Consider the following 66,523-nt stretch of genomic DNA (forward strand, 5'->3'; position numbering starts at 1 on the left):
CTGATGCAACCCATTATGCACTTAATAATCTATACAAGCGAGTATGACCAGAAATTTCATTGATAATATGATACTATTTATCTTATATGTGGCTATTTTATGCCTGCTTATGAGCACTTTGGGGTAAATTTGTGATTACACTTTGATGGATGTGAATGTCTTCCTTTTTTTCACAATTCACACAAGCTATTCGGACTGTGTAGTTAGTTAAAGCTGTCAAATGATAGATCATTTAGTTTTTAACACAAACATATCTGATGGCTAGTAAATCAAATCATGCATTGTAGTTTTTTTATCATTTAATGGTAGATCTACTTCTTTCATGCTTGAATGTAATCAATCTGTGGCTATAGTTTCTTCCCAATGGTGACAATGTTGAATTGTTTGCATTTGCTTTTAGGTTGCATTCTGTTGAGTAGTGTCCCTGTTAACTTTGCCTGTTTGCTTACTATCTTGCCATTTCAGTACCCTCACATATGACATGGAGAGAGAGGAAGGAATTGGAAAACAGGAAGGTTGTTGCTCTTGGTGGAAAGGTGAAAACTACTTGTCCCTTCAATATTTTCTTTTGACGTAGCTTGGTTTAAAACTTTTATTTATTTAAACCTTGTTATTAAGCACATTTTCCTTTGACACAGCCTCCCAAAAAGCAGAGGTTACCACTAAGTGTAGCACGAGTTACAATGAAGAAACAGAAAGAAAGAGACCAGAAAACGCTCCAAGAGGTTGTTTGATTGTGTTGCGTTGTTTTGTCTGTAGCTATATTACTTGTCTTTTTGCAATCTGGCAGTGCTAACTATTTTTTATTTTATTTAGAATTTGATACTTGGACGATTTGGAGCGAAGCTTGGCAATGGTACTAAGAAAGTAGGAGAGAAGCGCAAGCGTGAAGACATGGTTCTGAAGTCAACTGAAGGTCATTTCAGAAATGGTGTTCTGGATGTGAAGCGTTTGATGAAACAGTCTGCACCTAAAGAACGTGATATCAATACTTACGCATTTGATAATGAAGGGAAGAAGAAAAAGGGTGGTAAAAAGAACCAAGGAAAGAAGAAAGGTGGTGGTAAAAAGCGTCATTGAGAACACCATAACTCTTAAAATTCTTGTTTGGAAGCAGATAAGGTTTTCTCCCTCCCTTTTCCCCCCCCTCTTCCTCACTCTTTTAATGTCATCTGAGATTCTTTGGTATTTGGATGAATCATTGATTCTCCATAAACATCAATGATACTGGTCATGCAATTTTAGGATTGCACAGCCCTTGAGCGGCGTTGCAATGGGTTCATTGGGTTTACATTTGCGCTGTAAATGCAGTCATAGTGTGGTCTTCAGAAAAGGCCAAAATGTGTTTGGGCGGATGGGCTTGATGTAAGCACAGATTGGCCTATTTCTAACTAAAAGTGTATTTTGGTTACCATTTTGATGATGTATCAGATGTCTTTGGTGCTTCTTGTTTAGAAATATAGAGCCAAAAAAAGATTTAAAGAGTTTATGTCCGACAATTCTACCTTTTAAACTGTTTAAATTTGTTTGATCTTGAATTGTCAAACAAACATTTGTCCGTGGGACAATACATGACCCAACAAATTTAGCCTATGTTTGGCAAGGGGGTTTGCAGGCTTTTTTGGCTATTTTAGCCACAAAAAACAAAATAGGCTATTTTAGCCATAACAAACAAAACATCACATGCAACCCATAATCATTACATTCTTCTCTCACAAAAAAACTCAAAAAAGCCAAAAAGTCCTTCCCAAACCAAGCTTTTAAGCCCAGGCTAAAATAGCCAAAAAAGCCAAAAAGTCAAAAAGTCAACCCACTTCTCAAACCAAGCCTAAGCAGTTCAAAAGTAATGTTGCTGTAATAAACGACTGAATACTATTTCATATGGTTAGGGCTGTAAACGAAACGAACCGAGCTGAGTTGAGTTTTGCTGAGTTCAAGTTAGGCTCGTTTACTTATCGAGTTCATTTATTGAGCTCGAGGTCTGCTCGATAAGAAACTGGGCTCGAGCTCGGCTTGACTCGTCGACATTAATGAAACCCGAGCTGAGCTCAGTTCAGCTTGATAATTTTTTTTTAATATTATTCATATTATTTAAATAAAAAATATTATTTATATTATTTAATATATAAATAATATATTTATATATTATTTAAATAAAGATAACGAGCTCGGCTCGTTTAGTAAACGAGCCGTGCCCTTAACGAGCCGAGCTGAGTTTGTTCATGAATCCTACATATGGTCAGGATGTTAAACGAGTGTTGGGTACTGTGTTTGGGCTTATTTTAGGATTTATTTTGATGATGTGAATTTTATTTTTTAAAGTATATCGAGTAGAATATGTTTGTAAAAAATCAAGTCAATCAGACTTGGATATTCTTTTCATCAAATTACTTTGGCATTTAATTTTATATTTCTAATTAGACTTATCATTTTTTTTGTAGATACAAATGATTTAATAAAATAGTTATTAATATCTTATTAATTTAATTTTTTATAATTATATTTTATTTAATGTACTCTAAAAAAGTAAACATGTTGGATTATCAAAATGGGCTCATTTTGTCGCACAACAGTGTGTATGGCAGCCACCCAACTCCCCTGTTATACATAATCATGTTAGTAGGCAGTCAAAAATAAAATTTTATTGTTGTGTTTGGTTTACGGATTTGGGAAGAAATTTAAAAATAAAAAGAGAAAAGATAAGTAAAATATAATTATATTTAATCTATATTTTACACTTTTTTTTATTTTTCTTTCTAAATTCGTAAACCAAAAACAGCTTAATTGTGTGGAATAAGTGATGCAGTTTCGATATTGAATCAAAGGGATTGAAAAACTATGTTGCTTTAAATGTAAAAAATACTTTTTAAATTAATTCAGAAAAAGAGAGAGAATGAAGTTCAAGTAGAGAAAATTTTAAGATTCATTACATTGAAATTGAAAAAGATATGCATAACAACCGGAATTATTTTCGGTCAACATATGTTTCCCTAACTAAATTAAGGTTATGAGATTATTTGTCTTTTTTAAATATGACTCATCTCATGAATTGAATATGTGTAGAAATCAATTGCATAATAACATATAAGTAATGCTAGAGGCAGGGGGTGGAGGTAGAGGCGGGGGCTGCGAGGCAGAGGCGGAGGCAACGGCGGGACTGCGACGAGGTGACGGTCGGCGACGATCGGGCGGAGCTCCTCCTCTTCCTCTCTCTTTCTCTCTCTCTCTTCTAAATTTCGAGCTATTCGGGGGGAGGAAATTTCGGGAAAAAATCATTTCTCTTAATAAAATATCTATATGGCACTACCATAACCATGAACAAACTTCAATTAATATGTTTATATGAAACAACAATAAATGCACCATTATTCAACTTAAATAATTTCCCAACACCAAGATGGTAAATACGTCATGAAATCTCTTGTAAGAGTCTCAAAAATACATATCAATAGAATTATAACTTAAGAATATTTTCATATTTGTAGGCTATTAATACGGTGTTTAAGGCGATAGACACCCTTATTCTTGTTTGAAACAAAATTTAAAATTTATGATCAAATTTATCATAATTAAAAAATTAAGAATCAAATTAACGTACGCCTCCAACGCATTTACCAAAAAAAATAAAATAATACCAACTTCAATGATTTTTGGTATAATATTTACTAAAAAAATAAGGATAAACGATCAACAGATCCTAATAGTTGGACTTAACAAATCCTATTGAAAATAAGTCTTAATAAAATTGTTGCTAAAAGTAGGGGTGAGCAACGAATATACCGATCCGCCAAAACCGATCGAACCGAACCGATCCGCCGTATTTTGGATGGATGCGTAATGACGAGCGGATGGTTGTGGATTGATTTTCTCCAATTTGCCAATCTGGCGGACGGATGACGGATTTGAGATTCCTTTGGCCGCAATCGAACTGCCAAACCGCGAGCACCCCTAGTAATTTATAAGACTGTGTTTTTAGTTTGTTTAAATATTCTGTTTGTGTTTTCAATTAAAAAAGAATTTAAATATTCTGTTGAAAAATAGTTTTTAACTTGAATATCTTTTTAGAATTGAAAAAAATAAACGTATTATTTATCTATATTTTTTAGTTTTTAAATCTATCTTTAAAAATAATAAATAAAAAATATGATATATGTTGGTTGATTTTTGTTTTAAAAAATAGATATAGATGTAATAATACAGAGACATACAATCTCTACTATTGCTATGTTCATGGTTTTGGTGGTTTGAGTTATTTTTATATTTTAAGAACCACAAATTGTAATACTTTATGTGGATGAGACATGCTGTGATTGTAGTATGTGGATGAGACATGCAGTGATTGTGATATTCTAAAGTTTCAAACTTTCTTGCTTTAGATAAGACATGCAATGATTGTAATCACTATGCTTGGTTATCATTTTTCAAAAACACTTTTCAGAAAATTCTACTTTCTTATTTTTCGTGTTTTTTTGTTTTTACTGAATTTTTTAAATATTTTGAGCAAATTTTTTAATTTTTAGAAATACCTAACATAAATATACTTAAAAAATAAAAAAAAATTGAAAAAAATCTTTTAAAAATTCACTAAATACCAAAAATACAAAAAAAAAAACGAAAATTCAGTATATTTTTTTATATTTTTATGTATTTATTAATTTTTAAAAATATTTTTTCACAAATTTTTTACTTTTTAGATACATCTAAGTAAGGTGCATCTAAAAAAATTAAAAAAAATGTTTAAAATTTTAAAAATATTCACTAAAAACAAAAAAATACGAAAATCAAAAACTCAGTTTTCAAAAAACTTAATTCAAAAAACTAAAACCAAATACACTGAATATTTTTTTTAAGTCATTGATTGTAATACTTTATTATTTTTTTTTTTTTAGGAAGTGCACAAGTTGAATCATATTGAAAATTTATAAAATTTTAAACCGCTAAACCAATTCGCATCCATTCGCCAAACCACCAATCCGCTCAATCCACATCCGCCGGATTGGCGGACGAATACGGATTGATTTTCTCCAATTCGCCAATTTGGCAGACGGATGGCGGATCGGAGATTCCGTGGCCGCAACCGACCTGCGCCCACCCCTAGCTAAAAGTAATTTTTTTGTGATAATTTTTTATATATGTCACTAAAAATTAATAATTAATGACTTTTTTTTTATCATTATTTTTATAAATTGTCATTCTAATTTATAATTAGCGATTTTTTTATGACAATTTTTTTTTTAAGGACGTCTTAGATAACACGTACGTACCAAAAAAATAAAGGGAAAAGAAAATGCCATTTTCGTTTCAAAACTTAAGAAAGGAGGATTGATAGAGACAGAGATTGATAGCAAAGAAAGGGCAAAGAAAGACTCATCTCAGGAGGAGGAAGCAAAATGGATGAGTTCGAATTTCAACGCATTCTCAATCTCTTCCCAGTCGTTCGTCCCCGCGATTATCATGTCTCTCTCTCTCTCTCTCTCTTTTATCGCCCTTTGATTACGTTTTTCTTCACAGTTCCATCCTTAATTCTCTGTTTTGTGTTCTGGTTTTGACTGCTCTTATTTAGTAGTTTATAACTAGTTGGAGTAAAAGTTTCTTGATCTTCTTGTTATATGTATTCGTGCTATTGTGTGTGTGTGTGTGTGGTTTTTAATTTTTTAATTTTTTTTAACTGATAGATGGATACAGATTGAGTTGTGATCTTTTTAAGCTATAGTATCACAGGTGATGAGTAATTATATTTGGTTGATTTGGTTGTTTAGTTGAGCTTGCTTTGCATGAATTAGAAAAAGATCTTTACTTTAATAATAAAAATAAAATAAAAATAGTTAGAGGTATTTGCTCTTCCATGTTTATCATCATAAAATATATAGGAGCAGCAAATTTAATAGGTTTTCTTAGCTTGATTTAACTTAAGACTTATGCTGCACCTGGGTAAGAAAAATTTCGTGCAAAATGGATGCGTATGTTTCAATTTACATTGTCGAATGCATGTTCAGATACATGGTATGCTTTCATTCCAATAAACTAAATTTTGCAGGAAAAATAATAAAACACTAAACTCACCTAGGATGATAAATTTCAAAATTATGTCAAGAGTCTTTTGCATCTTGGGAATATTATGTTTGATCCATTATTTTACTTTAAGGAAAAAAAAAAAGAAACAAAAAAAAAGTCATTGCCATGACTTAAATTATCTATGCATATTCATCTATGTGATTTGATAAGTTGTCCCTTTTATCTTGTCTTCGTAGTGTAGCCTAGGTTACTATGTCATCATCTAGGTGACATTATGTTCTGTTTTACTTTTTAGTATTATGTAGTTATTCTTATCAATTTTACACTTTTATGAATTGAGAACAGATTGGCAATTCAAAATCTTTGATTAGTTTGTGCTTGACAAGTTTCAACTTTCTCAATCTATAATCCATTGCGATACCGTGCATAACTCATCTTCATAGAGATGACAACAGGTTGAATTTGGGACAGAACACCCCCTATCCCAACCCCACCCCACCATAAAGAACTCTAGCCCTAAACCTTCAGCAACCCTTCCCAAACCCTCCCTTGATTAAGTTGTAAAAATCTCTGCCACGCCCCAATGTCTTTCATATACATAGGACATGTATGTATATGTAGGTATGTGTTTTTTATTTTATTTTATTGTGTACGTATATCAAACATATGTATACATGAAACCCCAAAAATTTAAAAAATTTGAAGAAATTCACTTGACTGACCAAAGAAATCTAAAAGATACTAGGGCAATGATGGTAATGAGAGGCTAAGAAGACAATGCCCATGAAGCCCACTACCATGACGATGCAGAGGAAGTTGACAAACACAACACAATTAGGGAAGTCCATGATAATGGCCACTAATGGGAAGGCAAGAGCGTTCCCACTTATTGTGATGAAAATATCCACAATTATGCATGTGTGTGTTTATGTTAAAGAGAAAGAGGAAGGCAAAGAAAACAAAAAGAGAGAGATGATGGTGGCCACTGACAAATATCAATGAAACCCTTATTGACTAACATTTAAATGAGGGTATTCAAAAAGATGTAGAGAATTATTGCGGACATTCTTGTAAAATAACTATCTAATCAGAGTGGGGTGAGACAAGGACACCATACACCACATTCTAGGCCCGACTTGAACCCTACTCAGGTTTGTCGTTAATGTTTTTTATTTCAATCACAAATGGCCTGGTAGGGGCTAGACTTGAACCTGACTACTTTGCAGATTTAATGTTTTGGCCGGAAGTTTTTCCACTCTAGCTATGCGATTTAACAAGACTGGAACGTCTTACTTGTCACTTCATTTACACTTTTATGATTATAGCATTGAGTATGAGGAAATAAATTACTATGGTTAATAAGAGCAAGAGCTGAGAACCTGAACTTTGGTGGATTCACTTAGTGTGGCTCTGGCATTTAGTGGTCACATGCTTTTAATTGATTTCCGTGACTTTGGAGGCCAAAAAAAGGGCAAATGCATTGTGGCATTGTGTTGAATTTGCAATCTTTTGGGTTATTTGGCTGGAAAGGAATGCAAGAATTTTTTAAGCCAAATTTGTTGATGCAAATTCATTGTGGGATGGAGTGTGTCTCTTGGCATTGTTTTGGGCTTCCATTTCGAGTACTGGTGGGGTCTTGCTTTTATTGATTTCTAGAGATTGGAAGTCGGTTGTGACGCATAGTTTTGTTGTTTGACTCGTTTGAGTTTTTTGTCACCTTCGTTGTCCTCTTTTGTATCTTATTTCTTTTTCAATCAAATCTTTTTGTTGCCGACCAGAAAAACAGAACCTGAACTTTCAAAATCTCTTGATTTCCGTCTGATTGTTTTTGTAAACTGTCATGTTAAGTTCTTTATCATTCATCATATTCTTCATACATTTTAGTAACATCTTCTCTGGTTATGCCTTCCCCTACCTTAAAGTTTGCTTCTGTATTTCTTCTCTCTTTCCTTCACCAATCCGCATTAATCATCATGACTGCCTTTCTTTTGGTCAACTCCTTAGATTACAAAAATGACCATTCTTTCATTTCTTTATTTTTTATTTTTTATTTTCTCTCTTTTCTAATGAGATTATTGTGGCTAATTTAGCAATTTTTATTTTTCAGTGAGTCCTATCTAAAATTCTCTCTTCTTTTTATTTCCTAATTTTTGCAGCATTTTAACTAGTAAGGATATGAAATCAATGCTTTTCCTTGTCACTTCTAGCCATCTGTTCTTGGGTTTCCATTGTACTTATTCTTCCGTTGACTTAACGTGGTTTAAAGATTTTTTTGGCAGTTTTTTTATGTTTGTTGTTACATGCACAACAATGGTCAGTTGCCTCTATTTATCAAAATAATAATAATGATCAGTTGCTGCTGCATTATAGTCCTTACTAGTTGCAAAAATATGTCTTGATACATGAACATTTTATCACCATTTTTTTTTTCAACATTCTCATTTATTGTTGAGGATTGGTGTCTTACATGCTTGCAAATTATTTTGGACTATTCAATTTCCTTTGGATGTCAAACAATTATACTTACCGGAATGTGTTTAGCAAAATGCACTTGCTAAAACATAACATGCTTCCTTTTCTTTCCTCTTTCCTGTTGTAATGTTTTTTCCATCAATAAAACATTACTTGTTTTTTGAAAGAAAGGAGTCCAACAGCTGGAAGCATATGTACCCAGGAAAAAAATCTAAAAAGAACATCTAAGCAACATTGTTTAATGTATGATGGCTTAGCTTGAAATCTATCGCAAACTTGGGTACGCGTATGTAAACACATTATATTTTATATGATATGTAAAACGGTTGTTTCTCCATGTTATAATATAAGCTAAAGCATTAGCCGTTATTAAATTTGAGTTTTTTCTTCTTCCATTATCATACATGATGAATTGGCTTGTAGAATATGGATATGCCAAGTACTTGGGTCAAACAGATATTCCAAACCCAATACCCATGACATGAGTATGGAGTCCATTCCTGGAGTCCATTTAACAAGTGAGGTGAGAACATAACTTCAGGAAGTTATCCCAGAGAATAAGACTGGTGTACTTTGGAAAACTAATGGTACTATGACATATGTTCCTTACACCAAGTCTTTGGAATTTACTATCTTTTATATCCACAATTACTGTTGTCATAATCAGATCATTTATAATCCATCAATAGAAAACTAGATAGCAAAGAAGTTGACAACTGGAAAATAAATAAATAAATAAACCCAGGCAGTTGTACTAAAAATAGTTTATATGTTGCTGAAAATTCGATGCAATTTTGGACAAAATTATGGGTTCTTTAGATTGAATCTAGATCTAAATGCGCTCAAGGGGTTTCAAACTTCAAAGCAAGTGTCAATACGCCTTTTCCAAATCATTTGGATCTTATATGCTCTGTCCAAATTTTCAAACAATGAAGGGTATTTTATAAAACTTTTCAACAATGAAAATTGATGTAGATGAACTTGTAAGCTTTGGAAAATACGGAGTAGGGATTGTTCTAGTTTGTATCCGAGCAAGAGCCAGCCCTTTTCAAAGTTTTCAAGATTTGAGCTATTCTTAGTTTTCATCATCAGATGGCATTCCAGGATGGTGCCTAAGTCCTTGAGCTGATCAAAATGGGGTTTCTATAGACACTTGTTGAGATTAGAAATGTCAAACTTTCTGAAATGATTCAAAATAAAAATAAAATGTAATTTTTTATGGAACCTTCTTGATGTTTAGAACTCTAAAATAGCTATTATCTCTTAAGAAATTCACTGGAAAAGAATTTTTGAAGAATTAATGAAAATGTTTCTTTGATGGTTGTGGTTTATAATATTAGTTGTGCATAGGCATACAAATTTTGTACCATAATTTGTTGTTAATATTTGTTACTATCTGCTGTTTCCAACATGTGTTTTTACAATTTTAGGTTGACTCGGCATCATCAAGTCAATCAACTGCTCAATCAGCACATAATGACATGGTATTGCTTTACTATTCTTCACAACTTTGTTACATTTTAACATATAACCTTGTCGCAATAACTAAAGGAATGGCAGGGTACATGGGGTGGAGCGGATGTAAAGGAAATCCCAATTCAAGGAACTGGACCGCATGGTATCCTTTCATTCTAAACAAGTTTAGTGTCATTTAGTCTCTTGCTAACCAGATTTATAGTTGTAGTAGTTGTATGATGAGATTTAAGCACCCTTTCGCATCTGGAAATGATTAATGTGATTCATTGTTAATTCAGTTTGGTTGATAAACTTTTGCAAAGTGGTGATCAAAAAAAAAAAAAAAAAAACTTTCACAAAGTTGTCACATTTCTTGTTTGATATATCTTGTTAGTTGTTGGGAGCTCCCTTGATTAAGTGGAGCAGAGATTGTATATATATACATAAATGTTTTCTTTTAACTGATCTCTGATCCTGAGGGAACCCTGGTGTAACTGATAATTCTTGGAGTCAATACCTATATAACTCACTGGAATAATTGAAACCTGGTCTTCCTCTTTGTTTGCTTTGTCTTTAGCCCATCTTTCGCTTTCTCTCTAACAAAATCATTTCACTTGTTCTTGTTTACCTGGTGGCATTTCAAAATTCTGGGATGCTTGCGTGCATTACATTTCTTTCTATTTTCACTTAGTTGATGAAATCAAAATTACACGTGTTGCATGGATGTGTCCTTGCAGATGCATTTTGGAGGAAATTAAGGATGGCTGCAGAAAAGAAGGTAAGAATGCTTGCTGTGTTCATACTTTATGAACACAAAATATTCACTGCATGATAATTAATTTTAACATCAAAAAATGTGTCTTGGGAAGTTCCTCCAGTTGATATTAAGAATATGCTTGGATTTCCAATGACATCATGTGAATGGAATCATTCGACTGCCTTGTATGCTGTATGAAACAAGTACATTTTGTTAGGTTATCAGAAATTTAAGCTGTGTTACTTTTTTTATGCCTAACTAATGTGGCTCATCTTAAGGATAAAAATAATTGATTGCTGTCAAATCAAATGGTATAGGAAACAAGATGGACTATGAGTGACATTGGTGACACCAGTATCAAACAATAATGGTGTAAAGAAGATTTACTCTTTTATGATTTCCATCAATTCTCTCTGGTTCAGAGTAACACTCCTCAAGATTATAGTACTTAAACAAATTAGTATCGAAGTAGCAAAATTCGTCCTCAATAGTATGAGTGGCATTGGTGATTGGATGATTCTGCCAATGAACAAGATACCTCCAAAATGCCATCATGCAAAGAAGCAACACTTTGAGCCTTAAGAACACCATTATTCCGATCCTTAAGCTGCTATATAAGTGGCAAATGATGGGGAATAGTTATTAGAACTGAAGTAGAAGGAACACCACCTATAGGTTAACTTTTTGGCAGATTGGGATGCGCAGCAAGAAATAAATCTTCAACAGTGAGAACATGACTAGTAGTCATATATGAAAGTAAGCAAAGTACATATGCATTATGATATGATAGGTCCAGTTTGGCTTGAGCCTAAAGTTTTGTGAAGGAAGTTTTTTTGATAACGCTCAAGGCATACACGAACCAGAACATAGTCTCCTTCATTAGAATCTAATTTCCTATGATGTATGTGGGTATCTATATCGTGCTTGGCACGTGGCGAGCCCTATGGGTGTCACGGCATCGTCATCGCACATCCACGTGGCAAAGCCCTAAGGTGCCACGATGAGTTGGGGTTGTATGCCTAGTCTAAGCGGGGGCATGCACACCACCAAGTATGAAAACAGGACTATAGCTCACCTAGAGCTCTCGATGGCCCTTCATGACTCATAAGAAATATATTCTCTACCCACTCACCTCAGCTCCATAGCAACATAGTTAGACTTTTGTCTCACCTATGTTCGCTTGGTTGCTCAGGATGAGCCCTTGGCTCACCCATGTACTCACCCCTTTGGTTGCCTAGGTTGGGAGCAAGACATAGGCACTCCCGCTTGGGATCATTTGAGGATTGTGGATTGGAGGTTAAGAACTCGGTGTCGTCAAGGTCATGTAGCTGTCTCCCTGTAATGGCAGCTCCTCCTTGACTTGGCCTAGAGAAAAGGATGTTGATCGTACACTTATATCTGTTGCACATATGATACGGCTCTCAAGATATCATACCTACACCTGCGGCTCCTGTGATGCAGCCTTCCCAAGGACCTGAATTATAGGACACATCTAGTAGGGCTGATATCACCTTCCTGTCGTGTTGAGGAGAACTTGTCACCTGTTTTGAGGTTGCTTGGGCTCCAATACTCCTGGAGTCTATATAACAGCATCATAAGTGCAGCCACAGTCATAACAAGAGCAACAAGAATCATAGCAACAACATAAAAAGTATTCAAGGTCTCTCACTGCCACCCCTTTGCTCTCTAAGCCTGCCTTGGTCTTCTCCTCTTCCTCCTCTAGTGATTTCAGGCCATTAATGTGCCCACCATCTTCCCAGAGGTCAACGACCAATCGCCTCTAACTTCCCTCATCCACAATGTACATCAACAAGAAGTTTATTATTCTCATTACTAACAATTTTTCACCTAGTATTAGTGTATAGCTCACAGTCAACATTAAATCGTGTCACTTAATTCCTTGACTAACCTGGGCATCACCCACTCAACTCTAAAAACAAGCACATTTAACCAAGTCCAAATCATAATTCCTAGTTTTAAGTTACTCAGCTCCATCCCTCAAGTACTTTAATTCTTCTATTCAAGTGATCCTACACAACCAATATACACATCACATCAAACATAAAGGAATTGCATTAGTATTATTTAATTGGGATATTAGTCCATTCTAGGTCTTATAATAGGCATGTTGGTGAAAGTGTCTTCAGCTTAGACCCTCAAAGTGACTAAACAAACTGGTGTTTGAAAATAAGGGGAAAAATAGTAGAACATTGATCCCTGCTCAAGTGAAGAGTTGAGTGCACGGTGCTCAAATTCCAGTAGCCAGAGCCTGATAAACATGGGATATTTGCTTGAGCGTTGAGTTAATCTAGGCTATTTCTGGGATTCCATTGTCTGGCTTCCAATACACGGGGATGTGTGCTCTTGAAATGGGCACCCAGTCTCAGTTCTAAGGTTTTTTTTTTTTGAAGGTCCAAACCATGTCCTTTCTTGGGTCCCTTCAAAGGTCTCAACATGTTCTTGTCACAATTTAATAGTCTCAAACAAGAACATCAAATTCTTTAACAGATACCAAATTAGGGCTTCCCACAACAAAACTATGCATTTTATGATGCTTCAACATACACAAGCGTAAAATTTCATTTTCGTCAATTATTCCTTTTGATTCATGATAAAAGGGGTTCTCTTCTGAGTTAAGTGGAGAATATAAGCTCAAAATAAATTTTTTTACCTTGAGTTCAATTCTTATGCAAGCCTCACCCGATGTCCTCCATTTTCTTCCCTTTTCTCTCTTCTTTCCTTCACTTCCTGTCTATACAAACGTGAAATTTCTAGCACATGCAACCCTCTTCTCTCTTCCTTTTTTTTTTTTTTTTCCATATTTTTCACGAATTATTCAAGCAAATTATGCATATATATGAAAACAACTGGCACAACTACAATTTATAGAAGAATTAAACAAGTAGGAGGTGTTATTTATACACTAGGACACCCCAACAAAACGATGCATCTTTGTGAACTAATTATCATGCTAATCTTAATAAATTCAAGCTTATTTCTACTTATGTACGATTGACACACTTAAGGCTTGAGGATAATTAACATTAAATCATGTCACTTGAGCACCTTGATTATGATAAATTATGATGACATTAGGCTAATAAAGGATACTCTAATTAAGAAGTCTCTATCGAACATGCAAGCAGCAGTATGCTGCCAATATATTCTCTTATTAGAGTCACAATTTATGGTGGAATAGTACAAAATCACATTAATAGCAAGTATAAAACATGCTCAACTGTGAAGCACTCAAATGGCATAAGATTATTACATGTAGGTCCTTTCCATACCAAAGTATCCTTCACCCCTAACTGCACGGGGCTCTTCTGAGGTGTCCCGAAAAATGCCTCCACAGACACCTCTCTGACAAATGCCCATGTGTTTTCACATTGTTCCATCATCAAATTTGTGTGTAGATTGATCACTATGTTCATGGAAATTATAAATTGTAATTATATATGGCAACTTTTATATTTGCTTTCAAGTTAACCATCCTTGACAATAACATTACATAAAACTACATGGTGTTGAACATAAGCATCTATAAGCTATTTGCCTGTAAAATCATAGGAAAACTTATAGCATCCAAATCTTCCTATCCATGTTTTAATTAGCTTTTCTAATACTTTCATTAATAAAATTTCTGGTTAAGGTTTAAGTTTCATTTTTTTTCATTTCTTTGGAGATATGTTTACAACAAAACATGATAATAGCACATACACGTTCAATATTCATAAATTCATAATGAATAACCAATCAATATAACTAAATTAGTTTGATTGTTTTCGAGTGAGGGGAGAGTCAAGTGACTAAGGTGACTTGGAGACCCGTGAAATCACATTTCTCTGAATTTCTGGAAATTAATCAATCAGTGGTTTTTTATTTTGTTGTTACATAGGGATATGTCATTTATCTTTTCTTTTTTTGTTCTCCCATTCCCTTTCTCGCTTTGCTTCTAAAAATATTGTCAGCAACAGATGAAAAATGTAGCGAACGAAAATATAAAGAGATGGGGAAAACAACTAAATTTTGGTGCACTTGTTACAGGTGGGCGCAGCAGAGGCTGAAAAATTTTGCAAGGCTTTTCAAATAATTCACAGGCAACTTGTATGCAATTGTAGTATTTAAGAATCATAATGTAGCCCTTTGTTAAACATTATTTGACTTTTCTCATGAACTGATTTCTTTTTTTTTTCTTCTTGTCTATTAAACGATCATGTAGGTGTATGAAGAATTGAGTTTAGCTGCTGCCAGTAGTATTTTGAGCTCATCACAAAGTTCTGAGGAAGAATAGTTTCTTGCAGTTCAATCATTTATGCTATAAATAATCTGGTTTTGTTGGGTTGCGATGACTCTAAAATGTTGGATGGCTCCAACTCTTACATTCGCTTGGTATGCTGATTGTGATCTCAAAGTGCTCTTTGCATCTGTAGTTTGTTGGCAGACTCTTTATGTTGATTGATCTGTTGTTTTTTTTACTCAGAGGGGGATTGATCTGTTGTCGTGTCGAGATTCTGGTAAGAGGTAGCAATTGAGATGTTCACTTAAAATGTCTCTTGAAAATGAAAATAGAATGGTGTGAATCTGACTGAATCCATGTTTTTTTTTTTTTTTTTTTTTTTTGGGGGGGGGGTTTATTATTATCTTACTAAAAGGATATGAATTTATTTAAGTAGTATAGTTTTTGACCGCAAAAAATTGTGTCTTTTTACGTAGTCAACTCCACCTGATTGCTAGTTTGGTTTATATTTTCTTACCAATTTGCAGCGCTTGTTTTTTTGGGATAAAAATGTAATTCAAGGATGCAACGTGTATTGGTGTGTTTAGTGTAACTTATTGTAAGAAAAATTAATAATCAGTAAATAAAATTTAAAAGCTCTCATTCTCTAAATTTTAGATAATCAATTTATTTAAGTTATTTTTACCTAATTAGCGGTAAACAGAAGTTGGACCAAGCAATTTGGACACTCTAAAATTTTTATATATATAATAATAATAATAATAAAGTTTCAAAGACTTGGAAGCCATGTGAGAGGCAGAGAGAGAACTAGTATATTGTCTCATCCAAGGAATGCGGGTTGTTTGGTTATTGTTTATATTGAAGCTACTAGTAATAAGACCCTTTTAGTTTAGTTAAAATGGAGGATGGGCTTTGTAGATGTATATTTAGGAATTAAGATTTTTAGAACATCGGTTGGTATTATATTTTTTCAGTCTCATTATTTTGATAAGAGTCTTAAGAAATATAATTCAGATACAAGTGTGTTAAAAACTTTGGTAGATTTCAATCTCTATTTGACCAAGAATAATGGAATGTTCTCAGATCATACGAAATCTAACTATCTGATAAGGCCCGCTTAACATACCCAATTAGCATGCTAAGTAGATACATAAGTAATCTCAGTGCCTATCTTTAGAAGGCGATTGTGTGAGTACTAAGGTACTTAACGGTATAATCGAGATTATAGGTGGCATTACACTTGATATCCAGTTGTACCAAGAGGCGCGCCTACTGGATATATTGTCCATCAGTGGACTTGTTTTCACTTTTGGAGGTGTAACTGTGTCTTAGAAATCTTCTAAGAAGATGTGTATCACGAGGTCAATGATGGAATCAGAGTTCAGTGCTTCAAATAAAGCTATTGGAGAAGCTAAATGGCTCTGTTGTTTTTATTGAGGATATTCCACATTAATCGAAACTTGTGCTAGCAATTTTGTATACTTTGCGGCAACCAATTAAGTATTGGTAGGGCACAGAGTAATAAGTATAATGGAAGGTCTAAACATTTTCGTTGATGATATAATTTCATACAACAACTACTCTCGTGTGTTGTCACTATAGACTATGTACAGTCTAAGGACAATATTACGAATTCGTTAACCAAAATGTTAAATCGAGAATTAGTAAGAAGTCGTTAAGGGCAATGTGACTGAGGCCTTTTGCGAGAATGTTACTTGAATGAAAAATCCAACCTAGTTGATTGGAGATCTCAAAATCTAGGTTCAAATGGACAACCTAATTGTGTGTAACAACTGAGTCACTGTGGAGGTAAATCCCCATGCTCATTCCTGTATATAGTGATAGCCTGTAGGGTGGAAGGTTAAGCTGATGCTTTTAATGATCTGTATGTATTGATGAGTCAAGCATGGTATAGCGAGATACCTTAAAAAAAGGTCACCTATGTGAGTACGAAGTGGGGTTGCTTCTTTAAAAATTGACAAGGTCAAACTTTTTAAAAACATTCACTGAACCAGACGAGTGTTCCAGGGTCAAACAGGACACAACAGTGAGAACAGAACTATGGTAGGAGAATTCATGTGTGAGGTCTATTGTCTTGGTTTACACAAACAACAGAACAACTCAAGATATCATGTTGACTAGTCAGCTAGTAAATTCGACAAACTTTCACTAGGACAAGTTGAACGCCAAAAGCTACCTTATCCAATATACGGATTTTTTGTGGTACTATCTTGTCGAGTCTTTGTTGTCTCTTATTCTTTCTTTATTCGGCCAATTTTATTTATGTAGGTGATTGTTAGAAAACTATAATTTTTCAACAACTTTAATGTGAAATTAAAGTGAGAAACAACCGCCGGTTAAGGTGGGTCTAAGTGGCTTTGTATTCTCTTAAGTGAGAAGGTTACAATACAAAAATAATGAACTGAAACCATTAGATTGTGAATGAGAATTGTCTTATAAAGTAGGCATCAATAAAAATAGGGTTTAGATTTGGATTTAGTCTTAGTTTAAACTAGGTCTAGGCTTGTACTTGTGTTTGTACATGTGCTGGGTTTGGTCATGGACCTAGTCTTAAGTATGGGTTACACTGTATTGTGTTGGATTTAGCTTGTTTATATGTTTGAGATTGGGCTTGGATCGGGTTGTGACCTAACATCTTTGTCTATTTTGCGATCCATTTGTTTGAATTATTCAAACATCATTATATACATATTTATTTGTATATATTAAGCACATGGGAGTTTTAGATTTTTATGACTCTCATTTTTTTATGATGGAATTGATGACCATATTAGTGGCTATGAGTTTTTAACCTTTGTAACTCTTGGCTTGGCTAGAGTTGATGACATTTGATGGCAATTTGATGACCCTATTGATGTTAACTTTCGGCTAAGGCTCTCGCCTACAAGTATAAATAGAGGTTTTTCCCCTTCAACTTAGAAAAAAAAAAAAAAAAAAGGTTCAGAGAAGATTTTTTGAAATGGAGAATTTGTGATTTCTTTTTGTGAAAAAGTTGGAGATGTGTTTATACCAAAGGAAAATTCAAAAGTTTTTTTCCCTATCTTTTTTTAGCTAGCCCCTTCTTTAGTTCTTCTTAGAGAGAGAATGCTGACCTTTAGGTGTCTTTTGGGAAGTGGGTTGGCTTTTTTGTTTTTTGACTTTTTTAGCTAGTTTAGCTTGGGGCTAAAAGGCCTAGTTTGGGAAGGACTTTCGGCTTTTTAAACTTTTTTGTAAGAGAAAGAATGTAATGATTATTGGTTGGATGTGATATTTTGTCTTATTAAGCTAAAAAGCCTATTTTATTTTTTGTGGCTAAAATAGCCAAAAAAGCCCCAACCAAGGCTTCCCAAACGAAGCCTTAGAGCTACTCCTACAGTAGCTGGTTTCAACTGTCGTATCCTGAGAGACAGACGCCGATGTTCCTCCAGAACCCATTGACAAGGTGACGAATCTATTTTAAGAAAACTGTGTAAACTAGAGATTTTGATTTGCTTCTTTTTCACAATTGTTAAAATTTTGATTCCACCGTGTGCTTGATCATATGCTCAAATGAGAAATTCATCAGTAAAATTAGTTCCGATTGGACAATTTATCATTAATAGTTGCTATTTTTTGTGTGATGATATTTGGTTTCTTTCTAAGTATTAGAAATGTATTTCAGAGTATTAATTGATATAATTGATATTATGGATTGTGGTAGAATAGCTTCCTGATAGAAAAGACAAGAAGAAAGAAAATTTATCTTCATTTTGCATAACTCAGTCAGTCAAAAGATTGTTGTTAATTACTTGTGTGACTGAACTATGAGATGTGAAGATTGTCAACATATATACAACATTGGGTGATAGAGATTATAAGATGAGATGGAAATTCATATGCAAGTGTGGGACTAATCTTAGGATTCTTAGTACGCTATCATGTGAAATTAAACAAAAATGATATAGCACAATGATGATAATACGGATTGAATTAAAAAGTAAACATCCAGAAACTAAATGAGGTGAACACCTAAGAGTCTAAGATAGACACAATTAGCCATACATACAGCAAGCAGCATGTAGAACTCATAAAACTTTGGCTTTTAGCAATCCATACCAAAAAAAGATGAAAAAAATTGGGATTTCTTAAAGAAGAAACCAAGGGAATACAAAGAATAAAAAGATTTAACTGCTAAAAAAAATATGAGAAGACACAGCATTTTTTGTGATTCCAAAAGAAGAGAAGGAGAGAGAGAGAGAGAGACTGATAAAAAAGCTGTTAGCATAGGATTTAGCACAGGATGAACATAAATACTTGAGATGACAGAGTCAAACACAAAAAATATTAAGGAGTTGAGCTGAAGAACCCTAAAAAAAATTTGACTACTTGTTCACAACAAATCCATGAACAATGACATATGCATAAAAACACAAACTAAAGTGAAGACATGATCTTTGCTATCCATCCCAAAAAATTCTGTAAAAAGAAATTCACAACTTCCTATGCAATGCAATGCAATGAAACAAACTTATTGAAGTGTCAGTGCTGGCTTTGGGCACAAGCTGCACAAGCAGCCGCTTTGCACCCCCAAAAATTGGTTTTAAAAAAGGCCTCAAAAAAATTTTGAAAAAATATCAAGCAAGTCTTTTTCATTTATTTATTTATTTATTTATTGTACTTGCTCAAAAGGGCCCCTTAAAAAACAAAAAAATAATTGATATGGTGAATTATTTAAAATTAATTGGTGGTTGTTTTCCAAATGCATGAATTATAATTGATTATAATTATTACTTACAATTGTTTATGGGAAAAAGAAACGTTTCAAATTTTAAATTGATTAAATTATTTATTCAGTGAAGTATGTCACAAGAAATATTGAAAGAGTTTGGTTGATAAGTTAATTAAAACAAACTTGATTAGTAATTATACAGTTAAAAATGCAAAGTTCAAAAAAATTAAATCAAACATGAATTACCAACTAGTCCGATTCTGCCAAAAAAAAAAAAAAGAAGATTAAAAAATCGGTTCATATTAGAATTCTACTTTGAGGCGTTTATATAAGAGACCTCATATTAGAAGCTTGCTTTGGGCCTTGGAAAAGGCAAAGTCAACCGTGTGAAATGTAAATCTAGAATTAAATCGTAATAACAACTATCTAAATTATAATGTTTGAGAGTTATTGATCATTAGGAGCTTTAACCAAACTGAAACAAATCAAAAAAATATGACCAACACCATCAACTACATATCCATAGAGTCGAACTCAGTGTAGAGAAAGAAATCTACTTATTCAAAGCTACCCAAAAGGAATTGAAAACATGCAATTGAATAGAAGAAGTTGTTGGACAATCTTCAATGTGTTCAAAGAAAGAATTAAAGAAAGAAGAGAGACTGTTTGATTATAAAAATCAAATCAGTATATAACTGTTGGCTACATATTTTGTAAAAGCCAGTTACAGTTCGACACGTGGCATAGTAAGGGTAATAAAGGAAGATTATTCAAGCCTTTAATCATGATCGTACACGTGGCAATAAATATTGGTCCTCACATGATCTGAGTAACACTAGATCAAATAACGGGATGCAAGATGACGTGTCTTCAACGGTTACTCATATTCAAATCCAGTACAAGAGGGAAGCTCAACTGCCAGTAATGGCGTAATGGAGCTACTTTTAAGGAAGCATGATCAGCGATCATGGAGGAGCAGTTCGACGGATCGAAGTGCAGTTCGAAGGTCATCACTGACGAGTATAAATAGCAGAGCAGCCCCCAGGAAAGAGGACGGACTCAGATCATACAAACCAGTCATTTACTTCATATATTTTCTTTCCAGTCATTTACATTTCCAGTCTTTAAATACCTGTTCTTTAAATACCTGCACTTTAAATACTCGCACTGCACTTCAATTCATAGGAGTAGCTTCAAGTAGATTCAAGTAGATTGCTGTTGTAAACCTCTCCGAGGCTGAGTTCGAACCATTGTAAGTGTTCATTTTTATGAAATACTTCAATTGTTCTTCATATTACCGTTATTTCTCTTAATTTCTCCTAATTCAAGCCACCAGTAAAAGTCCTCTTCATTGAGGCTGAAAAGAACTAAAACACAATCGTCTGATAATTGGTTGGCAATCATAATTTCTGTAAGGACTGATTGATCCTTGCTGGCACGCTCACATTTACAAAACTACCCTTCGAAAAGCCAAAAAGCCAACAATAACATAAAATAAAACAACAGATTATTGTTTTGTTACAAAAACAAAATCAGAGTCTGATAAAAATAAATAATAATAAAACAGAATGTAAATTAATTACTTACCTTATTAATTTGTCGAACAAATTTTTGATCAAGTCCAGTGTTTAACACTGTGTTCTTAATACATATTCGTCCTCTCCACTAGGGGTGTGCATAATACCGCCGAAACCGCTGAAACCGCCAAAACCGTACCGAACCGCACCGCCAAGGCAAATTCGTTATTATTTGTCAATCGAACCGCCGGTTTTTGGTAAGAAAAATGGCAAATTCTAGTGACACTTTTATCAATCCGCCGGTTTCTATTTTTCTTCCAAACCGCACCGACCCGCACCGCTATTAAATCATGTTTTATAATATTCTAAAAAAATTTTTTTACTTAAATTTGCTTGTTGTTCTATACCTTAGAATATAGTATTACATTACTGCTCAAGGGGAATTTTATGTATTGTATTTGATCATTGTAGCTTCCACAGATGCTTGTAATGAACTGATGGCATAGTCGTTGATATTATCATGTTGTTGCTACACTTGCTGCATCAGAAGAAAACTTCGCAAGATGCTTAACATCACGGTATCTCTTGTCTTTTTTTTACTCTTTGATTTAAGTTTTGTAATTTGAATTATATTTTTTATAAACCGCCAATCCGCCCGAACCGCCAAGGCAAATCCGCCATTATTTGCCAACCGAACCGCCGGTTTTTGATAAGGAAAATAACAAATTCTAGTGACACTTTAATCAATCCGCCACCCGCCATACGGTTTCTATTTTTCTCTCAAACCGCACCGACCCGCACCGCGCACACCCCTACTCTCCACGGTGCTTTCAGATTGCGGATGTCTATCTTTCAGGATAAAATGATCAACAACAAATAGTAGTAGCACTACAAACTATTCGCACAACAAACACACTTTGTGTTTACACTCTTTCTCACAGAAAAATAATGTAGCAAAGTGCAGATAATAACAGCAGCAGAGAAGAACAAAAATTCAATGAAAATCCAAATAAGGGACTTATCTATTTATAGGTGTAAAGGTGGCTTTTCAGATTCGAATCCAACATGTGTGGTACCTTTTCGAACAGATAAAGAACCTGTCTGGTTTAAATTGAATAGGTAAGGAACTGTTTGGGTTTGAATTTGAACAGATATTGAATCTGTTTGGTTTAAATTCAAACAGATATAAACCTGTTCGGTGGAGGAAAAATTTGGACATTATTTCGAAATTAATTTCGAAATTTAAATTCCGAAAAAACAAAAGAATTTTAATTTTAGAAAAAATAAAATTCAAAAAGTTTTTGGCCCAAAAAGATAAAAATTGGGTCAGACAAGCCTAACCCAACCTCACACCTGCACCCAACCCGCCCAAACAGACTGTAGTGCACGCGTGATTATTTTGGGTCTAATGGATCTAGCCCACTTTGCCCATAACCTCCCCCTCTACAAAACTTGAGTGCCCCTTGGGGCCTATCCCAAGTTCCAAACCCAAGCCTTATAAACCCACACAAAGTTTACTCACCAAACCAATGTGGGACAAACCTTAACTCAAACCTTTATGAAAATTTCACCAAACATACCATTTTCATGGAGCCCATTTTGGCATCAATTTCCTATTCACCTGATAATGATTTTGAGTAACCAAATATACTACGTGAATCATAACGCGGCATAGAATACGTTACCACTTAAACCCGCCAACTTTGTCGCATGGGTCCTACCTAAAAACTAGAAGTTTAGGAAAAATCCATTTTTTTCCAAACCAATTTTAAAACCATTTCTTACAGAAGCCAGACTTGACTTTTTGGAATTAGATACGAACTTCTTCGCGTGGGCACCGGTGTACATGCAAGGATGTTCAGACCCCATCTCTCTGCGGCTTTTACCAATCCATACTAAAAAAGATGGAAAAAAAATTGGGAACTAAGAGCCTACAAATTCAAAACAAGTTGCATTTGATAAATATTTTATGAAAAATCTCTGGTCTGGTAAATAACTCTTTGGGAGACCTGTGAGCCAAAGAAGAAACCAAACCCTCATGAAAACCTAAATTTGCAAAACCAAACACACCCTTAGAAGCAACCATTGTCTTTGTCTCTATCATCTCATTCTTTCTTGTGTTTTGTGTGAGCTCAAATTATTTAACTTCCAAACATTTTTGGTTGATTCATAGTAGATTTTTTTCAGATCCTATTGTTGTTTTTGGTAGTTATTGCAATTCCATGGATGCTTTTTCCAAAGCCTTTTACTTTGAAGAAACTTCACTCTAAAATACTCTCCGTTGTTCACTTTTTCTATGTTTCTAATTCTTGGGCTAATTGAGTAGTTTTCTTGAATATAACTCAGAATTTTTTACAAGTCAGAAAAAAAAAAAAAAAAAACCTCGATTGCCATAGCGAACACCCCAGCGATTTAAGCTGCTTAGTTCATCGAATTGATACAAACACTGCAAGCTTGTACATCTCATAAGCGGCATGTCTGAGCTCCAGCTTCTAGATGATTTTAATTTCCACAAACTATTTGAAGTGGAATAGAATTAATAGTAGTTCTTGAAACTTGAGTTTCCTTTATGCTGTGTTTGGTTGGGGGATTTGGGGAGGGATTTGGAAAGGGAAATGGAAAAGGTAGGTGAAATGTGAATAAAACATTCCTATATTTCACCTAGTTTCACACACCTTTTCCTTTTCTCTTTCTAAATCCCTCCTCAAATCCCCCAACCAAACACAACATTAGTCACTCCTCAAAGCCCTATCTGATTCACATGGAACCAAATCTGAAAATGGAATCCTATTCCATGGATACTTTTTCAGTGTTTGGTAATTGGTATGTTAAGGTCCTGTAATAGATTTCAAATCTGGAACATCTAATGCTTAAAAAAGCAATTGATATTTGTGGAAAATACATATAATCAATTTCCTTATCCCTGGTAAGTTGGGATTAAAAAGATTACAATTTCCTAAGAATATCCAAGTGGAATAACTGAAGTTTGAAACTTTTAGATTCACAGAGGGTTCCTTTGGCAGTACTAAGAAAAGAAACTGAAACATTTGAGGATAATGAGGCATGAACTGTTGTTGTTGCTATTGCCAATGGAAATAGAAAATTTTCACTCCTGGAGTTAAAGACTACATAATGAATAGAAGTTTTCCCACTTGAATTAAAAGCATCCTAATGCATGTCAAACTTTGTGCATCTTCTGAAAACTTCTTTGGGTTATTATTGTTATTTTATGAATTCTATGACACCCAAATACATGGTATGAATGTCATTAGTGAATTCTATGTTGATCTTGGAAACAATGTTACTCTTGAGAGATTTTGTTTTACTAACATGCTCACAACTTTCATGACAAGTAATATAATAAAAATTGGGAAACCATAGACAATTTTTTTTTTTTTGGGTTCTGCATGCAATATTTAGTTTTTACATTGATATCAATGATTCATATCACATCGTTCCCAATATTTGAGTAAACTCCTACCATTCATTATTATTATTTTTTTTTTCCTTTTAAGATAGAGATGCTTTCCCTAAAAAAAGTACAAGATTACTACAACTAATGAATATGTTAAGCATTAACTTTCTTGGACTGGTTTACCTTTTCCCTTTAATGCTCTATAATATGTTTACATTTTGTTGACAATGGGTTTGACATTATGGACATGAAAGCAAATGTGTATTGCTCATTTCTTATCTTTGTTCATCATTGGTTTATTTATTATTATTCCATTATGTTTTTGCAAGTTACAATTATCTGATTGGCTATTGTTTCCTATTGTTAATTGAACTTAGAAACTCGTAAATGACATTTTCATTATAACCTTTATTGCCTAAGCTTAATAGCCTATATTACATTGGTGAAAAGCAAATGTTCATCATACTAGGTGTCACAACACTTTTTCGGAGTATAAATTTGTGACAACCTTCACCACTGTTTACTGATAATACCACTAATTACTGCTAAACTGTAACTGAACATGATTAAGTAACTGATTTGACTGACATTCTAAACTGATTGATTGAGTGTATTAGTTTAAACGCATTTCTATCTGTTTGACTTTTAATTGATCTGTTCATGTTTTAAGTGTCGAACTGTGAATTGAAGGCCTTATTGGCAGTCGAATCTGAAATTGATTAGTGTTTCATGTTAATTAGAATTTATGTGATTTTATGGTATGTTTAATTGAAATTTGATTTGGTATGACTAAATTGGATTAAATAAGGTTAAATTACATTAGTTTGGCTTTATTACCAAATTGTCACTTAGTGGACAATCCTAGACCCTTCTTTTTCTACTCCCCTCATGTTTGTTATGCCATTCATTTCCTCTAGAGGCCAAAAACGTGAGAGAGAGCTAGAGAGTTGGAAGTAAGCTTGAGTTCATCAAAATTTGCTTGAGACTTAGAAGATTTGAAGGATTCATTGCATATTTGAGCTTCTACTTTTAAATTGAGGACCTAAGGTAGAGAATTCATCTTCTCCATTGTGAATTTGAGTTACTTCTTGCATGATTCATGGAAGATTAGAGTTTTAAAGTCAAGAATTGATTTAAGATGTTGAATTGAGTAGTAATCCATGCATGCATGTTTACATTGTTGAGTTTTGAGTTGATTTCATGGAAATCCTCACTTACATGTCTATATTCTAGCTATGGTCCATGAATTCATCATGTTTTTGAGTGAATTGACTCATTTATTCTTGTATTAGAAGCTTTGAAGTTGATTAAATTCATGCATGTTGTATATACATCATGTTCTTGAAGCTTTGTTTGGAAATGGGTTCAATTGGACTACCTTTGGGTTTTGATTTTGCAAATTGATCTTTGAAACATGTCATATTATGAGTTTTAAAGTATTTTCCAGAAAATTATTTCAAAAGGATCGAATTTGATGCTTTAAATGTTGAGTTTCATACTTGGAGACAAATCTGGAAATTCTAGATTTTGGATCCACACTCGAGCGTACACTCTGAGTTCATGCAGTCCACTCAAGCGGGGAAAGTAACGCTCGAGCGTGAAATGCGTGTATTCAGTACTTTGCATGTGTCTACAGTCCGCTCGAGCGAGGGAATGCACGCTCGAGCGAGGACTTGTGTCTCACGCTCGAGCGAAAGTCGAACACCCGTCGAGCATGAATTTCGTGCATCCAATACTTTTGTAGTCCGCTCGAGCGAGGAAAGTTACGCTCGAGTGTAGCTCTTTTGTCTACATGTCCGCTCGAGCGAGACCCCTGTTTTTTAAAAATTCTGAAAAGTGTTTCAAAGTGCATCTTTGCATCCTCATTCCATCCTAGGCATTCCTAGGCCTAGTTGAAGGCATCTTAATGAGGATAATGCTATACAACCACACCGAGTCAAGATAGGGACTAAGTTATTGTTTCCCAAACGTGTAACTTAGTGTGTGTTCATCCTGTAACTGTGTAGGGTTGGCATCCGAGGACACTCACTAGCCTATTTGTAGCCCAGAACTCTGTGAGTAACAATGTTGTAAAGATATATTCAATCATGAATATTTTCTGAATGATCAACTGTACCGTTTCCTGAAATGATAATTCTTACTGAATGAATGCTTGTCCTATTTGCAAACTGTATTCGTGGCATCCATAGCAATTTACTGTTACTGTATTGTACTGCTACTGTTACAGAGATCTCTGTCAATTCTCATGTTTGGAACCACTACTGTTTACTGATATGATGGCCATCAACTGTCTGTTCGGTCTGTTAAGACCTACTGCACTGCTTGCTATTGGATGTACCACTTATGACTGCTATGATCGAATAATTGATATATTGTTCAAATGACTGTTTTAAATACTAGAAGGACATTCATTCTTAACCTCTTTACGCATCTGTTATTCACTGGGCTTTAGCTCACTGTTTATATATATATATGTAGGTGTCCAGGCACCGGATCGAAGCTAGGAACGTTGGGTTTAACTCCCTTTTTGTCAAGCCAACCACTGTACCTCACTGAGAGGTTCCAAGTCCTTCAAGCTAGGGCTTTTTAAGGTAGTTTAGATTCATCCTTTTTGTCTCTGTTTTTGTATAGACTGACTGTACCTGTACTATACTGTTCTTACAGGGATTAGGTCCCTGACCTGGATGATTGTATATATATGTACATACTGTTTTGGTTCTAAATGTGAATATGTATGAAAAGTCTTTTTGCATACAGACTCTCATAGCTCATTGGACATCTTTAATTTACTGTTTTGGCTTTCGCCAGCCCCTATACTCTGTATTACTGTTATAACTATTAAGCAGGCCTTCGGTAATCGCCAGCCCCATGGGACAACAATTAATGAACACAATGGAAAGGTGGGCAACATCCTTTTTGGATCGAATGAATAACCACCAACCAACAAACACAAGACACACGGAGGAAGTCGTAAATGTCCCCCAACAAAGATTGGCTAGAGAAAAACAGCCTATGCAAGTTAATGGACATGCTAATGGTCAAACTAGTACCCAAAACTTTGAAAGACCATCGCCTCAGTCTTGGTATGAACCCATTTCAAGGCCTATAGCAGGCCAGAATGCCTCAGTACTTAATAATGAAGCCACACAAGTTGGTGGATCTGGCCAAGCACAAGAAACTGGCATAAGAGTGGTTACAAATCCCATGTTCGAAGCCATACCTGGCACGAGGGGGTACACTAATCCCTTATTCGAATTTACACCCGGGGGGTTGGAGAGTTTTCCCACAAATGGCAGAGACACAACACCTGTTCCAGCACCTTTTGCAGGTCCTTTCGTGGGTCATGCTCAAAGAGGTTATCCATACCCTCAACAGCAACCTGCATTGCAAGGACAACCAGCCCCAAATTTACCGCCTTATGGACCAAGAGGACCACAAGCACAAGTTTGTCCACCAAATCCTGTGTTTGCCCCTCCAGTAGTGGTTCAGCAGGCACAAAATATGGTCCCTAGAGACCAGATTGCTGATATTGTTAGGGAGATATGTGGACCAATGGCTCGGGGGGTCCAGACTCCCATATACAGAAAACCATACCCAGAATGGGTGGATAGGGTACATGAATACCTGAGGGGATTTAGGATACCAGATTTTACCCTTTTTTACGGGACTGGAAATCAATCAACGATAGAACATATTGCTAGGTTTGCTGCTCAATGCGGTGAGTTTACTAACCATGACTATATGAAACTGAGATTATTTCCAAATTCCCTAACAGGGGGAGCATTTGTATGGTACATCAACCTTACACCTGGCTCCATTCAAAATTGGCAACAAATGGAAGAGGCATTTCACGCCCAATTCTTCCAATCAGAGCCAGAAGTATCTATGGCAGATTTGGCTAGATTGAGTCAAAGGCCTGAAGAAAAGGCTACTCAGTTTATTGCCAGATTTAAAAGGGCTCGAAATAAATGTAGAGTCATCCTGCCAGAGCCAGAATTCGTCAGATTGGCTCAAAATGGTTTAGAATTCAGGCTTCGAAAGAAGTTTGATTCAACTGAATTCAGAGATTTGGTCGAACTGACCTATAAGGTGTCTCGATATGAAACATTATTAGAAGAGGAACAAGATCGAAATAATGCATCATATAAGACATATTATAGAGATCCTAATTATGAAATAGATGCAGCAGAGATTGTAGGCAAAGAACCTGTAATCTGTGAAGCATTAATTCGTAAGGATACAACTATAGACCAGCAGTTTAAAAAGAAAGACTTTCACAGAAAATACTCTTTCGATTTAACAAAAGCAGATGACATCTTTGATCATTTGCTCGCGGCTAATTTCCTTAAGTTACCTAAAGGAGTAAAACTACCATCTCCAGATGAACTGAAAGGAAAAGTATACTGTAAATGGCATAATTCTTGGTCTCACTCGACTAAAAACTGCATTGTTTTTCGAGACAGGATCCAAGAACATATTCGGAAAGGAAGTTTGAAGTTCTCAGCTAAAACAGAAAAAGCCATGGGAATTGACAGTGATCCCTTTCCAGAAGTTGGAGAGGCAGCAGCCAATGTCATTACATCAGATTTCCAGAACTTGTCCTTGACAGAATTGGAGGAAGTCAATGTGCAGATGCATGTTGCTAATCAAACCAACGTCAAGAAGAATACTAGAAGACCACCAGTTATTGAACAGGGTTCCTCACACCAGATGGAACGTTCTGATGAAGAATCACTGGATGATGATTCTTTAGAAGCAGCGGTGATGCAGAGAATGTGCCCCAGGTGCAGACTCAGTTACAAGTGGTTGAAGGGGCTTCCAACTGATGGGAAGCAATACTACAGGGATGTTCAGAGACGTCCTAAATCAACCAATGCTTACAACAAAAGGCCGTATCCGGCTAGTGATAGGCAGAGACCACCAGTGGTTGAGCCTGTGGTAAACAGAATGCATGACAAAGGCAAGAAGCTCTTGCACGAATCCAGGCCACATAACTATTATAGAATGGAGAGTAGCCATTCTGAAAGAAAGCTGGAGAGAGGTTCAGTTCATGGAATCAAAGCCAGAGATTGGCTCCCTAGACCAGTTTCACGCAGGACAGAAAATGGTCACCCTTATCGAAGGTCTGAATCAGATTCAAAACATGAGGACAAAACCAAGCACTTACCGTCACGGCCAGTTTCGAAGATGGCTTCGAAGGTGGAAAAAGGCAGGTCAGCATCTGAATCAGTAAGCTCATGGGTACCTGGGGTCCCGGATTGGTTTGTAATGCAAAACAAACCTAGGGAGGTGCTTGCTTATGGAGATACTGTAAACCAAGGCAGGATGATCAAGCCTCCTATGGTGGCTCCGAACAACTGGGTGCTGCTTAAACACCCAAAGACAAGGGAACCAGACATGATCCCAGTCATCTCAAGATCACAGAGGAGAAAAATTCAGCGCAGGTACACCCAGTACCAAAAGGATCTGAAGGAAGGTGGAGAAAATTCTTCATCAGTCAAAACGGAAGGAAGGAAGAACCCAAAGTCAGACCATGCTCCAAAGCCAGTTCCACAGAGCAAAGTGGTCTGCAGCCGAGAACAGTTGGCCAAGGTTCATTCTGAACTGAAAACCAGAGAAAATGCTAGTTTGGTCGGGTTGGAGAAGGCTCTGATGGAGACAGACAGCGAGACTGAAGAAGAGAGTAGCGTAAGCCAGAAGAAAGAGGTTGTGGAGGAAGAGATGTTCGAAGCCTTCATGGCTGAGCAAACGTTTCTGACTAAAGAACCAGTTGAGAAAGATCCTTCGAATGGATCAGTTAGCAATGAAATACCAGAATGCATCATGCAGGATGTTTCTGAGGGAGTCGACCAAAGTAACCAAGAGGGGGAACAAGTACAGCCAGCCATCCAGTTTGGCTCATTTCCCCCAGTATCAGTGAACATGGTACACATACTACCACAAGAATTTCAAGCTGGAGATGAGAATCAAGAGGGGCAGGAAGCTGACCCAGTTCAGATCTCTAGTGAAGACTCACAAGCAAGTATGGTGCAAGATAACTTCGAAATGGTCATCCCGATGGAAGATGGATATGAGAGCGAGGAGGTGGTAAGCATCAACCTATCGTATCCATTTGAGTACCCTTCGGATTCGATGACGCAGCACGTCAAGCCTTTGTACATCAAGGCTTTCTTTGATGGAATACAGCTGAACCGAGTCCTGATAGACAATGGGGCAGCAGTAAACCTACTCCCTAAATCTTCTTTGAAGAAACTAGGGAAAAAGAATCCCAGGTTGATACCAACCAGCACAACCATTGCTGGTTTTGCTGGAGATAAGCAAATGGCTCAGGGGATTCTACCCATTAATTTAAGTGTGGGAACCAGGGATTGTATGACAGCATTCTTCGTAATTGACAGTAATGCTAAATACAATGCTTTGCTTGGAAGGGACTGGATCCACACTAACAAGTGTGTGCCTTCTTCTTTACATCAGAAAATCATGATGGCCTTAGGCAATGGAGAGACAGAGGAGATCGATGCAGATCCTCAACCCTTCATAGCCTGTGCAGACTTTGCGGAGGCTAAATTGTATATTGAAGGAGTAACACCTCTCAGTATACTGATGAAAGATGACAGCTCAGCCGAAGTGACGGCTGATGAGGAGGTGACACACCTGAAGCACTTAGTCCAAAAAGGTGCTGATGAAGAGGTTGTCCTTAGAGATGACAATGATGCCTGGTTATAGGCAAAGAGAGGAACCGCAAGAAGCCAAGTCCTTGGCTTTGATTAAATTTTCAGCATTGGACATAAAAGCAATAGTCCAGAAAGTTCAGGAGCAAGAGAGAGAGGCCATGATAATTGGCCGCAAACAGCAGAAGCAACAGGCTGGAGTCTTGACTCTTGATAAGTACTGTGCATTGGACATTGAAACAAAAGTCCAGGAGATATAGGAAGAGGAAGCCTTGTGGACAGACTTTGTCTACGAGGAGGAGGACAGAGATATTGAATTGAAGAACCTGGGGGCAGAACCATGCTTGAAGATCACTTCAAAGGTAGCAGAAACCAGAGGGAGTTCTCATGCACAAGACCCTTTAGAAGAAGTAAATCTAGGGGAAGGTTCTGTACAACAGCCCACTTACGTAAGTACTTGTTTGAACGCTCTGGACAGAAACCAGCTTTTGGTTGTTCTGAAGAAATACAAAGATTGCTTTGCATGGTCTTATAATGAACTACCAGGATTGGACAGGTCATTAGTGGAACATAGGCTCCCTATGAAGCCTAATTTCAGGCCATATAAGCAGAAACCAAGAAGGATGAGTCCAGAAGTAATTCAGAAGGTCAAGGAAGAGATCCTTAGACTCCTCAAGGCAGGTTTTATTAGAACAGCCAGGTATGTCGAGTGGCTATCTAATATTGTGCCTGTAATCAAGAAAAATGGCAAAATGAGGGTATGTATCGATTTCAGAAATTTAAATCTGGCAACTCCTAAAGATGAGTACCCTATGCCTATAGTGGACTTGCTGGTGGACAGTTCAGCAGGTCACCAAGTCTTGTCAATGATGGATGGGCATTCCGGCTACAACCAAATCTGCATTGCAGAGGAAGATATCCACAAGACAGCATTCAGATGTCCTGGGAATATTGGCACCTTTGAGTGGGTTAAAATGCCATTTGGTCTAAAGAATGCTGGAGCTACATACCAAAGAGCCATGAACACTATCTTTCATGATCTTATTGGAGGATATCTGGAATGTTATATTGATGACATTGTAGTTAAATCCCAATCCATGGAAGAGCACCTGTTTCACTTAGAAGCAGCTTTTGAAAGAATGAGGAAGTTCAAATTAAAGCTCAATCCTCTTAAATGTGCTTTTGGTGTATCATCTGGAAATTTCTTGGGTTATGTTGTTCACAAGAAAGGAATACAGATTGATCAGAATAAAGCCAAAGCAATCATTGAAGCCAAACCCCCATCAAGTAAGAAAGAATTACAAAGGTTCCTTGGGCAGGTTAACTTTTTTCGAAGGTTCATTTCTAACACTGCAGGGAAAACTAAAGTATTTTCTTCCTTGTTAAGGCTGAAAGATGAAGAGGAATTTGTGTGGACAGCAGAGCATCAAATTGCTTTCGAAGGCATCAAGGCCTACTTGGCTAAACCTCCAGTGCTGATGCCACCAAAGGGGAACAAGCCCTTGAAGTTGTACATAGCTGCAGCAGAGGATTCATTGGGAGCTTTCTTAGCCCAAGACAATGAAGAAGGCAAGGAGCAAGCTATTTATTACCTTAGTAGGTTTTTAAATTCTTGTGAATGTAAATATTCAGCTGTTGAAAAGCTGTGTCTTGCTTTGTATTTTGCTGCAATAAAATTAAGATATTATCTTTTGCCTACAACTGTCTTGGTAATTGCAACCACAGATTTGGTTAAATATATGTTATCTAGACCAATGTTGAGGGGAAGAATTGGCAAATGGATACTTGCCTTATCAGAATTTCATCTAGAATATGTCCCTCAAAGGGCAGTAAAAGGGTAGGTTTTAGCCAACTTTTTGGCAGATCATCCATCTCAAACTGAGAGCCAGGAGATAATGGAACTTGGTATGACCAGTGTTGAGCCATGGCAAATGTGGTTCGATGGGTCGAAAGCAAATGGGTTAATTGGAATTGGTATTGTAATCAAGTCTCCACAGGGGACAGAAACTACCCATGGTTTTAGAGTGGATGAAGCTACCTGTTCCAATAACCAGGCTGAATATGAAGCCTTAATTATGGGACTAGAGATTCTTATTGGATTACAAGTACATGCAGTTGACATATTTGGAGATTCTCAATTGGTGGTTAACCAAGTGAAAGGAATTTTCAAATGTCAAAGCATAAGTATCCTGCCATATTATGTTGTTGCATTACATTTGCTTTCTCAGTTTCAAATAGTAAATGTAACTCATGTTCCAAGATTCTTGAACAGTAGAGCCAATGATGTGGCTCAAAAGGCTTCGAACTTCAAGAGAAGGGATAATACCCAACGGGACATAAGCCAAACAACATATCAGCAATTAATTCAACCTTTGAATAAAAGGAATGTGATCTTGGAAGTCAATCATAATGACTTACAAGAACAAGATTGGAGGCATCCAATAATGCAGTACTTGGCTGGTCCATCCTCGAAGGCCAGTAGAAAAGTTAAATTGCAGTCTATGCAATATATGATATATGGTAATGCTCTCTACAAAAGGGGGGGAGATGGCTTATTATTAGAATGTCTAGGCCCGAAAGAAGCATTAACAGCCATGGCTGAGGTTCATGAAGGCATCTGCGGTGCTCATCAGCCTGGTGTAAAAATGAGATGGTTGCTTCGAAGGCATTCCTATTATTGGCCAACCATCCTTAAAGACTGCATAGAATATGCAAAGGGGTGTGAGGCATGTCAAAAACATGGCACAATAAGGCACGTGCCCATAACTGACCTACATGCAGTAGTGAAGCCTTGGCCATTTAGAGGGTGGGCCATGGATATGATGGGAAAAATACACCCACCTTCTTCGAAACATCATTGTTTCATTCTAGTGGCTACTGACTACTTCACTAAATGGGTCGAAGCTAAGCCATATAAGGCTGTAGACCAAACAGAGGTTATTAGTTTTATTAAAGATTTGATCCATAGATTTGGCATCCCACAAACCATAACAGTTGATAACGGAACTGTGTTTGATGGGAAGATGGTGAAGGCTTTTGTGGCAGAATTTGGAATTAGTCTTGTTAATTCCACACCCTATTATGCACAAGCTAATGGTCAAGCTGAGTCATCCAATAAGTCCTTGAAAAAAGGAATACAAAAGGTTGTGGATGATAATCCTAGGGATTGGCATAACCTATTATTGGATGTGCTGTGGGCATATAGAACCTCACCGAGGTCAAGCACAGGGGTCACTCCCTATGCCTTGGTGTATGGACATGATGCAGTCTTACCAGTAGAGATTAATGTCAAATCTTTGAGAGTAAGATGCCAAGATCAATTGAATCCTGAACAATACCATCAAAGTATGTGCTTAGAATTAGAAGGCATAGATGAAGACAGAATTTTGGCATTAAATAGCATTCTTTTCCAAAAGAAGAAAGCAGCCAAGAATTATAATAAGAAAGTCAAACACATTGGCTTTGATGAAGGTGATTTGGTATGGAAGACAACACTCCCAATTGGGATTAAAAGCCATAAGTTTGGCAAATGGTCACCTAACTGGGAAGGACCATATCAAATTCATAGAGTTCTGCCTTTTGGAGCATACCATTTAAGAAATTTGAATGGTTATGTACATCCCAAAAAAATTAATGGCAGATATTTAAAACCTTATTTTCCAACTATTTGGGAAACACAAGGGATAGAGTGAACACCATATGCAAAAACACAAGCTTGTTCAAATGATATTCAAAATAGTGTGCTTTCATAAAGAATCAAGTACATTATGCCACAAATTGGCCCAAAAATCATTACAATGCTTTAATTGTTTTTGTACAATAGCTTTCCTATTGCTAAGGGAAGGAAATAATTGAATAGCTGCAGTCATGTTTTCTTTTCGATCAGCCAGTCCTTGATTGGTGATGTGCAGTTTCTTATCAGTTCGAACCAAGGCTTGGTTTACTGCGGCTAACTCCTCTTCGAGCTGAGCTTTCTTCTCCAGAAGTTGGACTCGAAAGTGGGAGGCAGAAGAGTGTTGTTCTTTCAGAGTTGATACTTCAGTATGCACTTGAGAAACAAAACTCTGGTCCTTAGCCAGCTTATCATCCGCAGCCTTAGCAGCATGGCAAATGGTGAGATAAAAATCAATAGTAGCTGCAGCCTGAGATAGATGACTTGAAACACTCATGGCAGACTGCTCAGCAATGTTACAGCATTGAAGGAACCCATTCCTGATGATAGGCCTTTGTAGAGCCTCGAAGGGGATCCTTGAAAAGGAAGTCAACAGTTGCAAGCATGTGTCCAAATCTACTGAAGGTACAAAAGGCTTGTTGCTGGAGGAAGGAGAACTCTCGAAGATTTCCAAAAGGGAGTCAGCCAAGGCTAATGGCTCAGCTTCAGCAGTAGAGGTGGGAGAGATAGAAGGTATGTCAAAGAGACTAGCTAGTCTTCCTTCAAAAATGTCTACCTCATCCCTTGACATGAAGGGCATAGAGAGTGTTGTGGTGGAAGACGCAAAGGGCTGCATAGGGATGGGAGAAACAGATGGAGCATCTTTGGCAGCCTCTATGGTCTTGGCCACCAGCAAATCAAGTGAGGAAGGGCTGGAAGTAGGCATTGGTGATGAACCATGAGTTGAAGAATTATCAGCACCCTCTTAAGGAGAATCAACTGCCATACGAGATGAAGTAGCAGTAGGAGGAAGAGCGAGGATCGAAGAAGCAAACTGAGGCAGATCAAGAGTCAAGAAAGGGAGGTATGGCTCTAAGCCAAGGAAAAGAGATGCAGGGATACTTGGACTCGGAAAAGATGTATTGAATATAGGCTTAGGAAGTGGGAGCGTGATTTGAATGGTTTTCACGCGTTGCATCTGATCAACTTCAACTGAAATTGGGGAAGGTTCCGTTGGGAAGATGAATGCAGTGGTCGTTGCTGTAAAAAGAAGAAAATGTGAGGTAATGTCAAGTCTTAGTCTTGAAGATTCGACAAGAAAAGAATAAAGGCATGAAGAAACTTACTTGTTCCAAGGAATTGTTGCTGCTGCCTCTCCTCAGCTCTTTCAAAGACAACTATGGCTTTGGGATATTCTTGTTCTACAGCCTCATGGATGGGGTCTTCAAACGAGCTGGTAGCTAAAGCAGTAACCTTCCTCCTCTTTTCTATTACTTGAGCAATTGTCTCGGAATCAGAATCTTCGGTAAAATCGGAAGGAGAAACGGTAATTTTTCTTCTCATTTTCCTTTGAGTTGGTATCATTCGCTCCTCCATTGTCTTCTCGACCTTTTTAGGTTGAGGTCCAGACTCTTCAAAAATGAGCTCCTCCTCTACCTTCCTAGCGGCTATCCCCTCTTGAGCCAATTGAGGTTCTCGTTTGCTTCTTTTCAAGGGAGACTCCTGTTCTTGATCGTTTTCTTCTTCCTCTATCTCTGGAAGCTCAGTTTTTTCCCTTTCTAGCTCAAGGAGTCTCTTCTTCTTCTTTTGTTGTTGACCACCTTCATAAAAGAAGGATTAGAGATAAGATAGCAAGCATTATGTGGAGAGGTTAGAGAAAAGGAAAAAGGGGTACATACTTCGGGTGACTCTGGGAGGAATTGAAGCAGCAGAAGTAAACTGAGTTGTAGCAGGTACTGTAATTAGAATAGTGGAAGAAATGACAGTCTCAGCTTCTTTGGGCTTGGGCACATCCAGCACCTCCAATAGGTTTTGAGAGGAGATGGCCAAATAAACCTCCATGTTGCTCACCCACCAATTTTGATATCTCTTCAATTCAGTACCATGAGGGGAGAAAGGGGTGAACTCAAAACTGGCCAAATCATCCATAAACTTGAAGGTTGCCTCTTCTAATCTTGATTTTCGAACCTTCAAATCCCTCTTAGTAAGACTCAGATTGGTGTTGCTGCAAAGAGGTATTGGAACTCCTTGTGTGAGGCCAAATTGTCTAGCAAATTGAGCAGGACAATAAGGCTCAGCTATGCATTTATAGGCTCTGGGGTTGGTGGTCCCAATAAACAGTTCCCTAGGGATCAGTAGGGAAGCCCACATATCTTTATGAATAGGCAAAGCACAGAGCCTGTCACTGAGGAAGTGATTCAACCAGGTTGGACCTATGCTAGCTTCGAAGGGACGGAAACGATGATCAGGAAGAGCAGCTGGTAGTTGATGAAAGAAGGAGAAATAAAAGGCAAAAGTAGCTGGATAAAGTGAAGCATTGGCTAGTTTTATGCCATGAGTGAGAGAGTGTAGCCCAGAAAATTTAAGGCATTTGGATTGTAGTTCAGTAAAATAGGCAAAGAGCCAAAGCTGAAGAATCCAAAATGGTCCCCCTTGATTGGCATCTAGGGGTTTCTCACAAAAGAGGGAACAAACTCTATATACATGACCCAGAATGTATGGGGCTAAGGCTACTCTTTTCTGCAAAACCAAGGCTTTGGCAAGAGGAGCAAATTCAGGCATGATTCTTTGGGAGGAGGTGCAGAAAAGAAATTTGCAAAGCCAATATAATAAAAAGGAAAAGAATTCCCTATCAGTTACTGGACCCATTCTTTTGTTCTCGGCTCTAACAAAATCACTGTAAGATAAATTAAAAGAGGGGAGGGAGAAAGGGACTACTAAGTCAGGAAAATCTGGTGTGATGGGGGTACCAATGGGGGATACTCCTAATAGATGGCAAATATCAAGAACAGTGGGAGCCATCATCCCACACCTAAACTGAAAGAAATTGAAAATAGGGTTCCAAAAACATAAAGCAGCGGGGATTAGAAAAGGGTCCTCTGAGATAGTTACCCTAGATAGTCGAAGAGCATCAAGAAGGCAGAGTTCTTGAAGGTCCAATGTCCTAGCAGGGACAACCCGGTCGTACCATTCTTGCCACTCTGGTCTCATCGTAGGCCAGCATCGGTGAGGACGATTGACTTTCCAACCTTTCCAGTCGAGACCACCCTCATACAGAAGACATTGATTCTCCAAGCGAGGATATAGGGCGGGAAGCTCGGAAGGGATCTCCTTGAAAATGGGTCCAAGCACGTACTCTCGCTGCACATGGCGACGAGGGATAAAGATACGCCCATCGATAGCACTTTTCTCATCACCCTTGTATTTCTCACATTCAGCATCAATAAGCCGTTTCAAAGCCACAGATGAGCTTACGCGCTCTATGGTCGGAACTTTTGATGAGGAAGAAGCCATTGATAGTGAGTTTTCGGAAAATATAGAAGGGAGTAGAGAGAAATGGAAATCTAGAGGGGGTTTGAATGCGTAGCAATTCCGGGGCACAGAGTGAAAAGGTTTTAAATAACTTTTGTGTGCGGGAATATATCTCGTAAGTCGTTAAGTACTAAAACGTGCGAAAACAAGGAATCTTTTTCAACATCGATAATTTCTGGAGGGAAAAGCACATTGATGCCAGCTTCGAAGCCAAATTTTGGCGCTAAAATTTCAAACAACAACGGCTTCGAAATACAGAAGCCGACTTCGAAGCATACTGCATGCTTAAAAATGCTTGAATACTCAAAGTATTGGTCTACTTCAAAAATCCAAAGACCTGTTCGAAGGTTATCAGTCAAAGTGACAACATTCGAAGCAAGCCCTAGGACTCTTTAAGAAAAAGGGGCACTGTTTGAAACATCCAAGACCAATTATTGGTTTCTACATGAGCAAGAAGGAATTGCCATAGTTTGCCCTTCGAAGCCAAAAGAGATCAGTTTAAAATTGATTGGCTATATCAACCATGACCATATATTGGTTACAGTTAGTGTTGAAAAAGTAAAGTCATTGAAATCGAAGTACTAAAAATAATATCTGCCAGAATTGTCAATTTTACTCCATGAATTGGACAAAGACATGATTGGTTCTTTTAGTTCTTCATTAAACAGTTGATTCGAAGGATGAGATTGTTCAAATCGAAGTTATGAGTTAGCTTTTAGAGATGAAAGGAAATAGAGTCAAACAGTGTTGAGTACAGAAAGACTTTGTTCATATTAAAGCCAAGATGATTACATTAAGTAACTCTATCTGGGTACAAATTCAAGCTCATAAAAATAAGGAATAGAATAAATAACAAGGTCATGAAATTTTGTCCAGCAATGGTCAATAAATTTCTGTTCTTTCTTTATTATTTCTTCTATCTCTTCTAAAGTTGATTGCATAAGCTGATGAGCTCTCACTTCATAATAGAGTTCTTCAGCCTTTGCTTCGAAGGCCTCTTCCCTTGATTTTTGTTCCAATTCATCTATAACCAAATCATCCCAGTACGCAGAATCTTTGTTCCTGAAGTCATCGAACTCTTTGATAAAATTCTCTGCTTCATATTGGGCATGAATTCGGAGAGATAAGAGTTGATCCAGATTCTGGATGGTGATCTTAGAATTTCGATGCCAGTAGAGGAGCACTAGGAGTTGGTCCAAAAACAAATGAAGTTCTGCCTGGGCAATAGGGTTGAGAACATGACCTCTAGTCAAGATATCACAAGCCCATTGAAAGTTCTTAAGAGGAATGTCATCCTCAAGAACATTGAAGGGCAGATGGGAGAAAGCCGCGAGCAAAAGTTGAGCTTGCTTTCGCTCGGCTGGAGAAGGGGGTGACGGAGGTTGGTAAGGTGGAAAGACTTTGTCCATAGGAAGGGCAAGTCTTAGTTTCTCTGTCCAGGAGAGGATGGGAGAAGGAGAAGGAGAAGATGGTTCTGCTTCAGAAGACGAAAGGGAAGGAGCAGGTGTTTCTATCTCAGAGGATGCAGATGCAGAAGAAGGAGTGGATGCTTCTATTATGGGAGATGGCACGGGAGCAGATGGAACAAAGGCATTAATGTAGTCAAGCCAATCAGAAGAACAAATCTTCGCCTTTTTGGCTAAAAAAGAAGGGGTGTACCCTTGTGCTTCTTCTGGACGCTGGGCAGGGTGCATTATCTTCGTAGGCATGGAAGAAGTATACCAAGCCACAAGCAGATTCTCCTCCAAGCTACGTCGAAGGTCAATGGGCACGTAAGGGTAGACCACTGAGCTTCGAGCGTAGGAGGGAAACTCCAAGGGGTCAGTAAACTCAACAAAATGGTGATTGATTCGCTCCCTTAGATCATAAGTCTCAGGAGTGGACCAGCTTGTCCAGCCAGAAGCTCCAGAGGATGAAGAGGTCACAGTTTCATCCCATGCAGAGGTCTGTGAAGAAGAGTTTCCTAGATCCATATTTGCAACTTGTCGAAGCAAAGGCTCGAGGGTAGTTCGGTCAGAATATAAAGGGAGCTTAGGGGGAGAACTCTTTGTATCTGTAAGTTTGTAAACCAAGGGATTAAAGGCAATGTGTTCATAGTCCGAAGGTTTATAATCTACAAAAGCCTCCATTACCTGAATATAGAAGGGCGGGTAAAGGTGGCTAATGAATGCGTGGAGGTTCTTTCGAGGGGGAACAACATCACTCAAAGGCTCTTCATATGCTTGATCAATAGAAAGGGAAGTTGATGCAGCCATAGCCTGTTCGAATACTAAGGTATTGGGATGTTCGACGAGTTAATACAGATGATCTCCAAATGGATGACGGTTGTGTTTCCAGAACATGGACTCCATACACGTTCTGGAAGCGCGGGAAAACTGCAATCCACTAATATCACCAAGTATTGGGTGTATTAGTGCGGGGGGTAATGTTGGCTACATATTTTGTAAAAGCCAGTTACAGTTCGACACGTGGCATAGTAAGGGTAATAAAGGAAGATTATTCAAGCCTTTAATCATGATCGTACACGTGGCAATAAATATTGGTCCTCACATGATCTGAGTAACACTAGATCAAATAACGGGATGCAAGATGACGTGTCTTCAACGGTTACTCATATTCAAATCCAGTACAAGAGGGAAGCTCAACTGCCAGTAATGGCGTAATGGAGCTACTTTTAAGGAAGCATGATCAGCGATCATGGAGGAGCAGTTCGACGGATCGAAGTGCAGTTCGAAGGTCATCACTGACGAGTATAAATAGCAGAGCAGCCCCCAGGAAAGAGGACGGACTCAGATCATACAAACCAGTCATTTACTTCATATATTTTCTTTCCAGTCATTTACATTTCCAGTCTTTAAATACCTGTTCTTTAAATACCTGCACTTTAAATACTCGCACTGCACTTCAATTCATAGGAGTAGCTTCAAGTAGATTCAAGTAGATTGCTGTTGTAAACCTCTCCGAGGCTGAGTTCGAACCATTGTAAGTGTTCATTTTTATGAAATACTTCAATTGTTCTTCATATTACCGTTATTTCTCTTAATTTCTCCTAATTCAAGCCACCAGTAAAAGTCCTCTTCATTGAGGCTGAAAAGAACTAAAACACAATCGTCTGATAATTGGTTGGCAATCATAATTTCTGTAAGGACTGATTGATCCTTGCTGGCACGCTCACATTTACAAAACTACCCTTCGAAAAGCCAAAAAGCCAACAATAACATAAAATAAAACAACAGATTATTGTTTTGTTACAAAAACAAAATCAGAGTCTGATAAAAATAAATAATAATAAAACAGAATGTAAATTAATTACTTACCTTATTAATTTGTCGAACAAATTTTTGATCAAGTCCAGTGTTTAACACTGTGTTCTTAATACATATTCGTCCTCTCCACGGTGCTTTCAGATTGCGGATGTCTATCTTTCAGGATAAAATGATCAACAACAAATAGTAGTAGCACTACAAACTATTCGCACAACAAACACACTTTGTGTTTACACTCTTTCTCACAGAAAAATAATGTAGCAAAGTGCAGATAATAACAGCAGCAGAGAAGAACAAAAATTCAATGAAAATCCAAATAAGGGACTTATCTATTTATAGGTGTAAAGGTGGCTTTTCAGATTCGAATCCAACATGTGTGGTACCTTTTCGAACAGATAAAGAACCTGTCTGGTTTAAATTGAATAGGTAAGGAACTGTTTGGGTTTGAATTTGAACAGATATTGAATCTGTTTGGTTTAAATTCAAACAGATATAAACCTGTTCGGTGGAGGAAAAATTTGGACATTATTTCGAAATTAATTTCGAAATTTAAATTCCGAAAAAACAAAAGAATTTTAATTTTAGAAAAAATAAAATTCAAAAAGTTTTTGGCCCAAAAAGATAAAAATTGGGTCAGACAAGCCTAACCCAACCTCACACCTGCACCCAACCCGCCCAAACAGACTGTAGTGCACGCGTGATTATTTTGGGTCTAATGGATCTAGCCCACTTTGCCCATAACCTCCCCCTCTACAAAACTTGAGTGCCCCTTGGGGCCTATCCCAAGTTCCAAACCCAAGCCTTATAAACCCACACAAAGTTTGCCCACCAAACCAATGTGGGACAAACCTTAACTCAAACCTTTATGAAAATTTCACCAAACATACCATTTTCATGGAGCCCATTTTGGCATCAATTTCCTATTCACCTGATAATGATTTTGAGTAACCAAATATACTACGTGAATCATAACGCGGCATAGAATACGTTACCACTTAAACCCGCCAACTTTGTCGAATGGGTCCTACCTAAAAACTAGAAGTTTAGGAAAAATCCATTTTTTTCCAAACCAATTTTAAAACCATTTCTTACAGAAGCCAGACTTGACTTTTTGGAATTAGATACGAACTTCTTCGCGTGGGCACCGGTGTACATGCAAGGATGTTCAGACCCCATCTCTCTGCGGCTTTTACCAATCCATACTAAAAAAGATGGAAAAAAAATTGGGAACTAAGAGCCTACAAATTCAAAACAAGTTGCATTTGATAAATATTTTATGAAAAATCTCTGGTCTGGTAAATAACTCTTTGGGAGACCTGTGAGCCAAAGAAGAAACCAAACCCTCATGAAAACCTAAATTTGCAAAACCAAACACACCCTTAGAAGCAACCATTGTCTTTGTCTCTATCATCTCATTCTTTCTTGTGTTTTGTGTGAGCTCAAATTATTTAACTTCCAAACATTTTTGGTTGATTCATAGTAGATTTTTTCCAGATCCTATTGTTGTTTTTGGTAGTTATTGCAATTCCATGGATGCTTTTTCCAAAGCCTTTTACTTTGAAGAAACTTCACTCTAAAATACTCTCCGTTGTTCACTTTTTCTATGTTTCTAATTCTTGGGCTAATTGAGTAGTTTTCTTGAATATAACTCAGAATTTTTTACAAGTCAGAAAAAAAAAAAAAAAAAAACCTCGATTGCCATAGCGAACACCCCAGCGATTTAAGCTGCTTAGTTCATCGAATTGATACAAACACTGCAAGCTTGTACATCTCATAAGCGGCATGTCTGAGCTCCAGCTTCTAGATGATTTTAATTTCCACAAACTATTTGAAGTGGAATAGAATTAATAGTAGTTCTTGAAACTTGAGTTTCCTTTATGCTGTGTTTGGTTGGGGGATTTGGGGAGGGATTTGGAAAGGGAAATGGAAAAGGTAGGTGAAATGTGAATAAAACATTCCTATATTTCACCTAGTTTCACACACCTTTTCCTTTTCTCTTTCTAAATCCCTCCTCAAATCCCCCAACCAAACACAACATTAGTCACTCCTCAAAGCCCTATCTGATTCACATGGAACCAAATCTGAAAATGGAATCCTATTCCATGGATACTTTTTCAGTGTTTGGTAATTGGTATGTTAAGGTCCTGTAATAGATTTCAAATCTGGAACATCTAATGCTTAAAAAAGCAATTGATATTTGTGGAAAATACATATAATCAATTTCCTTATCCCTGGTAAGTTGGGATTAAAAAGATTACAATTTCCTAAGAATATCCAAGTGGAATAACTGAAGTTTGAAACTTTTAGATTCACAGAGGGTTCCTTTGGCAGTACTAAGAAAAGAAACTGAAACATTTGAGGATAATGAGGCATGAACTGTTGTTGTTGCTATTGCCAATGGAAATAGAAAATTTTCACTCCTGGAGTTAAAGACTACATAATGAATAGAAGTTTTCCCACTTGAATTAAAAGCATCCTAATGCATGTCAAACTTTGTGCATCTTCTGAAAACTTCTTTGGGTTATTATTGTTATTTTATGAATTCTATGACACCCAAATACATGGTATGAATGTCATTAGTGAATTCTATGTTGATCTTGGAAACAATGTTACTCTTGAGAGATTTTGTTTTACTAACATGCTCACAACTTTCATGACAAGTAATATAATAAAAATTGGGAAACCATAGACAATTTTTTTTTTTTTGGGTTCTGCATGCAATATTTAGTTTTTACATTGATATCAATGATTCATATCACATCGTTCCCAATATTTGAGTAAACTCCTACCATTCATTATTATTATTTTTTTTTTCCTTTTAAGATAGAGATGCTTTCCCTAAAAAAAGTACAAGATTACTACAACTAATGAATATGTTAAGCATTAACTTTCTTGGACTGGTTTACCTTTTCCCTTTAATGCTCTATAATATGTTTACATTTTGTTGACAATGGGTTTGACATTATGGACATGAAAGCAAATGTGTATTGCTCATTTCTTATCTTTGTTCATCATTGGTTTATTTATTATTATTCCATTATGTTTTTGCAAGTTACAATTATCTGATTGGCTATTGTTTCCTATTGTTAATTGAACTTAGAAACTCGTAAATGACATTTTCATTATAACCTTTATTGCCTAAGCTTAATAGCCTATATTACATTGGTGAAAAGCAAATGTTCACCATACTAGGTGTCACAACACTTTTTCGGAGTATAAATTTGTGACAACCTTCACCACTGTTTACTGATAATACCACTAATTACTGCTAAACTGTAACTGAACATGATTAAGTAACTGATTTGACTGACATTCTAAACTGATTGATTGAGTGTATTAGTTTAAACGCATTTCTATCTGTTTGACTTTTAATTGATCTGTTCATGTTTTAAGTGTCGAACTGTGAATTGAAGGCCTTATTGGCAGTCGAATCTGAAATTGATTAGTGTTTCATGTTAATTAGAATTTATGTGATTTTATGGTATGTTTAATTGAAATTTGATTTGGTATGACTAAATTGGATTAAATAAGGTTAAATTACATTAGTTTGGCTTTATTACCAAATTGTCACTTAGTGGACAATCCTAGACCCTTCTTTTTCTACTCCCCTCATGTTTGTTATGCCATTCATTTCCTCTAGAGGCCAAAAACGTGAGAGAGAGCTAGAGAGTTGGAAGTAAGCTTGAGTTCATCAAAATTTGCTTGAGACTTAGAAGATTTGAAGGATTCATTGCATATTTGAGCTTCTACTTTTAAATTGAGGACCTAAGGTAGAGAATTCATCTTCTCCATTGTGAATTTGAGTTACTTCTTGCATGATTCATGGAAGATTAGAGTTTTAAAGTCAAGAATTGATTTAAGATGTTGAATTGAGTAGTAATCCATGCATGCATGTTTACATTGTTGAGTTTTGAGTTGATTTCATGGAAATCCTCACTTACATGTCTATATTCTAGCTATGGTCCATGAATTCATCATGTTTTTGAGTGAATTGACTCATTTATTCTTGTATTAGAAGCTTTGAAGTTGATTAAATTCATGCATGTTGTATATACATCATGTTCTTGAAGCTTTGTTTGGAAATGGGTTCAATTGGACTACCTTTGGGTTTTGATTTTGCAAATTGATCTTTGAAACATGTCATATTATGAGTTTTAAAGTATTTTCCAGAAAATTATTTCAAAAGGATCGAATTTGATGCTTTAAATGTTGAGTTTCATACTTGGAGACAAATCTGGAAATTCTAGATTTTGGATCCACACTCGAGCGTACACTCTGAGTTCATGCAGTCCACTCAAGCGGGGAAAGTAACGCTCGAGCGTGAAATGCGTGTATTCAGTACTTTGCATGTGTCTACAGTCCGCTCGAGCGAGGGAATGCACGCTCGAGCGAGGACTTGTGTCTCACGCTCGAGCGAAAGTCGAACACCCGTCGAGCATGAATTTCGTGCATCCAATACTTTTGTAGTCCGCTCGAGCGAGGAAAGTTACGCTCGAGTGTAGCTCTTTTGTCTACATGTCCGCTCGAGCGAGACCCCTGTTTTTTAAAAATTCTGAAAAGTGTTTCAAAGTGCATCTTTGCATCCTCATTCCATCCTAGGCATTCCTAGGCCTAGTTGAAGGCATCTTAATGAGGATAATGCTATACAACCACACCGAGTCAAGATAGGGACTAAGTTATTGTTTCCCAAACGTGTAACTTAGTGTGTGTTCATCCTGTAACTGTGTAGGGTTGGCATCCGAGGACACTCACTAGCCTATTTGTAGCCCAGAACTCTGTGAGTAACAATGTTGTAAAGATATATTCAATCATGAATATTTTCTGAATGATCAACTGTACCGTTTCCTGAAATGATAATTCTTACTGAATGAATGCTTGTCCTATTTGCAAACTGTATTCGTGGCATCCATAGCAATTTACTGTTACTGTATTGTACTGCTACTGTTACAGAGATCTCTGTCAATTCTCATGTTTGGAACCACTACTGTTTACTGATATGATGGCCATCAACTGTCTGTTCGGTCTGTTAAGACCTACTGCACTGCTTGCTATTGGATGTACCACTTATGACTGCTATGATCGAATAATTGATATATTGTTCAAATGACTGTTTTAAATACTAGAAGGACATTCATTCTTAACCTCTTTACGCATCTGTTATTCACTGGGCTTTAGCTCACTGTTTATATATATATATGTAGGTGTCCAGGCACCGGATCGAAGCTAGGAACGTTGGGTTTAACTCCCTTTTTGTCAAGCCAACCACTGTACCTCACTGAGAGGTTCCAAGTCCTTCAAGCTAGGGCTTTTTAAGGTAGTTTAGATTCATCCTTTTTGTCTCTGTTTTTGTATAGACTGACTGTACCTGTACTATACTGTTCTTACAGGGATTAGGTCCCTGACCTGGATGATTGTATATATATGTACATACTGTTTTGGTTCTAAATGTGAATATGTATGAAAAGTCTTTTTGCATACAGACTCTCATAGCTCATTGGACATCTTTAATTTACTGTTTTGGCTTTCGCCAGCCCCTATACTCTGTATTACTGTTATAACTATTAAGCAGGCCTTCGGTAATCACGGATTACTGGCCGGTTACGGTGCTAAACCCATATGGGCGGGTTTGGATCGTGACAGAGTGGTATCAGAGCGATATCAAACCACGAGTTATACCGCACACACGTGTCCAATTGAGCTATAGAATGTCCTAGAAAAGTAATTAGGGCATTGTATGAGCATGAAAAAGTGTGTGGCTATGACATGAATATATGTGCTAATGTGCTAATGTGTTTAAGTATGCAACTGCCTATGTTTATTATCATTGTATTATATATAGTGAAATGGACAATGCAAAGAATGTCGATGAAACTGAATCATCTGACGCCAGAATGGTAAGATTAGAAAGGCCTTGAGGCAACAACAGAACCAACAGCCCCCACCTCCTCTGGTACAGCCGGAACCGAATGTGAATGATGACATAATTGCTCTAACACAGAAGTTTAGTAAAATGAAACCACCATCATTCCAAGGAGGCCTTGAACCATGAAAGGCCAAAGCCTAGGTTCTTGAAACAGAGAAATTATTTGAAGTGTTTCCGTGTTCTGAAGCACACAAGGTCCTATTGGCCACTTTTACTTTGCAAGAGGAGGCCAGAAGGTAGTGGATGCTGGTCCGCGACACCAATACTGCCATGAATTGGGCTCAGTTTAAGGGAGCCTTCTTTGAGAAATACTTCCCTTAGTGTGTTAGGGACCGCAAAGTGACTGAGTTTGAACAACTGAAACAAGGCACCATGTCAGTAGCAGAGTACGAATCCAAATTCACTGAACTCGCCAAATATGCACCACACATGGTGGATAACAATTATAAAAGGCCAGGAAGTTTGAAGGCGGCCTTAATATTGAAATCCTTGATAGAATCAATGTTCTGAAACTACTGAAATATGTAGATGTTCTTGACCGAACATTAATGGCTGAGTCGAACATCGAGGCACTGAAACAGACTGAAACACCAGCGACCGAGTGGCATGGTAAGAGACGAGGCTTCAAGTTTAAGAAAGGCCGGAACAGTTCATTGAATAAAAAGCAAAATACAGGGTCAACAACCAGTTCTAGTCAAGGAAGTGGTTTCATACCGTCCTGTTCTGAATGTGGTAAGAAACATAAAGGGGTTTGCTATAAAATGTCTGGTGCTTGTTACAGGTGTGGCAAGGTGGGCCACATGGTCAAAGATTGCCTTTTGCTCCTCAGGGCAATAGTAAAGCTGTAGCCAGCGCCGCAGTATCAACTGTTGCATCAAAACCTAATCTCAAAGCTACCGGAAAAGAGCCTATGAGGCAAGGCCGAGTGTTTGCACTCGTACCGGGAGATGTACAGAATACCGAGACCGTTGTGTCAGGTATACTCTCAATCTGTACTCAAAATGCTTATGTTCTGATTGATTTGGGGTCTACACATTCATATGTATCGCATGCTTTTTCGCGAAAATTAAATAGACCATTGGAACCTATGAACTATCTGTTAGCTGTATCTTCACCTGTTGGAGGATCTATGACTTGTGCTTATATATACCCTACATGTGAAATTATTGTTGGGGATGTTCATTTGTATATTGATTTACTGCCTCTGAATATTGATCACTTTGATGTGATATTGAGAATGGACTGGTTAACGAAATATCATGCTACCATAGACTGTGTGACAAAACAAGTTATTTTCCGTCCACCTGGACTGCCTGAATTTGTGTTTAACGGAGTTAGAGTAGTACCTCCCCCATATCTGATTTCATCCATGAAAGCTTTTAAACTGATTAAAAAGGGGTGTAAAGGGTATCTGTGTTGTGTATTGACTGTACCTACTGATGCTAAAACTGATGTGAACAGTATTCCTATAGTCAGAGAATTCCCAGATGTTTTTCCAAATGATTTGCCAGGGGATTTGATTGATAGGGAGATTGAATTCACCATTGATGTGATTCCGGGTACACAACCAGTATCTAAAGCTCCTTACAGAATGGCACCGATTGAATTGAAAGAGTTGAAAGTTCAGCTGCAAGAACTGTTAGATAAGAAGTTCATCAGGCCCAGTACTTCACCATGGGGCGTGCCGGTCTTATTTGTGAAAAAGAAAGACGGCTCATTGAGACTCTGCATTGACTACCGTGAACTGAACAAGGTAACAGTGAAAAATAAATATCCATTGCCTCGTATTGATAATTTATTTGACCAGTTACAGGGTGCCCAAGTGTTCTCCAAAATTGACCTTAGATCTGGATACCACCAGTTGAAAGTCAAGACAAGGGACATTAAAAAGACTGTCTTTCGAACAAGGTACGGACATTATGAATTCTTAGTTATGCCTTTCGGAGTTACCAATGCACCTGCTGCATTTATGGATCTTATGAACAGAATTTTTAAACCATTCCTAGATGAATTTGTAGTTGTTTTCATAGATGACATTTTGATTTATTCCAAAAGCACGGAAGAACATGAACATCATTTGAGAATTGCCTTGCAGACCCTAAGAGAACAGAAACTGTATGCTAAACTGACCAAATATGAATTTTGGCTTGATAATATAATGTTTTGGGGGCATGTGATCAGTAAAGATGGTATTACAGTTGACCCGCAGAAAATTAAAGCAGTAGTAAATTGGCCCAGACCGTCTAATGTTACAGAAGTTTGAAGTTTCTTAGGCTTGACCAGGTATTACAGAAAGTTTGTGAAACACTTCTCCAAGATTGCTTTACCGTTGACTCAGTTGACTCAGAAGGGGATATCATTTAACTGGACCGATCAGAGAGAATCAGCCTTCCAAGAGTTAAAAACTCGACTTGTGACTGCACCAATTCTTACCCTACTCTCAAGTACGGATGGTTATACTATATTCAGTGATGCTTCTTATAAGGGTTTGGGATGTGTTTTAATGCAGAATGGTAAAGTTATTGCGTATGCTTCCCGACAACTGAGACCGCATGAAAAGAACTACCCGACCCATGATTTGGAACTTGCTGCAATAGTGTTTGCATTGAAAATCTAGCGTCACTACCTTTATGGGGCGACATGTGAAATGTATACAAATCACAAGAGCTTGAAATACTTCTTCACACAGAAAGAACTGAACATGAGATAGCGGAGATGGTTAGAACTGATAAAAGACTACGATCTGCAAATTCTGTACCACCCAGGGAAAACTAACACCGTTGTTGATGCACTTAGACGGAAATTAGTTGGAAATTTAGCCTGTTTACTCACCGGGCAGAAAGAATTGCTATGTGACCTTAAAAGATTTGAAGTTAAGATCGTTTTGCGTGAACAAGGTGGAACAGTAGCTGCTATTTTTGCTCAACCGGCACTTGTCGAAGAGATTAAAGAGAAACAGCAACAGGATGACTTTTGAAGAAGATCATCGATGAACGAGAATCTAAACCGAGGTCGGATTTCAAATTTGAGAACAATGTGTTGAAATTTCAGTTAAGGTTATGTGTACCGAGTGACTCTAAACTGAAAAGAAGAATTCTGCAAGAGGGCCACAATTCAAAATTTTCTATCCATCTAAAAAATACGAAAATGTACCAAGACTTGAAACTGAATTTCTGATGGCCGGGAATGAAGAAAGAAATTGTTGATTTTGTGTCGAAATGTCTTCATTGCCAACAAGTCCAAGCCGAACATCAACGACCCGCAGGCTTACTGTAACCCTCACTCATACCGGAGTGGAAATGAGAACATATCATTATGGATTTCATTGTTGGTTTACCTCGCTCTAGTAAAGGTATGGATTCAATTTGGGTTATTGTTGATAGATTGACTAAATCTGCTCACTTTTTACTTGTCAAAACAATTTATAATGCGGACAAATTGACTATAATTTATATTGATGAGATTGTTAGATTGCATGGAGTGCCTGTGTCCATTGTTTCTGATAGGGACTCGAAGTTTACATCGAGGTTTTAGCAAAGTTTGCAAACAACATTGGGTACTGAACTGAGACTAAGTAGTGCCTACCATCCTCAGACAGATGGCCAGTCATAAAGAACCATCCAGACTCTGGAGGATTTACTGAGAATGTGTGTCCTTGATTTTCAGGAAAATTGGGAAAGCCACTTACCGTTGGCTGAATTCGCCTACAACAACAGTTTTCATTCAAGCATTGGTATGGCGCCTTTCGAGGCTTTGTATGGCAGGAAATGTCGATCTCCAATTTGCTGGGCAGAAGTTGGAGATGGGCCTTTGCTTGGGCTCGAGATTGTACATGAAACTACTGAAAAAGTGAAACTGATTCAACAGAGATTGAAACCGCACAGAGGCGGCAGAAAAGTTATGCGGATGTCCGAAGGCGAGACAAAGAATATGAAGTAGGTGATCATGTTTTTGTTAAAGTGACACCGATGAAAGGCCAGACTCGTTTTGGGGTTAAAGGCAAGTTAGCACCGAGATATGTCGGACCGTACGAGATTATTGAAAAGATTAATCTGGTGGCGTATCAAGTAGTGCTTCCTTCTGAAATGGAGCATATACATAATGTCTTCTATATTTCAATGTTGAGGGATTATCTCCGGGATCCCTTCCATGTGATTGAGCCTACCCGTGTAGTACTAAGTGATGACTACACTTATGAAGAACGACCTATTCAGATTGTAAACCGACGGATCAAGAAGTTAAGAAACAAAGAAATTCCGTTAGTGAAAGTTGATTGGCAAAACCATGGTGGCGTATATGTCACTTGGGAAAGGGAAGACGATATGATCAAGAGATATCCTGAACTGTTCCCTCTCGGTCCAGTATTCTTCTAAAATGAAGGTAATTCGAGTTTGGAGGACCAAACTCTTTGTAAGGAGGGGAGACTGTGACAACCCTCACTGCTGTTTACTAATAATACCACTAATTACTGCTAAACTGTGACTGAACATGATTAAGTAACTGATTTGACTGACATTCTGAACTGATTGATTGAGTGTATTAGTTTAAACGTATTTCTATCTGTTTGACTGTTAATTGATCTGTTCATGTTTTAAGTGTCGAACTGTGAATTGAAGGCCTTATCGGCGGCCGAATCTGAAATTGATTAATGTTTCATGTTAATTAGAATTTATGTGATTTTATGGTATGTTTAATTAAAATTTGATTCGGTATAACTAAATTGGATTAAATAATGTTAAATTACATTAGTTTAGCTTTATTACCAAATTGTCACTTAGTGGACAATCCTAGACCATTTTTTTTCTACTCTCCTCATGTTTGTTATACCATTCATTTCCTCTAGAGACCAAAAACGTGAAAGAGAGTTAGAGAGTTGGAAGTAAGCTTGAGTTCATCAAAATTTGCTTGAGACTTAGAAGATTTGAAGGATTCATTGCATATTTGAGATTCTACCGTTGAATTGAGGGCCTAAAGTAGAGAATTCATCTTCTCCATTGTGAATTTGCGTTACTTCTTGCATAATTCATGGAAGATTAGAGTTTTAAAGTCAAGAATTGATTTAAGATGTTGAATTGAGTAGTAATCCATGCATGTATGTTTACATTGTTGAGCTTTGAGTTGATTTCATGGAAATCCTCACTTGCATGTCTATATTCTAGCTACGGTCCATGAATTCATCATGTTTTTGAGTGAATTGACTCATTTGTTCTTGTATTAGAAGCTTTGAAGTTGATTAAATTCATGCATGTTGCATATACATCATGTTCTTGAAGTTTTGTTTGGAAATGGGTTCAATTGGACTACCTTTGGGCTTTGATTTTGCAAATTGATATTTGAAACATGTCATATTATGAGTTTTAAAGTGTTTTCCAAAAAATTAGCCCAAAAAGATCGAATTTGATGCTTTAAATGCTGAGTTTCATGCTTGGAGACAAATCTGGAAATTCCAGATTTTGGATCCACGCTCAAGCGTACACTCTGAGTTCATACAGTCCGCTCGAGCAGGGAAAGTAACGCTCGAGCGTGAAATGCGTGTATTCAGTACTTTGCACATGTTTACAGTTCGCTCGAGCGGGGGAATGCATGCTCAAGCGAGGACTTGTGTCTCACGCTCGAGCGAAGGTCCAGCGCCCGTCGAGCGTGAATTTCGTGCATCCAATCCTTTTGCAGTCCGCTCGAGCGAGGAAAGTCACGCTCGAGCATAGCTCTTTTGTCTACATGTCCACTCAAGCGGAGAAAGTCACGCTCAAGCGAGACCCCTATTTTCTGAAAATTCTGAAAAATGTTTTAAAGTGCATCTTTGCATCCTCATTCCATCCTAGGCATTCCTAGGCCTAGTTTAAGGCATCTTAATGAGGATAATGCTATAGAACCACATTGAGTCAAGATAGGGACTAAGTTATTGTTTCCCAAATGTGCAACTTAGTGTGTGTTCATCTTGTAACTGTGTAGGGTTGGCATCCGAGGACGTTCACTAGCTTATCTGTAGCCCAGAACTCTGTGAGTAACAATGTTGTAAAGATATATTCAATCATGAATATTTTCTGAATGATCAACTGTACCGTTTCCTGAAATGATAATTCTTACTGAATGAATGCTTGTCCTATTTGCGAACTATATTCGTGGCATCCATAGCAATTTACTGTTACTGTATTGTACTGCTACTATTACAGAGATCTCTGTCGATTCCCATGTTTGGAACCACTACTGTTTACTAATATGATGGCCATCAACTGACTGTTCGGTCTGTTAAGACCTACTATACTGTTTGCTATTGGATGTACCACTTATGACTGCTATGATCGAATAATTGATATACTGTTCAAATGACTGTTTTAAATACTGGAAGGACATTCATTCTTAACCTCTTTACGCATCTATTATTCACTGGGCTTTGGCTCACTATTTATATATATATATATATATATATATATGTAGGTGTCCAGCCACCGGATCGAAACTAGGAGCGTTGGGTTTAACTCCCTTTTTGTCAAGCCAACCACTATGCCTCACTGAGAGGTTCCAAGTCCTTCAAGCTAGGGCTTTTTGGGGTGGTTTAGATTCATCCTTTCTGTCTCTGTTTTTGTATAGACTGACTGTACCTGTACTATATTGTTCTTACAGGGATTAGGTCCCTAACCTGGATAATTGTATATGTATGTACATACTGTTTTGGTTCTGAATTTGAATATGTATGAAAAGTCTTTTTGCATACAGACTGTCACAGCTCATTGGACATCTTTCATTTACTCTTTTGGCTTCCTCCAGCCCCTGTACTCTGTATTACTGTTATTACTGTTAAGCAGGCCTTCGGTAATAACAGATTACTGGCCGGTTACGATGCTAAACCCATAGGGGCGGGTTTAGGTCGTGACAAAATTTTAGTCTTGTGATGGCACTAAGTTCCAATACTTAGTCTCAACCAATTTCCAACACACACTCACACAATGAGTTAGAACAAGTAAGAGAGAAGGCAACACAAATTTATAGGAAATTCTCAACATTTATTATTGCACCAATAATACAAACCAATGGAAACTCTCATAATTACTTGACTGAATTTTGAGTTTCATTGTCATGCCTTATATAGGCTTACAACCAGTTACAAAATACAACCAACAATACAAGGAAAGCATGCCAAGTGGCATAGCAGTTGCAACTGCCTAGGGACTTAGGACTAATTTTGGAGCTAACTGCCAATAACTGCTCTTGACTTCTAGCCTTGCTTCCTAATTTCCAGCCTTGTCTTATCTTTGCCCCATCAAAGGTAACTGCTTCCAACAGACATACATAATTGCTAGTAATTGCCTTGTATGTTAGCCACGAAATTGGTTATCTTGGCCACCAGACCAAGTCTTGCCCACTGATTGTATTCAATCCCCAAATATGCTGCAGCCTACATTCAAGTCATATTAATGCCTTACATCTATGCAATGCAACCCATTCTTTGGCCAATGGTTGAGTGCTGCTATCCCACAACACTTGTCATATTCCCCCTTTGCTGTCTTAGCATGCCACCATCATGCCACGGCCTTGGTTGAACATAGGTGCAAGGTTGTAGGTTTTTGACAGAAATAAAGAACAAAAGCTAGCAAAAACAAACTTAATTTTAAGACTTCTTTCTTTTTAAATTTTTATTGATCATCAAAGCACTTATTTATACAACTTATCAAAACAGAAAAAGCATAAAGAATGCAACTAAATCTGCTGCACGTTACATAACAGAAACTTCTAAAAAATAGCAAAAGAGTAGGTCAAGCCTAACAGACTTTGACAACTTCAATTCAACATGTGTTTTATTAAACCTCAACACATCTCAAACATCAGCAGCCCACTCAGCTACACGTCAGTAGCTCCTGGGGCATCATTCAACACTTCTCCTTGGCTCTGGAGCTGTAGACTCTAAGCCTTTGCCTCAAGAACTCATACCTAAATTTGGGAAGTGCCTTGGTCAAGATGTCAGCATTTTGATTTTATGTTTTGTAGTAGATCAGTTGTATTTCTCCTTCTCTTTGTACCTCTCTTAGGAAATAGAGTTTCAACTTGAAATGTTTTGTTTTCCCATGGAACACTGGATTATTTGCAATTGAAATTACAGCTTGATTATCTACAAGTATCTGTGTGCTTCCATTTTGCTCCATATGCAGGTCTGCTATCAATTTCCTAATCCAAAGAGCCTGATTTACAGCAGCAGCAACAGCTACATATTCTGCTTCTGCTGTGGATTGAGCTATGACTTCTTGCTTCTTAGAACACCATGAGAAAATAGCAGAACTAAAGCTAAAACAATAACCTGAAGTACTTCTTATGTCATCAACACAACCAGTCCAATCACTATTAGAATAACCATGGAGTGTGAAGTTTTCAACTTGACAAAACGTCAGACCATAGTCAATCGTACGCTTAATATATCTAACAATTCTTTTTGCTGCTTGAAAATGAATTTCACTAGCACAGTGCATGTACCTTGAGAGTAGATTTATAGCATTCATAATATCTGGTCTTGTTCCAATTAGGTACATCAAGCAGCCTATTAAGGTTCTGTAAAGCCTTTCATCAACCTTTGCAGCTCCATTTTCTTTGCAAAACTTCTCCTTTTGATTCATTGGGGTTGCTATTGGCTTACACTCCTCTATGTTGAATTTTTTTTAGAATCTCCTTGACATATTTATGCTGACATATGAAGATCTCATTCTACTTTTGTTTAACTTCTATGCCAAGGGAGAATGTCATCTTCCTAACATCAATCATCTCAAAAATATCCTTCATTTCTTTTTTGAAAGTATCAATCTGCTCCATACTGTTTCTTGTCACAAGTAAATCATCAACATATAGGGATACCACAAGTATTTCATCACTAACCTTCCTGAGATAGAGAGTAAATTCACTTATGCTGTGTTTGGTTAGGGATTTGATGAGGGATTTGGAAAAGGAAATGGAAAAGATAGGTGAAATGTTAATAAAACATACCTATATTTCACCTAGTTTGACACACTTTTTCCCTTTTCCTTTTCATTTTCAAATCCCTCTCCAAATCCCCCAACCAAACACAACATTAGGCTTTTGTGAAGCCTAAGTCTAACAAATGTGCATAAATCCTGCTGTACCAAGCCCTTGGTACCTACTTTAAACCATACAGGGCCTTTTTTCAACAGATAAACTTTCTCCTCTTTTCCTTAGACAACAAAACCTTCAGCCTGCTCCACAAAAATTTCTTCCTCTAAGTATCCATTTAAGAAGGCAAATTTGACATCCATCTGGTGTATATTCCAGCCGTTTTAAGCAACAAGGGCTAGCAACGTTCTTATGGTATCCAATCTAGCAACTAGGGCAAAAGTCTCAGAGAAATCCACTCCAAACGTCTGAGCATATCCTTTAACGACCAGCCTTGCCTTGTGTTTGTTTACAGAACCATCAGGATTGAGTTTGGTCATGTAAACCCACTTGACTCTTATGGCCTTTTTGTGTGCAGGTTTGTCTACTAGCATCCAAGTCTGGTTTTTCTCAATCATCTTAAGCTCCTCCTTCATTGCAGCCATCCATTTTTGATCTGCTGCAGCTTCTTCATATCCTGCAGGCTCTATTATAGCAACATTGCACCTCTGATAGATGTCAGAGAGTGATCTAGTTCCCCTGATAGGTTTGTCATCAATGTCATCATTCTCCTCCTAGAACTCAAGCTTCTTATCATTCTCCCAGCTCCAGCTATCTGACTCAAAGAATTGGACATCCTTGCTAATAATTACTTTGTTGTTTTGTGGAAAATAAATCCTATAGGCTTTTGAAACTGAATTGCAGCCTACAAAGATCCCAGGTTCTGCTTTCTTATCCAATTTGTCTCTCTTAACCTGAGGAATATAAAAGAAACAAAGGCAACCAAATGTTTTTAAATTTTGCAGCCTTGGTTTATAGTCATACCATGCTTCAAATGGAGTCCTCTGTTGCAAAGCTTTTGTTGGCAATATGTTCAGCAAGAAAAATTACTGTGTTTGCAGCCTCGATCTTTGGTAGCCCTTTGTCATGCAGTAAACACCTTGTCATCTCCGTAAGTGTTCTGTTTTTCCTCTTAACCACCACATTCTGTTGAGGGGTATAAAGTGCTGTCAACTGGTGCTCAATGCCTTCATTCTCACAGAACTTGTTAAATTTTTTTGATGTGTATTCAGTTCCATTATCAAACTTGATCACCTGCATTTTGCATCTACTTTGATTTTGCACCCAAGCTTTAAACTTCCAGAAGATGTCAGCGACCTCAAATTTAAATTTCATGAAATAAATACAGCACATTCTTGTGTGATCATCAATGAAAGCAATGTAAAACTTACTGCCAATCAATGATGGTGTTTTCTAAGGTCCTCTTATATCTATGTGTACTAACTGTAGTTTCTGTGTAGCCCTTCAGGCCTTGTTTTGTGGAAAAGAAAGCCTTGTCTGCTTCCCATACTGACAGGCTGCACAAGTAGGAAGCTCCTCTGCTAATTCAGGCAAGCCTTCCCTAAGATTATTCTTCTTCATAAAAAGTAGGGTTGTATGATGAAAGTGTCCCAATCTCCTATGCCAAAGCATTGCATTTCTATCTTTTTTGTGCACTGCAGTCTGCTCTTGTTCCATCAAATTCAAGACAAGGCTTTTACCTTACATTTGGACTTTTAACACCTCTCTACCTTGTGCATTAGGAATCAAGCAATGATTGTCCTTAAACATCACCTTATATCCTTTTTCCAGCAGCTAACCAACACTCAAAAGGTTTTGATTAATTTCATGAACATATAAGACATTAGAAATTAATTTCAAGCTTATGTGGCCTTCGATTGCCACTGTTCCTTTGCCTTTTATTGCAAGATATGCTCCATTTCCAATTCTAACTTTAGAAATGGCAATTTTGTCAAGCTCTTTCAAAAGCTCTTGATCATAAGTCATGTGGCTTGTACAACCACTGTCTATAAGCCAGCTTTTTGTGGAGCTATTGGTAGCAAAGCATAATGCCACAAACAGTTGCTCCTCTTGAGGTTGTTCAATAGCAGTTTTGGCTTCTCCTTGCTGCTGTTAAGATTTGCATATCCTTTCCACGTGCCCTAACTGACCACATTTGTGACATTTTATATCTGGCCTCCACCAATATCTTTTTTGTGGATGATTGGATTTTTTGCAAGAAGGACATGGTGTAAATGTAGTGTTGTTACTACTGTTATTGTTGTTGCTATGCTTCTCTTTCTTGTACATATTGTTCTGTAATATAGCTTGAAATGCACCCTCCACAGATCCTTCTTGCCTCATAAGTCTCCTTTGTTCCTGAGCTTGTAGTGCATTCAATAGTTCTACTGAGGTAATACTTGACATATCTTTTGAGTTTTCTATTGATGATATTATAGCCTTAAACTTTTTAGGAACTGATACAAGGATTTTTTGAACTATTCTAGAATAAGAAAAATCAGTACCAAGAAGCCTTACTTTGTTAACAATGTCAAGGAGTTTGCCAGAGTAATCCTTGATTGTTTCTAATCCCTTCATTCTTCGCATCTCAAATTCTCTGATCAGATTCAAAACTTGCATGCCTTTGACTCGTTCATTTTCTTCATACTCCTTCTTCAAGAAATCCCAAATTCCATTTGATGTCTTCAGTGTCATGATTCTGGTGAAAACTGAATATGAAACAGCTGCAAATAAGCTAGTTTTTGCCTTTGATTTCATTTGCCTCATCTCCTTGTGATTTTTTATTTGAGCCATAGTTGGATTGTCGAGCAAGGGAGGAACTTCGTACGTATTTTCAATGGCTTCCCACTGATCATTAGCATCAAGGTAGGCTTCCAATCAGACCGTCCGCACTTGATAATTCATTCCATCAAACACTGGAAGTGCTATTGCATTCAATGAAGCTCCTGAACTCATCCTGCGTTGGTTATAGGCTTTTGTGTTTTGGCTAGGGGAGATGGTGAGTGTTTAAGGTAAGTGGTTAGGCTCACTCAACCTCACAGGTCTCTCAAGAACTTATGACTCTGATACTAATTTGTAGGTTTTTTACATAAATAAAGTACAAAAGCTGGCAAAAATAAACTTAATTTTGAGACTTCTTTTTCTTAAATATTTATTGATCATTAAAGCACTTATTTATACAACTTATCAAAATAGAAAAAGCATAGAGAATGCAGCTAAATCTGTTGCACGTTACATAACAAAAACTTCCAAAAAAAATAGCAGAAGAGTAGGTCAAGCTTAAGAGACTTTGACAACTACAATTCAACGTGCGTTTTATTAAACCTCAACACATGTCAAAACATCAGTAGCCCACTCAACTCCACGTCAGTAACTCCTAGGGCATCATTCAACAAAGGTGTTGCCAATGCCAACCACGTAGCCTTCAAGTAGAATGTACTGACAAAACACCCCCACCAGAAGAAGCCAACGTCCTCATTGGTAGTGTCTTCAAGTACTCAACCACTTGTTTCTCAAATTGCCACAACGTGACATCTTTTTTCCAACTAGTATCAGCTTCAAGCAAAATTTTCCATTTCACAAAGTAATGGGTTCTCCTGTTCTTTTTGCTCATGCTCTATGTTTTGTGATCAAGAATCCTTTCGACCTCCTTATCAAATTGTTTTCGGATCATTAGTAGAGCTCTCTTTGCTTGCTTCCTCTCAACATTTGCCATATCTTCATGATAAGACTTTAGGAAGCTCACATGAAATGTTGGGTGAATTTTCAACCTATCGGGTACTATTAGTCAATAAGCCACAACTCTAACCTTTTTCATAACTTCAAAAGGACTGTCATACTTAGAAATGAGTCCATGATGAATAGTCTTGCTACTGATCTTCTTCCAAATTTGGGGAGTCAGTTTCAACAATACTTCATCCCCAACTTGAAATTCAAGTGGTCTTCTTCCCTTATCAGTATACTTGTTCATGCGACGGGAGGCTTTAGACAAATTATCTTGTGCCTCTTCTAGCAATTCTTGCTTGGCACGTGCAAATCGATATGTTGCAAGACAACGTCCCCCTGTTTTCTGTTTGGCCACCTCATGAGGGGTGAGGGACTGATATTCAATGGCCAATTCAAACGGACTAAGGCCGATTGCTGAGGACTGATGCATGTTGTGGCAAAATTGTGCGCTATCCAACAAGTCCACCAAATTCTTTTAACTTACTGTGACATAGTGCCTTAAATATTCCTCTATCAAAGCATTCATGCATTCTGTTTGCCCATCTATCTGCAGGTGATTTGCTATGGAAAATTTCAATTATGATCCCATTAACCCAAACAACACTGTCCAAAACCAATCGGTGAACCGAGCATCTCAATCACTTATAATTTCCTTTGGCAGCCCAAAGTTCTTCACTATATTTTTGACAAACAAAGCCACCTCCACTGGGCATGCATATGGTGTAGCAATAAAAACCGTATACTTTGAGAAACAAAAACCACTATCAACAATAATAAAAATTGAACGCATACCGTTTACCTTAGGCAATCCTAATATGAAATCTATGGAAACAGAAACCTATGGCCTCATTGGAATAGGAAACAGCTACAACAAACCAGTTTCTGTATTGCGTTTTGTTTTGTCTAGTTGGCAGACCAAACATGTCTTAACATACATTTCAATGTCATCCTCCATTTCAACCAATAATAAGAATAAGATAAAAGGGCCAACATCCGCTTCACACCGGGGTAACCAGCCCATTGCGGATCATGCGTTTCTTGAATTAATTCCTATCTAAGTCCTCCATTGCTAGGAACAAACAGCCTCTCTCCTTTGGCGTAGAGAAGGTCATCTTCCAACCAATATTTGCAGACAATCCCCTCTTCGACTTGTTATACCAACTTTTGATAAGTGGCATCCCCAATAGTATTTTCTCTAACTCTGCCTAGCAGATCTGAGTTGATGGTTGAAATGGCAGCCACATATTTCTCAACCACCTTCCTACTCAATGTATTTGCAACCTAGTTGTGCCAACTAGGCTTATGTTTTCACTTAAAGTTATACTCCTCCAAGAACTCTTGCCATCAAGTTTGTCTAGGAGAACTTTTTCTACATTTTGAAAAAAGTATTCGCTACATTGTCTTTTAGGACTTAGAATTTAGTCTCCAATAGATAAACCCTCCAGATGAGAAAACAATGTACCACTGCTGTCATTTCTTTCTCGTGGGCTGAATAGTTTTTCTCTACAGCATTTAACTTGCGGCTTTCAAAGGCAACTGGGTGCCCTTAGCATTGTCTGACGCATCAGTATGCACTTCAAAAGGATGTTCAAAATCTGGTAACTGCAACACTAGCTCAGTTGACACCACAACTTTTAATTTGTCAAAGGCCACTTGACACCTCTCATTCCAGTTCCATTTCTTATCCTTCTTAAGCAAATTAGTGAGTGGTGTGGTCTTTTTAGAGTAGCCCTCAATAAACTTTTTGTAATAGTTGGCAAGACCCAAAAAGAAACATAACTCAGGAACATTACTGGGAGTAGGCCAATCTTGAATGGCTTGGACTTTCTTGCTATCCATCTTCACATAGCCTTTGCTAATGATATGCCCCAAGAATTTGATTTCCTACTGGGAAATTCACATTTCTCTTCTTTACATACAATTGGTGTTTCTTCAACCGAGAAAACACCATATGAAGGTGGGACAAGTGATCTTCCAAAGATTCACTATAAATTAGAATATCATCAAGATAGACAATAACAAAACAATCAACATAATCTGAAAAAAAACATCATTCATTAAGTTACAAAATGTAGCAGGCACATTCGTGAGTTCGAATGGCATTACAATAAATTTGTAAGACCCATATCTAGTAACACATGTGGTCTTGGACTCATCCCTTTCAGCCACTCTGACTTGCCAGTACCTGGAGCGTAGATCTAACTTAGTGAAGTAAGTGGCCTTGCACAGACGACACCAAAGGGACTGGATATTTGTTCTTGATTGTCACTTTGTTTAAGGCACGATAGTTAACACCATCTGCATGGACCCATCTTGCTTCTTTTGGAACAACACTGGGGCACCGTAAGGGGCTTTGGATGGCTAAACCAGTCCAGCATCCAATAATTCCATCAATTGCTTGCACAATTCTACTAACTCTATTGGAGCCATTTTATAAGGTGCCTTTGTCGAAGGCTTTGCACCAAGGACCAACTTAATTTTGTGATTTGTGACACGTCGAGGTAGCAGAGACTTGGGCAATTCTGGAGGCATCACATCCTCAAATTCTTTCAAGATTACAGCAACTTCATCAGGCACTTCCATTATCACATCAGGCTTGATTTCCATTAAGGTTATAAGATAGGTCTCAGCCTCTTTCTTCAAGCCATTGTGCACTTGAATTGCTGAGCGTGTCTCTGTTTTCCTCTTCATGCCCTTGCATGTGTCTGGCTTGCCATAACCATGAACAAAGCAAGGTCTATCTTTATCCAAGATAAGTAACCCACCAAGATAAGGCATTAGTGCCACTTTGGCAGTCACAAAGAAGTCATTTCCGAGGATGACATCAAAATCATCCAATGGCACCACCATCAAGTTTATTTGTCCAACCCATTCCCCCATTTTAATATGCACTTTAGAAGCTATTCCATGTACCGATTGTGCAGTAGAGTTTACGGATTTCATTCGGCTTGGACTTTCAAAAACTTGTAAATCGAAGGACTACACCATCTTTTCTAAAATGAAGTTGTGAGTGGCTCTGGTGTCCATCATAGCCAGAACATCTCCACCACCCAACACTACTTGAATGTACATCAAATCGGTCAAAGGGGCCTTATCCGCATGAATTGCATTTTAATAATTGCAAGAGATTTACCTGAGTTGGGTTATCACTATCTGTGTCCGCCATATTGTCTTCTACCACAATAGCATTCAATCTCTCCCACTTAAGGCAATCTTTCGTTCTATGGGGTCCATCACATATGAAGCATCCTTTGTTTGACTTTCCGTCATCATTCTGTGAATGTGAAGAAGACTCCCCTTTCTGTTTGTACTTGGACTTGTATTTCTCTTTCTTGAAACCTTCTTTTCCCCACTTTTCTTCTTCCCTTTCTTCTTGGATTTACCGGTCATTGACACAGAATCCTTGCTCAACTTGTAGTCAAGCAACCCATCAGCAGCAACCATATCTGCGGCTAGTCTTTGACCCCCAGTTGACGTAATTCTAATTGTGCCTAACTTTGTAAGCCCGACATGAAGTTAAAGAGTTTGTCCTCCTCTGACATGTTCTTGATGTCAAGCATCAACGAACTGAACTCCTTCACATAATCCCGCACAGAACCGGTGTGCTTCAATCATTTCAACGCTTCTCTTGCAACCCAAGACGAGTTGCAAGGAAGGAATTGTTCTTTCAATTCCTTCTTCAATAATTCCCATGATTCAATCACTGGACAAGCACCATCCTCTGTTCAAGTCCACCACCACAATTCAGCATCACCAGAAAGGTAAATGCTAGTGATCGTCACTTTCTCTGCATTAAGAACATGAGCAGCCTTGAAGTACTGTTCCATGTCCCATGAGAAATTTTCAAGTTCCTTGGCATTCCAAGCACTGCCAAAATCTTAGGGTCAGGAATTTTGATCTTGGAATGAGTGGGCTCACCACTGTTTGAATGCCCACAAACAGCTAGGGGTGTGCACGGTGCGGGTCGGTACGGTTTGAGAGAAAAATAGAAACCGTATGGCGGGTGGCGGATTAATAAAAGTGTCACTAGAATTTGCCATTTTCCTTATGAAAAACCGGCGGTTCGATTGGCAAATTATGGCGGATTTGCCTTGGCGGTTCGGGCGGATTGGCGGTTTATAAAAAATATAATTCAAATTATAAAAAATATAATATTGAAAATGTTTATTGTTGAAAAGTATTTAGATTGAAAAGTGAGCTGATGCAAGTTTGCAACATGGCCAGAAAAAAAAAAAAAAAAAAAAAAAAAAAAAAAAAGTGAATTGGAATCCAATTTTATTTTGGATTACTGACATTTTGAATTCCCCTCGAACAGTAATGTAATACTATATTCTAAGGTATAGAACAACAAGCAAACTTAAGTAAAAAAAAAATTTAGAATCTTATAAAAAAATGATTTAATAGAGGTGCGGGTCGGTGCGGTTTGGAAGAAAAATAGTAACCGGCGGATTGATAAAAGTGTCACTAGAATTTGCTATTTTTCTTACCAAAAACCGACGGTTCGATTGGCAAATAATAACAAATTTGCTTTGGCAGTGCGGTTTTGGCGGTTTCGACGGTATTATACACACCCCTACAGACAGCCTTCTTGAGGATATAAAATTTGTCTTGCCATGGCAGACATGGCAGACATGTCTTTCCGGGTGCGAGCCATGGCAAACATGTGAAAACCCATCTTTTAATTATTTTTTAAAGAAAATTAATTAATTAATTAATTAATTAATTTTGTCTACAGTCTATCTGAATTATATATTAGTGTAAAAGTTAGTTTTAAATTGACTCAATTCAATCACTAACAAGACCCTATTAAGAATGATAATTTTGTGAGTGTTCAATATTTGTCGTTTATAAATTAGTTTAATTAGGATTCAATATAATAATTATTCTTACTAAATACCTTAGATAAAAATCTTAGGGTATCAATTTTCAGAACCCCTACAAATACACACAAAAAAATAATAATAAATAAATAAATAAAAAAATACAAACAAACAAACCGTGGGCAAACAACCCACAGCTCCTACCAAACCCACCATCTTTTAGAATTTAGGATAGCCATAAAATTTAGGGAAAGCTTGTAAAATTTAGGGAAAAGCTTATAAAATTTAGGGAAAGCTTGCACTTAGAAATTGGAGAAAGGGAATGGAATTTTTTGAAACAAAAAAAAAATGTGTGAGAGAGTGGGAGAGAGATGTCTTCAACTAGCATTGTATATATATATGCATGCAAGTCTTCATTGTCTATAGGATGCATGCAAGCATTCGGAGAGAAAAAAAAAAAAAAAAAGAAGAGAGAAATCCCTGAAGCAACCAAGCTTAGTGATAGGAGAGGAAGAAGAGTAGGAGATTAAGGAAGCCAAAATTCTCAACCATTTTGTCACCCTACTACTAGGTAAGAAAACCCTCTCAATCCTCTCATTTTTTTTACATAATTGAAATTTTCAGATTGTGTACATATGATACATTGTCTAAATTGTGTTGAAGATAATCTATGTTGAATCTGCCAGCATGTTTCCCGAATTTTTAGACAATTTTATACTCAAAATTTCGAGATGATTTCTTCTACAAAGTTGTTGATAATGATGTCTAATTTATCCAAAAAATTTTGGAAACAATTTTCGAGCTTTCTACGAATTTATACAAATTTTTAACTAAATCTGAAACTGTGTTGAGAATAATCAGTTTTGAATCTGCCATCATGTTACCCGAATTTTTAGATAATTTTACACTCAAAATTTCGAGATGATTTCTTCTACAAAGTTGTTGATAATGATGTCTAGTTTATCCAGCAATTTTTGGAAATAATTTTTGAGCTTTCTACGAATTTATACAAATTTTAAACTAAATCTGAAACTGTGTTGAGAATAAATTGTTTTGAGTCTGCCAGCCTGTTACCCAAATTTTTAGATAATTTTATACTCAAAATTTCGAGATAATTTCTTCTACAAAGTTGTTGATAATGATGTCTAGTTTATCCAGAAACTTTTGGAAACAATTTTTGAGCTTTTTATGAATTTATACAAATTTCTAACTAAATCTGAAACTGTGAGACAGATTTTGCCATCTATTTGAAAATTTATTTAAAATTCTATACTAAGCCAAATCTAGTAATTTCTAACTAAAAGATGAAATTTAAGAGGTCTAGTTTCATGATAAATTTTTAGATTTTGGGTTTGATCTATAAATTTAAGCATGGAATTAATGTAATGAAATGTGACAAATCTGTGTCATAAACACCCTTG

General features: G+C 37.2%; 3 protein-coding genes and 1 pseudogene across 4 annotated transcripts in view; 2 read left to right on the forward strand and 2 right to left on the reverse strand.

The window, feature by feature from the left end:
* The window catches only part of LOC114277154 (uncharacterized), a 4,835-nt gene extending 3,351 nt beyond the window's left edge, over nucleotides 1-1,484 (forward strand). Inside the window, exons 3-5 of the mRNA XM_028219009.2 lie at nucleotides 466-536; nucleotides 639-725; nucleotides 817-1,484. Coding sequence (XP_028074810.1) covers nucleotides 466-536; nucleotides 639-725; nucleotides 817-1,080 — 422 coding nt within the window. The 3' untranslated portion in view covers nucleotides 1,081-1,484. The remainder of the gene's footprint in view (nucleotides 1-465; nucleotides 537-638; nucleotides 726-816) is intronic.
* Nucleotides 1,485-5,210: 3,726 nt separating this feature from the next.
* LOC145788568 (uncharacterized) lies at nucleotides 5,211-15,297 on the forward strand. Of its 2 annotated transcripts, XM_082906495.1 has the most exons (6): nucleotides 5,211-5,456; nucleotides 9,918-9,971; nucleotides 10,048-10,105; nucleotides 10,680-10,720; nucleotides 14,747-14,806; nucleotides 14,922-15,297. In XM_082906495.1, the coding sequence occupies exons 1-6, from the start codon at nucleotides 5,391-5,393 to the stop codon at nucleotides 14,991-14,993; spliced, it is 351 nt and encodes a 116-aa protein (XP_082762621.1). In that variant the 5' UTR covers nucleotides 5,211-5,390; the 3' UTR covers nucleotides 14,994-15,297. The 2 variants fall into 2 exon arrangements, with proteins under 2 accessions (XP_082762621.1, XP_082762622.1); XM_082906496.1 differs by lacking the exon at nucleotides 14,747-14,806 and having other exon boundaries at nucleotides 5,267-5,456.
* Nucleotides 15,298-55,595: 40,298 nt separating this feature from the next.
* LOC145806832 (secreted RxLR effector protein 161 pseudogene) lies at nucleotides 55,596-56,228 on the reverse strand (annotated as a pseudogene).
* Nucleotides 56,229-56,900: 672 nt separating this feature from the next.
* Nucleotides 56,901-59,349, reverse strand: LOC114316765 (uncharacterized). Its single transcript, XM_028263441.2, has 5 exons — nucleotides 58,707-59,349; nucleotides 58,438-58,562; nucleotides 57,607-57,810; nucleotides 57,369-57,470; nucleotides 56,901-57,224 (listed from the first exon to the last, which is right to left on the reverse strand). Exons 1-5 carry the CDS (start codon nucleotides 59,347-59,349, stop codon nucleotides 56,901-56,903), a joined length of 1,398 nt encoding a protein of 465 aa, XP_028119242.2.
* Nucleotides 59,350-66,523: the final 7,174 nt, after the last annotated feature.

Source organism: Camellia sinensis, chromosome 14 (genome assembly GCF_055761805.1).
Source record: "Camellia sinensis isolate YWXY chromosome 14, ASM5576180v1, whole genome shotgun sequence".
Classification (NCBI taxonomy): Eukaryota; Viridiplantae; Streptophyta; class Magnoliopsida; order Ericales; family Theaceae; genus Camellia; species Camellia sinensis.

Bases quoted from the DNA above. Each gene is read 5' to 3' on its own strand.
- LOC145788568 (XM_082906495.1), top strand. From the start codon at position 5,391: ATGGATGAGTTCGAATTTCAACGCATTCTCAATCTCTTCCCAGTCGTT. The intron at 10,721-14,746 runs GTAAGAATGCTT...CACTTGTTACAG, and splicing joins GGATGGCTGCAGAAAAGAAG to GTGGGCGCAGCAGAGGCTGA. The intron at 14,807-14,921 runs GTATGCAATTGT...ACGATCATGTAG, and splicing joins AAATAATTCACAGGCAACTT to GTGTATGAAGAATTGAGTTT.
- LOC114316765 (XM_028263441.2), bottom strand. From the start codon at position 59,349: ATGGCTCAAATAAAAAATCACAAGGAGATGAGGCAAATGAAATCAAAG. The intron at 57,811-58,437 runs GCAATCGAAGGC...TGCAAAATGCAG, and splicing joins TAAAAGGCAAAGGAACAGTG to GTGATCAAGTTTGATAATGG. The intron at 57,225-57,368 runs GTAATTATTAGC...GACATCTATCAG, and splicing joins ATTTTCCACAAAACAACAAA to AGGTGCAATGTTGCTATAAT.